Source organism: Coregonus lavaretus (assembly GCF_964263955.1).
Source record: "Coregonus lavaretus genome assembly, chromosome: 32".
Taxonomy (NCBI): Eukaryota; Metazoa; Chordata; class Actinopteri; order Salmoniformes; family Salmonidae; genus Coregonus; species Coregonus lavaretus.
This window is the reverse complement of record NC_140019.1, coordinates 10,520,807-10,592,895: the sequence shown is the minus strand read 5'-3', so window position 1 is coordinate 10,592,895 and position 72,089 is coordinate 10,520,807. Positions and strand designations below refer to the sequence as shown.

At 43.8% G+C, this 72,089-nt stretch overlaps 2 protein-coding genes across 3 annotated transcripts; both read left to right on the top strand.

The window, feature by feature from the left end:
* The first annotated feature begins 20,759 nt into the window (after positions 1-20,759).
* Positions 20,760-30,615, top strand: LOC311107500 (uncharacterized protein). Of its 2 annotated transcripts, none has more exons than XR_014610434.1 (4): positions 20,760-20,996; positions 24,255-24,599; positions 24,775-25,029; positions 29,482-30,615. XR_014610434.1 is itself a non-coding variant. In XM_084149997.1 (4 exons), the coding sequence occupies exons 1-4, from the start codon at positions 20,948-20,950 to the stop codon at positions 29,601-29,603; spliced, it is 519 nt and encodes a 172-aa protein (XP_084006123.1). In that variant the 5' UTR covers positions 20,760-20,947; the 3' UTR covers positions 29,604-30,615. The 2 variants fall into 2 exon arrangements, 1 of the variants encoding a protein (XP_084006123.1); XM_084149997.1 differs by having other exon boundaries at positions 24,255-24,347.
* A 28,969-nt stretch (positions 30,616-59,584) lies between these two features.
* On the top strand, positions 59,585-67,915 carry LOC311107832 (uncharacterized protein). The gene is made up of 5 exons (XM_084150395.1): positions 59,585-59,779; positions 63,068-63,160; positions 63,580-63,834; positions 65,358-65,465; positions 65,689-67,915. Exons 1-5 carry the CDS (start codon positions 59,731-59,733, stop codon positions 65,916-65,918), a joined length of 735 nt encoding a protein of 244 aa, XP_084006521.1. The 5' UTR covers positions 59,585-59,730; the 3' UTR covers positions 65,919-67,915.
* The last annotated feature ends 4,174 nt before the right edge of the window (positions 67,916-72,089 follow it).

The following is a 72,089-nucleotide window of genomic DNA, read 5'->3' as shown; positions in this document are numbered from 1 at the left end:
GGGGTGCAGAGCTGAACACACACAGGAGGTGAATGTTAAGAAGGTATCAAGGCGTCGCCTTGTGTTACCTCATAGAAACCTCACATTACAGACTCCTAGGAGTGCTGTAGTGAGTGTCTCACATAGCAGGCTGCAGTCTCGGTCAGACACTGACATGATGACACAGCCGCTATTGGGGATGGCGCACTATCGCAGACTAAGGTCTCTGTTAGTGCGATTCAGACCCATGCTGCGTTCACGGAGGGCCCGATTACCACGGTCACGAAAGTAACCAACGTATCGGCGCCCCCACCTCTCTTAGAACGCGCCAATGCTCACCACACTGAGTGTAATTCAGCCCACCAAGGTGCAGAGCTGAGCACACACAGGAGGTGAAAGGGAAAAAAGATACCAAGGCACCGTCTTAGGTTATCTCAAAGAGACCTCACATTACAGACTCCAAGGAGTACTGTAGTGAGTGCCTCTCATAGCAGGCTGCAGTCTCAGTCAGGAGACATGATGACGCAGCCGCTATTTGGGGATGGCGCACTATCGCAGACTAAGTTCTCGGTTAGTGCGATTCAGACCCATGCTGCGTTCACGGAGGGCCCGATTACCACGGTCACGAAGGTGCCCAGTGTATCGGCGCCCCCACTTCTTTCTGAACGCGCCAATGCTCACCACACTGAGTGTAGATCAGCCCACCAGAGGTGCAGAGCTGAACGCACACAGGAGGTGAAAGGAGGAAAGATACCAAGACGCCGTCTTGGTTTATCTCAAAGAGACCTCACATTACAGACTCCAAGGAGTACTGTAGTGAGTGCCTCTCATAGCAGGCTGCAGTCTCAGTCAGGAGACATGATGACGCAGCCGCTATTTGGGGATGGCGCACTATCGCAGACTAAGGTCTCGGTTAGTGCGATTCAGACCCATGCTGCGTTCACGGAGGGCCGGATTACTAAGGTTACGGGAATAACCAACGTATCGGCGCCCCCACCTCTCACAGAACGTGCTAATACTCACCACACTGAGCGTGACTCAACCCACCAGAGGTGCAGAGTTGAACACACACAGAAGGTGAAGGTTAAGAAGGTATCAAGGCGCCGCCTTGTGTTACCTCATAGAGACCTCATATTACAGACTCCTAGGAGTATTGGAGTGAGGGGCTCTAATAGCGAATTGCAGTCATCTACGATGACGCAATCGCTTGCTGGGGATGGTGCCCTGTCGCAGGCTGTGGCCTCGGTCAGTGCAATTCAGACCCGCGCTGCGTTCACGGAGGGCAGGAATACGACGGTTACGGGTTTAACTGACGTCTCTGCCCCTCCTTCTGGTTCAGAACGCACTAATGTTTCCTCTCCCTTTCATGGGAGGCCCGCCTTGGGCTGTTCCATCACCTCAGTGTTGGGGAACAGCGGCGGCAAGGGCCATAGAGGAATACAGGTCCTTCCTACTGAATGTACCACAGCTTCGCGCTCGGCCGCTTTCTCTGTATTGCTGGCAGTGGCAGCGAAGCTGCACCCTCTCACGCTGGCTAGAACAGATGTTACAGAAGGGTTATGCTCTCCAATTCCATCGGACCCCACCCCCATTCAGGGGAGTGGTGGAGACGGTGATGAAAACGCCAGAAAAAGTGGCCGCTCTGGTTTCAGAGATTACGGAACTTTTGGCGAAGGAGGCGGTCACAGTGGTTCCCTAGGAGCAAAGGAACAAGGGGCTATATTTGCCCTACTTCCTGGTGCCCAAAAAGACGGGGGAATGAGGCCAATATTGGATTTACGCATTCTCAACGAGAGCGTAACCAAACGGCCCTTTCGATTGCTAACGGCAAAACGTCTGCTGGAATGTGTCCAGAAAGGAGACTTTTGTACGAGCATAGACCTAAAGGACGCGTACTTTCATGTGCCGGTACAGCCGCGTCACAGGAAGTTTCTGCGATTCACCTTTCAAGGGGTGGCGTACGAATACACGAGGATGCCATTGGGCACGCCCTGGCACCTCGCACGTTTTCCAAGTGTGTGGAGGCGGCATTGGAACCGTTGCGTCGTCAGGGAATACGGCTACTAGCCTACCTAGACGACCTACTGGTTCTCGCCCCGTCAGCAGAGCTGGCGATCACTCACACAACACAGACAGTGATTCATCTCACACGTCTGGGGTTCGCTGTGAATTGGAAAAAGAGCGCGCCCTGGCCCAGTCATCAGATTGTCTACCTGGGGATACAGCTAGACACTGTAATGATGAGGGCTCGAATTTCGGACCCCCGAAGGGTAGCCTTGTTGCTAGCCCTGAGGAAGTGTCGTCCGAATCACACGGTGACGGCGCTGTCGATCATGTCACTCTTGGGTCTCATGTCGTCAGCCCACTCTGTGGTTCCGCTGGGACTCCTGCACATGCGAGTCAGATGTTGATTGCGCCACCTTGGCCAATTCCACATCGACGGGACGCGTTGTCTCAGGCGGGGGGCACGATAGGGCAGTTGCCCATAATCGGCCAACCACTGAAGGCCCGGCTGCTGAGAGGGACAGGCTAGAGCGCCGTGGGTTATCTGATACGGTGATCAGGACCATACAGGGTTCACGTGCCAGTTCCACTTCTAAGATGTATACAGTAGATGGAACGTGTTTTCACAATGGTGTGTCACACAAGGTGTAGACCCCATGAGCTGTCAGGTTGAGAGTATTCTCTCTTTCCTACAGCTTATGTTTGATAAGCAGAAATCGCCCTCCACCATTAGAGTGTTTGCAGCGGCGATTTCAGCTGGTCATGAGGGGTTTGGCGGAACGAATGTGTTCAGCCACCCTCTAGTGAAACGTTTCTTATTGGGAACGAGGCGGCTTAGGCCAATGCCTAGAGCCACGCTGCCCCAGTGGGATTTGGCTTTGGTACTCGAAGCGCTATGTAAGTCGCCGTTCGAGCCATTGAATCAAATACCCCTCAAGATGCTGTCTATCAAGACGGCACTGTTGCTCGCTTTGACTACCGCTAAGCGTGTCAGTGATTTGTGTGCTCTGTCGACGAGACCCGACTGCCTTGCCATTAATGGCGATCTGAGCAGAGCGGTGTTACGTCCTAACCCGGCGTTTGTGCCGAAGGTTATTAGCAGTGCATATAGATCACAGACCGTGGAGTTGTGGGCTTTTTCTCCCCCTCCTCATGGGGAGAGGAGTGAGGAAAAGCTTCATTGTCTGTGCCCAGTGCGCGCTTTGGCGTGTTACGTTGAGCGCACAGCAGCGATTAGGTCATCGCCTCAGTTGTTTGTGTGTCACGGTGTGGCTGCATTAGGTAGACCACTTTCAAAACAGCGATTGTCTCATTGGCTTTGTGAAGGCATTGAGACAGCTTACGAGGCAGCGGGGCGACAATTGCCTCAGGGTATCAGAGCTCACTCCACTCGTGGAGTAGCAGCTTCTACTGCCCTTTTCAGAGGAACAGGGGTAGAGGATATTTGTAGAGCAGCGTCATGGTCGACACCGTCTCCATTTATCCGTTTCTATCTCTTAGATATGTCTTCTAACTCTTTGGCTCGATCTGTACTCAGTGTGGCTGAAGGGAGATCTTGAGCAAGAAAGAGAGAAAAGCAGGGCTGTGGACGTAGGTTTCCATCAGGTCCGCTTTGGTTAGGAAGACGTGTTTTTGATAGATATGTTTTCTAACTCTTTGGCTCGGTCTGTACTCAGCAAAGCTGAAAGGAGATTTTGAGCCAGGAAAAGAGAAAAAAGCAGGACTGTGGACACAGGTTTCCATCAGGTCCGCTTTGGTTAGGAAAACATGTTTTTTGATAGATAGGCTTTCTATCTCTTTGGCTCGATTTGTACTCAGCTTAGCTGAAGGGTAATCTTGAGCTAGAAGGAGAGGGAAAAAGCAGGACGATGGACACGGGTTTCCATCAGGTCCGCTTTGGATAGGAAAGCATATCTTGTGGCATGACTCCTGACTGACAGGTTCAGTACAGTAGAGGCATGTATTGATTTGACAGAATGTGAGGTCATCTATCTGATTGTTCAGTTTAGTATGACCCATGTTTTGTTCCTGCCCACTAATCTCCGGGATTCCATTGAGTGAGTGAGGCGGTCTACCGTGTACACAATGTAGAGTGACACTTGGTGTCATTCCATTAGTGGTCGGTAGTGTTTTCACAGGATATTGAGGCACATCTATCTGCTAGTACAGATTAGTAAGGCTTCTATTCTGGTGATCTGCCCACTAGTCATTGGCATTGCCATTAAACTAGGTGGGGCGGGTCTTTAACCGATGACGCGGTATATTGTGACGCCCGTATGGGTTCTTAGTTGCAGTACTGCGGGAATTGGTTGCAGCCATTGCTAGGCTTGACCTTTTCATTTTTTAATGGGAAGTGTTAGGCTCGGCAGGGAGTACATTTTGGAGCGCTACGCTCCGCCTTAAACCACTAGGAGCAGAGCTCCCCTATGGGGCGGAGCTCCACGATATAGAACGATTAGTTACCGGAGTGTAACTCCAGTTCTATGAGTGGAGCGGAGCCCCATAGGACTTAAGGCCCTGCCGACCCTCTCTAGTCTCGCTGAAGATAAATATCTCGGGAGGCTGATTGAGGGGAGGCATCCCCTCTTATAGGGACACCTGTACTCCTATTGGCTGCAGGTGTGTGCATAATTTTGTCTCAGGCTGATGCTGCCTTAGGGCAGAGGGTAAACCACTAGGAGCAGAGCTCCCCTATGGGGCTCCGCTCCACTCATAGAACTGGAGTTACACTCCGGTAACTAATCGTTTCTCTTTGCTTATTTGAGCTGTTCTTGCCATAATATGGACTTGGTCTTTAACCAAATAGGGCTGTCTTCTGTATACCACCCCTACCTTGTCACAATACAAATGATTGGCTCAAACGCATTAAGAAGGAAAGAAATTCCACAAATAACTTTTAAGAAGGCATACCTGTTAAATGAAATGCATTTCAGGTGACTACCTCATGAAGCTGGTTGAGAGAATGCCAAGAGTGTGCAAAGCTGTCATCAAGGCAAAGGGTGGCTATTTGAAGAATCTCAAATATAAAATATATTTTGATTTGTTTAACACTTTTTTGGTTAATACATGATTCCATATGTGTTATTTCATAGTTTTGATGTCTTCACTATTATTCTACAATGTAGAAAATAGTTTAAAAAAAATAATACTTGAATTAGTAGGTTTGTCCAAACTTTTGACTGGTACTGTAAATAGCAGTGAAAAGAAAGAAGCCTGTACAGAATAAAAACATTAATCCTGTTTTCAAAAAGGCACTAAAGAAAAACAGCAGAAAAAGTGGCAAAAAAAAGTAACTTTATATCCTGAATACAAAGCGTTATGTTTGGGGCAAATCCAACACAACACATCACTTAGTACCGCTCTTTATATTTTCAAGCATGGTAGTGGCTGCATCGTGTTATGGGTATGTTTGTCATCTGCAAGGACTACAGAGTTTTTTTAATGATAAAAATAAATGTAATAGAGCTAAGCACAGGCAAAATCCTAGAGGAAAACCTGGAGGAAATTCACCTTTCAGCAGGACAATAAGCTAAAACACTAGGCCAAATATACACTGGTGTTTCTTACCAAGACGACATTGAATGTTCCTGAGTGGCCTAGTTATTCTAACATGAATTGACTCAGGGGAGTGAATACAGGGGTGTGAATAATACATTCGATATTTCTGTATTTCATTTTCAAGAAATTTGCAACAATTTTTAAAAACATGTTTTCACTTTGTCATTATGAGGTATTATTGTGTGTAGATTGGTGAGAGACAATCTACACACAACAAACTGTGGAATAAGTCAAGGGGTATGAATACTTTCTGAAGGCACAATAGTATAGTTATCTGGTTTGTTGTATACTTGTTTGTATCTCAGAAGACCAGAACCTTAATAATAATCACCATATTTACTTTACAAACACTAACTATACTAGTTGACTGCACATATCACAGACACATTTTGTGGGGGGTAGTGAACGATTGCACACTTCAGGAAGGAGAGATTATTGGGATGCAACCCCTGAGTGGCCCAGAGTTGATACAGACGACAGCCATGTTGAATCATGTTACAGTTACAGCTTTGTATTGCATGTTCATACTTTAGAGTTAGTACATACTGTCTGTTTCCAAGAATTGGATACATCATTTCTGTTTTTCTTTCCTTTGGAAAACTGTTTTACCACATGGTTGTGTGGTGTTCAAATATTCCTTGTTTCAGTTGTGTAATATGTCACAAAACTTTGCAAGTATTTGCTGCATGTTAGAAGTAATTATATAGCTATTTTAAATAATGTTTAAAGAATTTTTGATTTTGATAATTGCATAACAGAAATTTTTCAGATATTATATTGTACTTACTTACTAATTTCCAATACCTTAAATAAATAATTTAAAGCTTGCAGTCCATCTCCTCATCGGCACATCTTGAGATATTGCAAAAAATATAATATGATCTTATTTGCTGTTTGTCTACGAGGAAAATCATCCTGGCATCCACACACATACAGTATGTACATTCATTTCTGATATCTTAGATAGTTCATGATAATCTTTATACAGCACACAGTACCTGTACAGCAAATAACTGAATATTTAATTTTTTGCGATTGTTATTTATTTTTTGAGCTAGTGCAATAATAAGCTAATGTTGTAACATTGTTTCTGAGATACAAGGCCATATCTTTTCACACCATCAGAATATATTCATCTTCCCCTGAACCTTTCCACATCTCTGGTTTTAGGGGGTTAAAGTTGCTGATGCATTTCCTGTTTCAGTCACATGATTTCCAGTCGAGAATCCCCTCAGCCAGAGGTGATGGACAGACTGATTGGCTAAAACCAACATACTGTGGCTTTTCTTACATTTCCATTTCCATTTACGTCATTTAGCAGACGCTCTTATCCAGAGCGACTTACAAATTGGTACATTCACCTTATAGCCAGTGGGATAACCACTTTACAATGTTTTTTTATTTTGTGTTTTTTTTTTTGGGGGGGGGGGGGGGGGGGGTAGAAGGATTACTTTATCCTATCCCAGGTATTCCTTAAAGAGGTGGGTTTCAAATGTCTCCGGAAGGTGGTGAGTGACTCCGCTGTCCTGGCGTCGTGAGGGAGCTTGTTCCACCATTGGGGTGCCAGAGCAGCGAACAGTTTTGACTGGGCTGAGCGGGAACTGTGCTTCCGCAGAGGTAGGGGAGCCAGCAGGCCAGAGGTGGATGAACGCAATGCCCTCGTTTGGGTGTAGGGACTGATCAGAGCCTGAAGGTACGGAGGTGCCGTTCCCCTCACAGCTCCGTAGGCAAGCACCATGGTCTTGTAGCAGATGCGAGCTTCAACTGGAAGCCAGTGGAGTGTGTGGAGGAGCGGGGTGACGTGAGAGAACTTGGGAAGGTTGAACACCAGACGGGCTGCAGCATTCTGGATGAGTTGTAGGGGTTTAATGGCACAGGCAGGGAGCCCAGCCAACAGCGAGGTGCAGTAATCCAGACGGGAGATGACAAGTGCCTGGATTAGGACCTGTGCCGCTTCCTGTGTAAGGCAGGGTCGTACTCTCCAAATGTTGTAGAGCATGAACCTACAGGATCGGGTCACCGCCTTGATGTTAGCGGAGAACGACAGGGTGTTGTCCAGGGTCACGCCAAGGCTCTTCGCACTCTGGGAGGAGGACACAACGGAGTTGTCAACCGTGATGGCGAGATCATGGAACGGGCAGTCCTTCCCCGGGAGGAAGAGCAGCTCCGTCTTGCCAAGGTTCAGTTTGAGGTGGTGATCCGTCATCCATACTGATATGTCTGCCAGACATGCAGAGATGCGATTCGCCACCTGGTTATCAGAAGGGGGAAAGGAGAAGATTAGTTGTGTGTCGTCTGCGTAGCAATGATAGGAGAGGCCATGTGAGGATATGACAGAGCCAAGTGACTTGGTGTATAGCGAGAATAGGAGAGGGCCTAGAACTGAGCCCTGGGGGACACCAGTGGTGAGAGCACGTGGTGCGGAGACAGCTTCTCGCCACGCCACTTGGTAGGAGCGACCGGTCAGGTAGGACGCAATCCAAGAGTGAGCCGCGCCGGAGATGCCCAGCTCGGAGAGGGTGGAGAGGAGAATCTGATAGTTCACAGTATCAAAGGCAGCAGACAGGTCTAGAAGGACAAGAGCAGAGGAGAGAGAGTTAGCTTTAGCAGTGCGGAGAGCCTCCGTGACACAGAGAAGAGCAGTCTCAGTTGAATGACCAGTCTTGAAACCTGACTGGTTTGGATCAAGAAGGTCATTCTGAGAGAGATAGGAAGAGAGTTGGCTAAAGGGCACGCTCAATAGTTTTGGAGAGAAAAGAAAGAAGGGATACTGGTCTGTAGTTGTTGACATCAGAGGGATCGAGTGTTGGTTTTTTGAGAAGGGGTGCAACTCTCGCTCTCTTGAAGACGGAAGGGACATAGCCAGCGGTCAAGGATGAGTTGATCAGCGAGGTGAGGTAAGGGAGAAGGTCACCGGAGATGGTCTGGAGAAGAGAGGAGGGGATAGGGTCAAGCGGGCAGGTTGTTGGGCGGCCGGCCATCACAACTCGCAATATTTTATCTGGAGAGAGAGGGGAGAAAGAAGTCAAAGCATAGGGTGAGCAGGACCAGCAGTGTCATTTGACTTAACAAACGAGGATCGGATGTCGTCAACCTTCTTTTCAAAATGGTTGACGAAGTCATCCACAGAGAGGGAGGAGGGGGGGGGGGGAGGGGGAGGAGGATTCAGCAGGGAGGAGAAGGTGGCAAAGAGCTTCCTAGGGTTAGAGGCAGATGCTTGGAATTTAGAGTGGTAGAAAGTGGCCTTAGCAGCAGAACAGATGAAGAAAATGTAGAGAGGAGGGAGTGAAAAGATGCCAGGTCCGCAGGGAGTCTAGTTTTCCTCCATTTCCGCTCGGCTGCCCGGAGCCCTGTTCTGTGAGCTCGCAATGAGTCATCAAGCCACGGAGCTGGAGGGGAGGACCGAGCAGGCCGAGAAGATAGAGGACATAGAGAGTCAAAGGATGCAGAAAGGGAGGAGAGGAGGGTTGAGGAGGCAGAATCAGGAGATTGGAGGGAGAAGGATTGAGCAGAGGGAAGAGATGATAGGATGGAAGAGGAGAGAGTAGCGGGAGAGAGAGAGCGAAGGTTGCGACGGCGCATTACCATCTGAGTAGGGGCAGAGTGAGTAGTGTTGGAGGAGAGCGAGAGAGAAAAGTATACAAAGTAGTGGTCGGAGACATGGAGGGGAGTTACAGTGAGATTAGTAGAAGAACAGCATCCAGTAAAGATGAGGTCAAGCGTATTGCCTGCCTTGTGAGTAGGGGGGGACGGTGAGAGGGTGAGGTCAAAAGAGGAAAGGAGTGGAAAGAAGGAGGCAGAGAGAAATTAGTCAAAGGTAGACGTAGGGAGGTTGAAGTCCCCCAGAACTGTGAGGGGTGAGCCATCCTCAGGAAAGGAATTTATCAAGGCGTCAAGCTCATTGATGAACTCTCCAAGGGAACCTGGAGGGCGATAAATGACAAGGATATTAAGCTTAAATGGGCTAGTGACTATGACAGCATGGAATTCAAATGAGGAGATAGACAGATGGGTCAGGGGAAAAATAGAGAATGTCCACTTGGGAGAGATGAGGATTCCTGTGCCACCACCCTGCTGACCAGATGCTCTCAGGGTATGCGAGAATACATGGTCAGACGAGGAGAGAGCAGTAGGAGTAGCAGTGTTTTCAGTGGTAATCCATGTTTCCGTCAGCGCCAAGAAGTCGAGGGACTGGAGGGTAGCATAGGCTGAGATGAACTCTGCCTTGTTGGCAGCAGAACGGCAGTTCCAGAGGCTGCCTGAGACCTGGAACTCCACGTGGGTGGTGCGTGCAGGGACCACCAGGTTAGAGAGGCAGCAGCCATGCGGTGTGAGGCGTTTGTATAGCCTGTGCGGAGAGGAGAGAACAGGGATAGACAGAGGCATAGTTGACAGGCTGGAGAAAATGGCTACAATAATGCAAAGGAGATCGGAATGAAATGAACTAAACATCTGGGAAAGGAGAGAGCGGGGCCTCCCTCACCACAACACACAAATATAACTCTCCCAACTTCCACCTCAGAAACTATAATTGTTTTAAACTACAGCGGTTCAATGTTTTCTAGGAATATACTAACTTAGTTTATTCAGCTAGCTAACTAGGTACAGTATTCTTCCGTGAAAATCGTCCAGGGAACCTAGTCATAAGACGACACAGCCAGCTAGCATGCCGGACTCCAACAACACGGTTTAGCACCAATACTCGGCCACAACAAACCACCAGTGTGTCAACACGCCAAGCAGATCGTTCGTGTCCGTGTCTAACGTTGTGGGTTAGTCCCGACAGCTTGAGCGAGTCCATCGTCAACTTATTCAGCCAGTTAGTTAGCTAGAATAGTTAGCATACTAGCTAGCCATTGCTTTCAGACAAAGAAAAAAGAAACCCCTCCTTTCACGGCACGAACACACAGAGAGAGCAAAGCTAACGTTAACTAGTCACTCATGTCCCAAATTCCTTGAACGACTCTGGCTACCAATATGTAAAAACAAGACACAAATGTAGGACATTCAAGACATTACCATATTTGGTTAGCTCCTCTGATTAACTTAAAGTAAAGCATATATGATTTCACTATATGTCAGTCTCAATCAAAGTAAGTTAAGCTAAAATAACAAATTGAGAAGAGGATGTTGAGAAATAAATATAATGATTTTTCTAACAAAGTGTTGATAATGTAATGTAATGTTGTGTAATATGCTGTCACGCCTACTCCCGTTCCCTCTCTCCAGCGCTCAACGTTGCCGGTCTACTAACCACCGGTCCTGGCAACCCATATTACGCGCACCTGGCAACCATCATTACGCACACCTGCTCCCCATCGTTATGCACACCTGGACGTCATCATCACTTTGATTACTCTCCCTTTATTTAGCCCTCAGTAGCCTCAGTCTTCAGGCAGTATTGGTTTTGTTCACGTTCAGTATGTGTTTTCTGTTTTGTTTATCTGCTTATTCTCATTATTATCACCTTCTGCACCTGCTTCCTGACTCCTAGCATATATGTTACAGAATACTGCCTCAGAAAAATAATGGAAGCAGCAGAAGATTCACCATCTTCCGGACGGTCATCTATTCCACCAACACCACGACCAGCTAGCTCTACTGGTTACGACCATGAACGAGGTCCTCCGCGTTCCCCTCCGCCTCGACACCACCAGTGAGGTTCTCCAAAAATCTGACGGAGGGCCTACTTCCACGGGTCGTCACAGCGAGCCAGTCCCCCAGCCTACCCAGCTGTCCGCCCAGGTCAGCGATTCCCAAATGTCCCTTCCGGAATAGTAGAACGGTACTCCATCGAAATGCCGTGGCTTCCTACTCCAGGGCTCCCTCTATTTTGCCTATCAGACGGGAGTCCCACCACCGAGAGGTCCAAGGTTGCCACGGTCATTTCCCTGCTGACCGGACGTGCGTTGGTGTGGGCTACAGCCTTCTGGGAGAGAGGAGAGGAGGAGCTGGGTTCATGGCTTTGTTCAGGGCGGTCTTCGACCATCCTCCAGAAGGCAGAGAGGGAGGTGAGCGACTTTTCCAACTTCAGCAGGGTGCCCTGACCGCTGCGGAGTATGCCCTCACCTTTCGGTCTGTGGCAGCCTCCAGCGGATGGAATGAGCCGGCGCTCCACAATCTATTCTGCAGTGGATTGCGCGGGAAGGTCCAGACGGAGTTGGCATGTCGGGATGACAACATATCCTTGGACGCTCTCATCGCGATGGCCATCCGTCTGGATAACCTTCTTCGGGAGCGCCAGTGTCCACCTCGCCACTCGCCTCCCTGCTTTGGCTGTCCTGAGGCAGAGCCTGAACCCATGGAGGTAGGGGCCACACACCTCTCTGTTGCAGAGCAGCGTCGCCGGACATAGCTGGGGCTCTGTCCCTATTGCGGCCAAGAGGGGCACCAGCTTCAGCTGTGTCCTGTGCGTCCCAACCCGGGTTCCACTAGAGCAGAGGGGCAGCCCTGTGACCTTCCGTCTCCCAGGGTAGGCGTGAGTATTCCTTTATCATCGTTTCCCGCCAAACCCTTTCTGGTTCTAATTTCGCTGGCTGTCCCTCAAGTGTTGCCTCTAAAGCTCTAGTGGACTCCGGTGCCACTGGGAACTTCATCGACCAGGCCCCCGCCTCCTCCCTGAACTTAACTTCATACCCCCTCTCCTTTCCTTTTCCTGTCCAAGGCCTGGATACACAGCCATTGGGATCTGGCACAATTACGCACATCACAGAACCACTCACCCTCACTGTGGGACGCATGCAACAGCAAAATCGTCCCTTCCTCATCACCACCGCACCTATACACAAAGTCATCCTCGGTCCCATGGCTCCAATTTTATAACCCCACCATCTCCTGATCGAGGATGAGGATCACGGCCTGGGGACCAGGATGCCAGAGGAACTGCTTTCCCGAACCCTGTGGTTCCACATTGGTGGAGGGTCCTGTGAGTACCCTCCAGCCTATCAATCTGTCTTCCCGAATCGTTGGCCCTTTGTGTTGGGACGTAGATGTGGACATCCACCATGCTCTGAAGAATGAACCCGCTCCAGCTACCTGCCCTCCAGAGCGCATCTACATCCCCTCGGCAGTGAAAGACTGGCTGTTGACCTGGGCACACACATCCCTCGCCGTTGGACACCCAGGTGTCATCCGCACCATCCAATCCCTCTCCAATAAATACTGGTAACCCACCTTGGCGCAGGATGTCGCCCACTATATCAACTCATTCACCGTATGTATCCAATCCAAATCTCCCAGGCACTCTCCATCAGGGAAACTACTTCCCCTTCCCGTGCCTCAGCGGCCTTGGTAACATCTGTCCATAGACTTTGTAACTGATCTCCCGATTTCTGATGGTTTTACCATTATTATGGTCGTTGTTGACAGATTCTCTAGATCCTGCCATTTTATGCCTCTCTCTGGTCTACCTACCGCTCTCCAGGTGGATGAGGCACTATTCCATCAGGTCCTCCGGCACTATGGCCTTCCGGAGGACATCGTTTCCGACCATGGTCCCCAAGTCGCGGTTCTGGAAAGCCTTCATGGAGAAGCTGGAGGCCACGGTCAACCTCACATTTGGGTACTGGACTCAGTCCAACAAGGAGGTGGAGAGTACAAACCAGGAGCCGGGGAGGTTCCTAAGGAGTCATTGCCAGGACCGGCATGTGGAGTGGGTCCGGTTCCATCCCTGGGCGGAATACGCCCAGAACTCACTTCGTCACTCTTCCACCGAACTGATTCACTTCCAGTGCGTCCTGGGATATCAGCCAGCCCTGGCTGCGTGGACTCCGAGCCAGACCTAGTCCCCTGCAGTGGACGAGTGGTTCCGACGTGCAGAGAAGGTGTGGAATGCCACCCACGTGAGTCTCCAGTTAGCTGTCCACTGTCAGAGAGATCAGGCGGACTTCCAACGCAGTGAGGCTCCCGTGTTCCATCTTGGTGATAGTGTCTGGCTCTCCACCAGGAACCTCCTGCTCCGCCTGCCCTGCCAGAAGCTGAGCCCCTGGTTTGTGGGGCCCTTCAAGGTCCTCCGGAGGGTTAATGAGGTAACTTACCGTTTACAACTCCCCACCAACTACCAGATCACACCCTATTTTCATGTTTTTCTCCTCAGGCCGGTGGTTCCTGGTCCCCTTGCTGATGCCGTCCCCCGCGACACCCCTACACCTCCCCTGGACATTTTATAGGTCCCCTGCCTATGCTGTCAGGTCCCTAATGGACTCCCGATGTCATGGGGGTCGTCTTCAGTACCTGGTGGACTGGAAGGGGTACGGCCCAGAGGCGCGCTGTTGGGTTCCAGCGGCAGACATCCTGGACCCCAACATTGTCCCAATTTCTCCTCACCATATCATGCAGGAGGATACTATGGGTCTGTCTAGGGTCACTAGCTACTAGGGTCACTAGCTACTAGGGTCACTAGCTACTAGGCTCACTAGTAGCTGTGGTCCTGGTCCTTGTGGTGGTGGGAGTTTACTTTATTCGCAAGAGGAGGACACCTCCACAGTCACCAGGTCAGTAATGTGACAGGCTAACAATCTAACACATCTAACAAAGTCAAAGATGACTATCAACACCGATGGTTACAACACTCAGTCAGCTCATGTGACTGTTGCTTCAGTGTTGTAGCTCACTTGTTTTTTATGTTGTTTCTACTTTGCATTAGTGTAGGCCTAGATACATTTCGATAGGCCTATTTCCAGATCTACAGTTTCGCCAAGTGCATGTGGTCCACCATCAAATGTTTAATTGTCAAAAATTGATCTGTGCAGTAGCCTACCATTTTTCCCCCCAAACATCTCCACACAGATGCTCATGAGAGTCCGTAACTGGAGTATGCTGACATCACTATTCGAAAGAAGAGGGAGAAACAGAGGGAGGTTCCAGAGGAGGTGGTGTATGGACAGATTGTAGTGCGGGAGGGGGCCAGACCAAACACTGAGAGAGATAGACCTGAGGGACTGGAGGAGACTGTATGCTGGAATACAGCTTGGCCAATGAGAGAGGTTCTTGAGCTGCATGTTTGAAGGGTTGGTCTTTAGAAGTGGTACTGAACCCTTGTTGCTCCATTTGTTACTGTAACGAATTGTATTAACTTTCCCATATTATTGTTTATATTTCATGACATTCACTGCTGAGGGTTTTGTACATTCTTTACCTAAAGAAATAACCCAACAAGTGGACTGTCTACATTTGTCATAGTCTCTCTGTTACTGATTTAATGTTTTATTTATTGAAATATATTTTTTTTACAAACTCTCTCAATGGGCGGCGCCGGAGAAGATGGCTGCCGCTTTACAGCTCTCTAACCAATTTGTGTTTTTCCGCGTTATTTGTAATTTATTTTGTACATAATGTTTCTGCCATCGTCTCTTATAACCAAAAATAGGTTCTGGATATCAGGACAGCGATTACTCACCTCGTATTGGACGAAGATTTTTTCTTCAATGAGGCGGCCTCGAAGGATATCCTACAGATACCAGACAAGGCCCAAATCCCTGTCATTCGCATGAGGAAGAGACGGAGATATCGTGGACGTAGGTCGGGGTGCCTTGTAAGGATCCGACGGCGAGCGAGTAAACTGCCGCTCCCATCAATCCTATTAGCCAATCTTCAATCATTGGAGAACAAATTGGATGACCTAAGATGACGGTTATCTTACCAACGGGACATTAAAAACTGTAATATCTTATGTTTCACCGAGTCGTGGCTGAACGACGACATGGATAACATACAGCTAGCGGGCTATACGCTACATCGGCAGGATAGAATGGCTGACTCCGGTAAGACAAGGGGTGGCGGTCTGTGTATATTTGTAAACAACAGCTGGTGCACAAAATCAAATACTAAGGAAGTCTCGAGGTTTTGCTCGCCTGAGGTAGAGTATCTTATGATAAGCTGTAGACCACACTATTTACCAAGAGAGTTTTCATCTATATTTTTCATAGCTGTCTATTTACCACCACAATCCAATGCTGGCATTAAGATTGCACTGAATGAGCTGTATAAGGCCATAAGTTAACAGGAAAACGCTCATCCAGATGCAGCGCTCCTAGTGGCCGGGGACTTTAATGCAGGGAAACTTAAATCCGTTCTACCTAATTTCTACCAGCATGTTAAATGTGCAACCAGAGGAAAAAAAACTCTAGACCACCTTTACTCCACACACAGAGACGCATACAAAGCTCTCCCTCGCCCTCCATTTGGCAAATCTGACCATAACTCTATCCTCCTGATTCCTGCTTACAAGCAAAAACTAAAGCAGGAAGCACCAGTGACTCGGTTAATAAAAAAGTGGTCAGATAACGCAGATGCTAAGCTACAGGACTGTTTTGCTAGCACAGACTGGAACATGTTCTGGGATTCTTCAGATAGCATTGAGGAGTACACCACATCAGTCACTGGCTTCATCAATAAGTGCATCGATGATGTCGTCCCCACAGTGACCGTACGTACATACGCCAACCAGAAGCCATGGATTACAGGAAACATCCGCACTGAGCTAAAGGGTAGAGCTGCCGCCTTCAAGGAGTGGGACTCTAACCCGGACGGTTATAAGAAATCCCGCTATGCCCTCCGACGAAACATCAAACAGGCGAAGAGTCAATTCAGGACTAAGATTGAATCGTACTACACTGGCTCTGACGCTCGTCGGATGTGGCAGGGCTTGAAAACTATTACAGACTACAAAGGGAAGCACAGCCGCGAGCTGCCCAGTGACACAAGACTTCCAGACGAGCTAAACCACTTCTATGCTCGCTTTGAGGCAAGCAACACTGAAGCATGCATGAGAGCACCAGCTGTTCCGGATGACTATGTGATCACGCTCTCTGTAGCCGATGTGAGTAAGCCTTTTAAGCAGGTCAACATTCACAAGGCTGCAGGGCCTGACGGATTACCAGGATGTGTACTCCGAGCATGTGCTGACCAACTGGCAAGTGTCTTCACTGACATTTTCAACATGTCCCTGACTGAGTCTGTAATACCAACATGTTTCAAGCAGACCACCATAGTCCCCGTGCCCAAGGACTCTAAGATAACCTGCCTAAATGACTACCGACCCGTAGCACTGACGTCTGTAGCCATGAAGTGCTTTGAAAGGCTGGTCATGGCTCACATCAACAGCATTATCCCAGAAACCCTAGACCCACTCCAATTTGCATACCGCCCCAACAGATCCACAGATGATGCAATCTCTATTGCACTCCACACTGCCCTTTCCCACCTGGACAAGAGGAACACCTACGTGAGAATGCTATTCATTGACTACAGCTCAGCATTCAACACCATAGTGCCCTCGAAGCTCATCACTAAGCTAAGGATCCTGGGACTAAACACCTCCCTCTGCAACTGGTTCCTGGACTTCCTGATGGGTCGCCCCCAGGTGGTAAGGGTAGGTAACAACACATCTGCCCCACTGATCCTCAACACGTGGTTCCCTCAGGGGTGCGTGCTCAGTCCCCTCCTGTACTCCCTGTTCACCCATGACTGCATGGCCAGGCACGACTCCAACACCATCATTAAGTTTGCCGACGACACAACAGTGGTAGGCCTGATCACTGACAACGATGAGACAGCCTATAGGGAGGAGGTCAGAGACCTGGCCGTGTGGTGCCAGGATAACAACCTCTCCCTCAACGTGACCAAGACAAAGGAGATGATTGTGGACTACAGGAAAAAAAAGAGGACTGAGCACGCCCCCATTCTAATCGACGGGGCTGTAGTGGAACAGGTTGAGAGCTTCAAGTTCCTTGGTGTCCACATCACCAACGAACTATCATGGTCCAAACACACCAAGACAGTCGTGAAGAGGGCATGACAAAGCCTATTCCCCCTCAGGAGACTGAAAAGATTTGGCATGGGTCCTCAAATCCTCAAAAAATTCTACAGCTGCACCATCGAGAGCATCCTGACTGGTTGCATCACCGCCTGGTATGGCAACTGCTTGGCCTCCGACCGCAAGGCACTGCAGAGGGTAGTACGTACGGCCCAGTACATCACTGGGGCCAAGCTTCCTGCCATCCAGGACCTCTATACCAGGCGGTGTCAGAGGAAGGCCCTCAAAATTGTCAAAGACTCCAGCCACCCTAGTCATAGACTGTTCTCTCTGCTACCGCACGGCAAGCGGTACCGGAGTGCCAAGTCTAGGTCCAAAAGACTTCTCAACAGCTTTTACCCCCAAGCCATTAGACTCCTGAACAGCTAATCAAGGCTACCCGGACTATTTGCACTGCCCCCCCACCCCAACCCCCTCTTTTACGCTGCTGCTACTCTGTTTATTATTTATGCATAGTCACTTTAACTCTACCCACATGTACATATTACTTCAACTACCTCAACTAGCCGGTGCCCCCGCACATTGACTCTGCACCGGTACCCCCTGTATACAGTGGGGAGAACAAGTATTTGATACACTGCCGATTTTGCAGGTTTTTCCTACATACAAAGCATGTAAAGGTCTGTAATTTGTATCATATGTACACTTCAACTGTGAGAGACGGAATCTAAAACAAAAATCCAGAAAATCACATTGTATGATTTTTAAGTAATTAATTTGCATTTTATTGCATGACATAAGTATTTGATCACCTACCAACCAGTAAGAATTCCGGCTCTCACAGACCTGTTAGTTTTTCTTTAAGAAGCCCTCCTGTTCTCCACTCATTACCTGTATTAACTGCACCTGTTTTAACTTGTTACCTGTATAAAAGACACCTGTCCACACACTCAATCAAACAGACTCCAACCTCTCCACAATGGCCAAAACCAGAGAGCTGTGTAAGGACATCAGGGATAAAATTGTAGACCTGCACAAGGCTGGGATGGGCTACAGGACAATAGGCAAGCAGCTTGGTGAGAAGGCAACAACTGTTGGCGCAATTATTAGAAAATTGAAGAAGTTCAAGATGATGGTCAATCACCCTCGGTCTGGGGCTCCATGCAAGATCTCACCTCGTGGGGCATCAATGATCATGAGGAAGGTGAGGGATCAGCCCAGAACTACACGGCAGGACCTGGTCAATGACCTGAAGAGAGCTGGGACCACAGTCTCAAAGAAAACCCTTAGTAACACACTACGCCGTCATGGATTAATATCCTGCAGCGCATGCAAGGTCCCCCTGCTCAAGCCAGCGCATGTCCAGGCCCGTCTGAAGTTTGCCAATGACCATCTGGATGTCCCAGAGGAGGAATAGGAGAAGGTCATGTGGTCTGATGAGACAAAAATAGAGCTTTTTGGTCTAAACTCCACTCGCCGTGTTTGGAGGAAGAAGAAGGATGAGTACAACCCCAAGAACACCATCCCAACCGTGAAGCATGGAGGTGGAAACATCATTCTTTGGGGATGCTTTTATGCAAAGGGGTCAGGACGACTGCACCGTATTGAGGGGAGGATGGATGGGGCCATGTATCACGAGATCTTGGCCAACAACTTCCTTCCCTCAGTAAGAGCATTGAAGATGGGTCGTGGCTGGGTCTTCCAGCATGACAACGACCCGAAACACACAGCCAGGGCAACTAAGGAGTGGCTCCGTAAGAAGCATCTCAAGGTCCTGGAGTGGCCTAGCCAGTCTCCAGACCTGAACCCAATAGAAAATCTTTGGAGGAAGCTGAAAGTCTGTATTGACAAGCGACAGCCCCGAAACCTGAAGGATCTGGAGAAGGTCTGTATGGAGGAGTGGGCAAAAATCCCTGCTGCAGTGTGTGCAAACCTGGTCAAGACCTACAGGAAACGTATGATCTCTGTAATTGCAAACAAAGGTTTCTGTACCAAATATTAAGTTCTGCTTTTCTGATGTATCAAATACTTATGTCATGCAATAAAATGCAAATTAATTACTTAAAAATTATACAATGTGATTTTCTGGATTTTTGTTTTAGATTCCGTCTCTCACAGTTGAAGTGTACCTATGATAAAAATTACAGACCTCTACATGCTTTGTAAGTAGGAAAACCTGCAAAATCGGCAGTGTATCAAATACTTGTTCTCCCCACTGTATATAGCCCCCCTACTGTTATTTTATTTGACTTCTGCTCTTTTTTTCTCAACACTTTTTTTGTTGTTGTTGTATTTTTACTTTTTTGTAAAAAATAAATGCACTGTTGGTTAAGGGCTGTAAGTAAGCATTTCACTGTAATGTCTGCACCTGTTGTATTCGGCGCATGTGGCAAATACAATTTGATTTGATTTGAACATACAACCATACAATGTTTTTGCACAGTAGTAGAAGTTGTCATTAACTACATAAGTTTGTGATCAAGAGGATGGCCCCCTAGTGTGTCCTCTATGGAAGAATGGTTCTTTTTTCTGAATCACATCTTATTTTGCATCTAATAAACAAACCCAATTTATCACGGTTTGAGCTCCCAGAAAGTGCTATATAAATGCAGTCCATTATGATGTATTTTTATTCTGTCTAGCTGCAACACAAAAGGAATCACTTACAACCAATTGATGCTGTCAAGGAGTCACAAACCAACATTTGGGAAACATTGGAATTTGGTCTGTTGGTCCTCTCTATTTCACTTTTTATTTCTCTCACCTCTCCTCTCAAATTAATTTCCTTCTGTCTTCTGTCCTCTGTCTCTCTCTGTGTCTCTGTCTCTCTGTGTCTCTGTGTCTCTGTCTCTGTCTCTGTCTCTCTCTCTCTCTCTCTCTCTCTCTCTCTCTCTCTCTCTCTCTCTCTCTCTCTCTCTCTCTCTCTCTCTCTCTCTCTCTCTCTCTCTCTCTCTCTCTCTCTCTCTCTCTCTCTCTCTCTCTCTCTCTCTCTCTCTCTCTCTCTCTCTTTCCTTTTTTATTTTTATTTTTTAAATGTCACAATCTTAAATGGACTGAAAGTGCCTACTAAATGTGAAGAAGGTGGTGTGTTCATGTCAGTGATGAACAGCTTGTGTGTTAGAGCTGACCACTGCCCTTACAAAAAGAACAAGGTCATTTTCTCAGTCACAAACATTTATTTACATTCAAAACTACACTCTTATAGGTAAAAGCCTTCTGGTTTAAATGTAGAACCCTCTGTGGAAAGGGGACAGTCGAAGAACCCTTTTAGGTTCTAGTTAGAACCTTTTTTCTAAGAGTGTAGCCTCACAACTTATCTGAGATTACACATCAATAGACATGAATGAAGCAATCCTGGCTGTTTATGTAACGAAGAAGTGAAACGTTGAGGTTCTTCCTCTTTCCTCTGAGTCAGAACCAATTAATAGGGTGAGGTACAAATTGTACTTTTCTTTTGCTTGTCACAAACTAAGTGAATTCTACTGAGTGACAAGGACAGCTGGAGTGTCTTTCATACCACCTTTGCATAGGTTTTGTTTATGTTGTAAATTGTGAGCTTATGGAAATTCAGCACTGAATGGAAAATAGAGGATTTTGTTACAGTACAGTATAGCTTAATTTGCTAATTTGAGCCCTGTGTTGTGAAGAGACATGAAGGCTCTGTTTGGACTGTTGGTGATGTTAGCAGGCGTGTCTCATGGTAAGAAGTATATTTATGTGTCGATTTCCCTCTTGTTTAACACATGATATAAGGAGCGTTGTTTATATCATATAGAAAGTGAACCACTTGATCAAAGCTATTTGTGGTATACTCTAGGCTACTCAGAATCCCTTTTGTCAAATGAATCCCGCTCATAATGACTAATGATAGATACAGAGACAATATTCAAAAGACAGAGTTGTCTCGTTATTCATTGTCTTGTGATAATTATAACTGACTGAGGTACTGTTATGTTGCCTATAACTTTTTTTTGTTGTCATTTAGCAGAAGCTCTTATCCAGAGCGACTTACAGTTAGTGAGTGCAAACATTTTCATGCTGGCCCCCCGTGGGAAACGAACCCACAACCCTGGCGTTGCAAGCGCCAAGCTCTACCAACTGAGCTACAGGGGACATTGGTTTGGTTATCAAATCAAATCAAATTGTATTTGTCACATGCGCCGAATACAACCGGTATAGACCTTACCGTGAAATGCTTACTTACAAGCCCTTAACCAACAATGCGGTTCAAGAAATAGAGTTAAGAAAATATTTACTAAATTAAACAAAGTTTAAAATAAAATAAAAAATAACACAGTAAAATAACATTAACGAGGCTATATACAGGGGGTACCTGTACCGAGTCAATGTGTGTTAGGTAAGTCGAGGTAATTTGTACATGTAGGTAGGGGTAAAGTGACTATGCATAGATAATAAACAGTGAGTAGCAGCAGTGTAAAAACAAAGGGGGGTCAATGTAAATAGTCCTTGTGGCCATTTGATTAATTGTTCAGCAGTCTTATGGCTTGGGGGTAGAAGCTGTTAAGGAATCGTTAGGACCTAGACTTGGCGCTCCGGTTGTGTAGTCAGCAAACGTAATGATGGTGTTGGAGTCGTGCTTGGCCATGCAGTCGTGGGTGAACAGGGAGTACAAAAGGGGCCTAAGCACGCACCCCTGAGTAGCACAGGTGTTGAGGATCAGCATGGCAGATGTGTTGTTGCCTACCCTTACCACCTGGGGGTGGCCCGTCAGGAAGTCCAGGATCCAGTTGCAGAGGTAGGCATTTAGTCCCAGGGTCCTTAGCTTAGTGATAAGCTTTGTAGGCACTATGGTGTTGAACGCTGAGCTGTGGCCAATGAACAGCATTCTCACATAGGTGTTCCTTTTGTCCAGGTGGGAAAGGGCAGTGTGGAGTGCGATTGAGATTGCGTCATCTGTGGATATGTTGGGGATGTATGCGATTTGGAGTGGGTCTAGGGTTTCCGGGATGATGGTGTTGATGTGAGCCTTTCAAAGCACTTCATGGCTACTGACGTGAGTGCTACGGGGCTGTAGTCATTTAGGCAGGTTACCTTCGCTTTCTTGGGCACAGGGACTATGGTGGTCTGCTTGAAACATGTAGGTATTACAGACTCGGTCAGGGAGAGGTTGAAAATGTCAGTGAAGACACTTGCCAGTTGGTCCGCACATGCTCTGAATACACGTCCTGGTAATTCGTCTGGCCCAGCGGCCTTGTGAATTTTGTGAATGTTGACCTGTTTAAAGGTCAACATTCGGCTATGGAGAGCGTGATCAAACAGTCGTCCGGAACAGCTGGTGGTCTCATGAATGCTTCAGTGTTACTTGCCTCGAAACGAGCATAAAAGGCATTTAGATCGTCTGGTAGGCTTGCGTCACTGTGCAGCTCACGGCTGAGTTTCCCTTTGTAGTCTGTAGTAGTTTGCAAGCACTGCCAAATCCGACGAGCGTCAGAGCCAGTGTAGTAGGATTCAATCTTAGTCCTGTATTGACTCTTTGCCTGTTTGATGGTTCGTCTGAGGGCATAGCGGGATTTATTTTAAGCGTCCGGATTAGTGTCCCGGTCCTTGAAATTGGTAGCTCTAGCCTTTAGCTTGTTGAGGATGTTGCCTGTAATCCATGGCTTCTGAATGGGATATATATACGTACGGTCACTGTGGGGATGACGTCGTCGATGCACTTATTGATGAAGCCGGTGACTGAGGTGGCATACTAATCAATGCCATTGGACGAATCCCGGAACATATTCCAGTCTGTGCTAGCAAAACAGTCCTTTAGCATAGCATCCGCGTCATCTGACCATTTCCGAATTGAGCGAGTCACTGGTACTTCCTGCTTTAGTTTTTGCTTGTAAGCAGGAATCAGGAGGATAGAATCATGGTCAGATTTTCCAAAATTGGAGGGCGAGGGAGAGCTTTGTATGCGTCTCTGTGTGTGGAGTAAAGGTGGTCTAGAGATTTTTCTCCTCTGGTTGCACATGTGACATGCTGGTAGAAATTAGGTAGAACGGATTACATTTTACCTTCATTAAAGTCCCCGGCCACTAGGAGCGCCGCTTCTGGATGAGTATTTTCTTCTTTGCTTATTGCCTTATACAGATCGTTGAGTGCGGTCTTAGTGCCAGCATCGGTTTGTGGTGGTAAGTAGACGGCTACAAATAATATAGATTAAAACTATTTTGGTAGATAGTGTGGTGTTCTGCTTATCATGATCTACTCTACCTCAGGCTAGTAATACCTCAAGACTTCTTATTAGATATGATATATATTAGATATACTGTATAATATTAGACATTGCGAACAAGCTGTTATTGACAAATAGACACACACCCCCACCCTTTGTCTTACCAGACGTAGCTGCTCTGTCCTGCCGATGCACGGAAAACCCAGCCAGCTCTATAGTATCCGTGTCGTCGTTCAGCCACGACTCGGTGAAACATAAGATATTACAGTTTTTAATATCCCGTTAGTAGGATAGTCTTGATTGTAGATCATCCAGTTTATTTTCCAGTGATTGCAAGTTTCCCATTAGAACGGATGGTAGAGGCGGTTTACTCACTCGCCAACAAATTCTCACGAGGCACCCCGACCTCCGACCCCTGCATTTCCATCTTTTCTTCACGCGATTGACAGGGATTTGGGCCTGGTCTCGGGGAAGCAGTATATCCTTCCTGTCGGACTAATTAAAGAAAAAACATTAGTCCAGTTCGAGGTGAGTGATCGCTGTTCTAATGTCCAGCAGCTCTTTTCGGTCATAAGAGACGTTTTTTTCGCAATCTATGCGAAAAAAACAAACAAAATAGCACAGTTGGTTAGGAGCCTGTAAAACGGCAGCCATCCCCTCCGGCGCCATTACTCTCTGGTTATACGGTTGCTTGCTTGTATTCTCATCCATAAAATTATACCTTAAAACTAGGACAGTGATAGTCACTACAGTGTCTATATTCTTCTTGATTTTCAGGAATGGAGACCCACTGTGATGCAACACTGGATGGAGCTCAGTGTTATGGAGCTCTGGGAGGAACTGTCTCTCTCCAGCTGATGACCATTGACAGTAAAGTCCCTGACATATTATTAAAAACCAACTCCACTGGTGTTACTAAAATTATACTCAAAATTAGAAACAAAGGAGTTAAAAAAGTAAAAATCGACAAATCCATTGAAACCAGAGCACACTTCTTTATCAACAACGGAACATTTAGGATAGATAACACAGAAAGAAGTGATTCTACTGAATATAGACTAGATACATTTAATTCAGATGGGGAAACATTAGGGACAAGAAGACTACAACTGTTTATTGAAGGTATAGTAATTAGCTAACCCTTTAAAAATCTCATATTGACAAATCCTTATTACTAACCATAACTTGACTACAGAAGCCTCTGTGGCCTTCTAATTCTTGAAGAAGTGTTGTTTTCTAATGTGTTTTTGCGAATGTCTGCAAATGTCTACAGATGTGTATTCTTCTTCCTCCACAGCCCCAGTGTCCTCTCTTCAGCTGTCCTCTCAGTGTCTCACCCATGGAGAGATGAGGGTGACCTGCTCCTCTGAGGGGGATGGTCCTCAGTACAGCTGGACTCTGGACGGACACACACAGAGAGACACTGAGGCCTCTCCTGGTGACCAGACAAACACCATGACACTGAAGAAAGGCCTGTCAGGAGATCTCACCTGCACTGTCAAAAACCACATCAGCAGTGTTACTGTGAGCAAAAAAATCTCCCCCTGTGAGGGTAAGCTACTGTTTAATTACATTTGTTAAAGAGACATATTATGACAAATAATACCAATGATTAATGATAATTATAATGATGATTATAATGATGATCAATCTTTATCAATGGACATTGACCTGTTTAGAAAGCACTATCCATTTGCCAGTACTACGTTCAGATACATATAAGATTTCTGTTAATTTGATTACCTGCAGGGCTTATGTATGTTAACTGCACTTCCAATGGGACAAAGATATCAGAGTGGGTGATTGCCACTGGTCATACCCTGTGTATTGACACTACAGCAGTAGCACACACAACTGTGACAAAGGTCTCCAACAGTAAAACAGAGACAACCAAAGGAAAGGGGTTTGAAACCCTAGTGACCTCCACTCTAAATCGTCCCACTCTAAATCTTCGTCATACTTCTGATTTATTATAATTCCTTGGAACGCTATTTTTTGTACTCTGTTTACAGTTTAAGCTAGAAATGCCATTTAAACATTAAGACTTACAGATCGGTCTGGAAAAGTGTGCTTGTATTGAACTTTTTTAAATATTTCAAACTTTTTGTCCTTCTTTTTTTTACTCCAGCCACTTTAATGGGATTTCCTCAACATTCTAAAGGGCCCGTTGTGACATCATGACTTCCAAAATTCTATTCTATTCACTCTAAACAATGTAACTTTTGACCTAAATCAGCTACTTTGAACACTTTCCCAACAACTTAGACAATAGACTTAGAAAGCATATGAAATCTAAGTTTGCTTCTGTGCCTTTCAAATTTGAAATCAGAACAGAATTATCTTCTGCCGATCAAATGATACAGCTGTTTTGGTAACCACATCAACTACATTTCCTTTCAGCTTTTACAAGCAACTTACATTTTGACCACTTATCCATCAAGGTAGAATAAAAATCTGAGCATATCACAGCTCAGTCTACTTCTCTGCTATTCAAATCTGAAATCAGAACATAATGATCTTCTACCGATCAAATGATACAGCTGTTATAGTAATCACATCAACTACATTTTCTGTCAACTTTTACAAACGAGATATTTTGACCACTTTCCCGACAGGTTAGCCAAAAACTTAGAGGGTATGACATCTTGGTCTACTATGGAAGAGCGGAATTGCAATTATTAAGTGGAATTAAGAAATATTGAAATATTAGGATAAACATTGGCGGAGTCTGTATAAATATATATACACAGAACAAAAATATAAATGCAACATGTAAAGTGTTGGTCCCATGCTTCATGAACTAAATAAAAAAATCCTTGTGCTGGGGACAATAAAAGGCCACGTTAAAATGTGCAGTTTTGTCACACAACAGAATGCTACAGATGTCTCAATCTTTGAGGGAGCGTGCAATTGGCATGCTGACTGCAGGAATGTGCACCAGGCCTGTTGACAGAGAATTTAATGTTAATTTCTCTACCATAAGCTGCCTCCAACGTTGTTTGAAAGAATTTTGCAGTATGTCCAACCGGCCTCACAACCACAGACCACGTGTATCCACGCCAGCCTAGGACCTCCACATCTGACTTCTTCACCTGTGGGATCATCTGAGGGTGGGTGGGGTGCTGAGGAAATTTCTGTCTTTAATAAAGCTCTTTTGTGGGGAAAAACTCATTCTGACCGGCTGGGCCTGGCTCCCCAGTGGGTGCACCCCTTGTAATGTGAAATAAATAGATTATGGCCTAATTAATTTATTTAAATTGTATATACACACTACTGGTCAAAAGTTTTAGAACACCTACTCATTCAAGGGTTTTTCTTAATTTTTGCTATTTTCTACATTGTAGAATAATAGTGAAGACATCAAAACTATGAAATAACAAATATGGAATCATGTAGTAACTAAAAAAGTGTTATACAAATCAAAATATATTTTAGGTTTGAGATTCTTCAAATATCACCCTTTGCCATTATGACAGCTTTGCACAGTCTTGGCATTCTCTCAACCAGCTTCACCTGGAATGTTTTTCCAACAGTCTTGAAGGAGTTCCCACATATGCTGAGCACTTGTTGGCTGCTTTTCCTTCACTCTGCGGTCTGACTCATCCCAAACCATCTCAATTGGGTTGAGGTCGGGGGCTTGTGGAGGCCAGGTCATCTGATGCAACACTCCATCACTCTCTTTCTTGGTAAAATAGCCCTTACACAGCCTGAAGGTGTGTTGGGTCATTGTCCTGTTGAAAAACAAATGATAGTCCCACTAAGCCCAAACCAGATGGGATGGCGTATCACTGCAGAATGCTGTGGTAGCCATGCTGGTTAAGTTTGCCTTCATTTCTAAATAAATCACAGACAGTGTCACCAGCAAACACCCCCACACCATAACACCTCCTCCTCAATGCATTACAGTGGGAAATACACATGCGGAGATCATCAGTTTAACCACACTGCATCTCACAAAGCCACGGTGGTTGGAATCAAAAATCTCAAATTTGGACTCCAGTTCAAAGGACACATTTCCCCCGGTCATTTTGTTAAGTTACAGCCTTATTCTAAAATGTATTAAATAGTTGTTTCCCTCTCATCAATATACACACACAATACTCCATAATGGCAAAGCAAAAACAGGTTTTTAGATATTTTTGCAAATGTATATTTTAAAAAAGAGCAACATTTTGCAAATTTATAAAAAACGGAAATATCACATTTACATAAATATTCAGACCCTTTACTCCGTACTTTGTTGAAGCACCTTTGGCAGTGATTACAGCCTTGAGTCTTCTTGGGTATGACGCTACAAGCTTGGCACACCTGAATTTGGGGAGTTTCGTTCTTCTCTGCAGATCCTCTCAAGCTCAGTCAGGTCGGATAGGGAGCGTTACTACACAGCTATTTTCAGGTCTCTCCAGAGATTGTCGATAGGGTTCATGTCCTGGCTCTGGCTGGACCAATCAAGGACATTCAGAGACTTTTCCCGAAACCACTCCAACATTGACTTGGCTGTGTGCTTAAGGTCGTTGTACTGTTGGAAGGTGAACCACCGCCCCAGTCTGAGGTTCTGAGCGCTCTGGAACAGGTTTTCATCAAGGATCTCGCTGTACTTTGCTCCGTTCATCTTTCCATTAATCATGACGATCTCCCAGTCCCTTCTGCTGAAAAACATCAACACAGCATGCTGCTGCCACCACCTTGCTTCACCGTAGGGATGGTGCCAGGTTTCCTCCAGACTTAACGTTTGGCATTCAGGCCAAAGAGTTCAATCTTGTTTCTCATGGTCTGAGAGTCCTTTAGGTGAATTTTGGCAAACTCGAAGCGGGCTGTCATGTGCCATTTACTGAGGACTGGCTTCTGTCTGGCCACTCTACCATAAAGGCCTGATTGGTTGAGTGCTGCAGAGATGGTTTTCCTTCTGGAAGGTTCTCCCATCTCCACAGAGGAACTCTGGAGCTCTGTCAGAGTGACCATCGAGCTCTTGGTCACCTCCCTGACCAAGGCCCTTCTTCCCCGATTGTTCAGTTTGGCCGGGCGGCCAGCTCTAGGAAGAGTCTTGGTGGTTCCAAACTTCTTCCATTAAAGAATGATGGAGGCCACTGTGTTTTGGGGGACCTTCAATGCTGCTGAAATGTTTTTGTATCCTTCCCCAGATCTGTGGCGCGATATAATCCTGTCTCAGAACTCTACGGCCAATTCCATCGACCTCATGGCTTGGTGTTTGCTCTGACATGCACTGTCAACTGTGGGCCCTTATATAGACAGGTGTGTGCCGTTCCAAATCATGTCCAATCAATTGAATTTACCACAGGTGGACTCCAATCACGTTGTAGAAACATCTCAAGGATGATCATTGGAAATAGGATGCATCTGAGCTCAATTTCTAGTCTCATAGCATAGTGTCTGAATGCTTATGTAAATAAGGTATTTCTGTCTTTCATTTTTTATACATTTGCAAAAAAATTCTAAAAACCTGTTTTTGGTTTGCCATGATGGGGTATTTTGTATCGATATGTCATATTTTTTAGAATAAGGCTGTAACGTCACAAAATATGGAAAAATTGAAGGCGTCTGAATACTTTCTTAATGCACTGTAAGTGAATTTGTCCAAATACTTTTGGTTCCCTAAAATGGAGGGACTATGTACAAAAAGTGCTGTAATTTCTAAATTATTCACCCGATATGGATGTAAATACCCTCACATTAAAGCTGTCAGTCTGCACTTTAACCTCATAGTCATTGTATCATTTCAAATCCTAAGTGCTGTCCAAATACCTTTTGACCTCACTGTATGTCAACTGCACCTTATCCAACGAGATAAATATATCAGTAGGTAAATGCAGCTGACAATACACTGTGTGTTGAGGCTGGAACAGCCAGTAGGCCCACGTTGAAAAATGACATCAACAATCAAACCATCAACCAGGAAATCACCTCATGTGCATGTATGTTTAATGCTGTCATTTTCACAGATTTTATTAATTTGCTGTTCATTGGTCTCTCTTGTTTTCCACAGGGCCAGGGGTAAATGTGTTTGTTTATTTCCAACTTCTTCAAGTCTTCATTCTGCTGACAGTCTGTCTGGGATCATACTGGTTTTACAAGAAGAAAACCAGTTCTCAAGCACAAGATCAGTAACCGTGCATTGTACCTTTTTAATTAAGGTCTATCTTTGTTTGATACGTTTCTCATTTTATTCTGTTTAATGCTCTCTCGCTCGCTCTCGCTCTCTCTCTCCATATGATGGTCATTAGTGTATGAAGTTGATCACAGTGGGATTACCTTATGACATAACTGCTAATGATGATGTAATACTGCTTACATTTGAAATGTTTGATATCGTTATTTTAACCTTTAAATAAGCTTTAATTATCATTTAGAATGGTAAATGAGTGTATATTGCATTGCAGCGTTTTGTTTTATGTCGCTTGTGATATAGTGCAGTCACAGAAATGCATGAGATTGGGAAGGCTTTTTACATGAGGACCTGTAACATAAAGACACTTTCCTTCTTCTTGTCACTGTTGTATCTTTAGAAATGTTCTTAAATAATCATTACTGACACTGTGAAATGAAAGTGAATTTGTTTAAACACTTCCTTTCCTATAGAACATAGCTACCTACAAACACCATACATAGCTGGAGTGTTCAAGCAGCTTTAGTGACCATTTGAATAAGATTGTTTTGTTGTTGTTGTAATACACAGTGGAGACCCACATTGTGAGTCAATGGTTGAAGGCTTTAATTAATACAGATCTTAATATTAATAAGGGTTTTGTTGTGTAAGTCTAGTTTCAGTTCTTGATAAGGCATGCCAGCTGCGGAACTAGGGAGGAGTGAGGAATTAGGCTCGAGGTCAAGTCAAAAGATGAAGTGAGAAGACACCTCTGGGAGGGGGGCCAGAGGGGCCCAACACAATGACTCTCCTACTACAGTCCTATCTCACACACATACATTTCCACACCCACAAAGGTTCTAGCACCAGGCAGGGCCATGACTACACCAGTGAGAGGATCAATTAAGTTCCTGCCTAGCAACAGAGATGTATTGGCTGTCTAGTAGGAAGTTATAAATATATGTGCTTGTCCAATCATGCTTGGTCTTTGCAACTGTATGACCCACTGGGTGAATAAACTTGGTTTTAGCTATTCCTAGTTGTCCGTTTCAATTTTTACTCTGTTTGTTCAGAACCTAACAATACACATATTTAGCAGATGTTATTGCGGGTGTAGCAAAATGCTTGTGTTCCTAACTCCAACAGTGCAGTAATATCTAACAATACAAAACAATACACACAAATCTAAAAAGTAAAAAAATGGAATTAAGAAATATTGAAATATTAGGATGAACATTGGCTTAGTCCGGAGTATAAATATATATACACTGAATAAAAATATAAACGCAACATGTAAAGTGTTGGTCCCATGCTTCATGAGCGAAAAAAAAAAAAATCCCAGGCATTTTACATACGCCAAAAATATTATTTTTCTCAAATGTTGTGCATAAATTTGTTTACATCGCTGTTAGTGAGCATTTCTCCTTTGCCAAGATAAGCCACCTGAAAGGTGTGGCATATCAAGAAGCTGATTAAAGAGCATGATCATTACACAGGTTCACCTTGTGCTGGGGACAATAAAAGCCCACGTTAAAATGTGCAGTTTTGTCACACAACAGAATGCTACAGATGTCTCAAGCTTTGAGGGAGCATGCAATTGGCATGCTGACTGCAGGAATGTCCACCAGGCCTGTTGATAGAGAATTTAATGTTAATTTCACTACCATAAGCTGCCTCCAACGTTGTTTGAAAGAATTTTGCAGTATGTCCAACCGGCCTCACAACCACAGACCACGTGTAACCACACCAGCCTAGGACCTCCACATCTAACTTCTTCACCTGTGGGATCATCTGAGGGTGGGTGGGTGGGGTGCTGAAGATAATTTCTGTCTGTAATAAAGCTCTTTTGTGGGAAAAGTAACCAAAACAGTATTAAACAAATCAAAATATATTTTATGTTTGAGATTCTTCAAATAGCCACCCTTTGCCTTGATGACAGCTTTGCACACTCTTGGCATTCTCTCAACCAGCTTCACCTGGAATGTTTTTCCAACAGTCTTGAAGGAGTTCCCACATATGCTGTGCACTTGTTGGCTGCTTTTCCTTCACTCTGCGGTCCGACTCATCCCAAACCATCTCAATTGGCTTGAGGTCGGGGGATTGTGGATGCCAGGTCATCTGATACAGCACTCCCTCACTCTCTTTCTTTGTAAAATGCCCTTACACAGCCTGAAGGTGTGTTGGGTCATTGTCCTGTTGAAAAACAAATGATGGTCCAACTAATCCCAAACCAGATGGGATGGCGTATCACTGCAGAATGCTGTGGTAGCCATGCTGGTTAAGTGTGCCTTGCATTCTAAATAAATCACAGACAGTGTCACCAACAAAGCACCCCCACACATTAACACGTCCTCCTCCATGCTTTACAGTGGGAAATACACATGCGGAGATCATCAGTTCAACCACACCGCATCTCACAAAGCCACGGTGGTTGGAATAAAAAATCTCCAATTTGGACTCCAGTCCAAAGGACACATTTCCACCAGTCATTTTGTTAAGTTACAGCCTTATTCTAAAATGTATTAATTAATTTTTTTCCCTCATCAATATAAACACAATACTCCATAATGGCAAAGCAAAAACATGTTTTTAGATATTTTTTCAAATGTATATATTAATATTTCTAGAAAACAGAAATATCACATTTACATAAGTATTCAGACCCTTTACTCTGTACTTTGTTGGAGCACCTTTGACAGTGATTACATCCTCGAGTCTTATTGGGTATGACACTACAAGCTTGGCACACCTGTATTTGGGGAGTTTCGCTCATTCTTCTCTGCAGATCCTCTCAAGCTCTGTCAGGTCGGATGGTTGCTGCACAGCTATTTTCAGGTCTCTCCAGAGATATTTGATAGGGTTCAAGTCCGGGCTCTGGCTGGGCCAATCAAGGACATTCAGAGACTTTTCCCGAAACCACTCCAACATTGTCTTGGCTGTGTGGTTAAGGTCGTTGTACTGTTGGAAGGTGAACCATCGCCCCAGTCTGAGGTCCTGAGCGCTCCGGAGGAGGTTTTCATCAAGGATCACTCTGTACTTTGCTCCGTTCATCTTTCCATCAATCATGACGAGTCTCCCAGTCCCTGCTGCTGAAAAACATAAACAAAGCATGCTGCTGCCACCACCTTGCTTCACCGTAGGGATGGTGCCAGGTTTCCTCCAGACTTAACGCTTGGCATTCAGGCCAAAGAGTTCAATCTTGGTTTCATCAGACCAGAGAATCTTGTTTCTCATGGTCTGAGAGTCCTTTAGGTGCCTTTTAGCAAACTCGAAGCGGGCTGTCATGTGCCTTTTACTGAGGACTGGCTTCTGTCTGGCCACTCTACAATGAAGGCCTGATTGGTGGAGTGCTGCGGAGATGGTTGTTCACAGAGGAACTCAGAGGAACTCTGGATCTCTGTCAGAGTGACCATCAGGTTCTTGTTCACCTCCCTGACCAAGGCCCTTCTCCCCCGATTGTTCAGTTTGGCCGGCGGCCAGCTCTTGGAAGACTCTTGGCGGTTCCAAACTTCTTCCATTTAAGAATGATAGATGCCATTGTGTTCTTGGTGACCTTCAATGCTGCTGAAATGTTTTTGTACCCTTCCCCAGATCTGTGCCGCTACACAATCCTGTCTCAGAGCTCTACGGCCAATTCCATCGACCTCATGGCTTGGTGTTTGCTCTGACATGCACTGTCAACTGTGGGCCCTTATATAGACAGGTGTGTGTCGTTCCAAATCATGTCCAATCAATTGAATATACCACAGGTAGACTCCAATCACGTTGTAGAAACATCTCAAGGATGATCAATGGAAACAGGATGCACCTGAGCTCAATTACTAATCTCATAGCAAAGTGTCTGAATTTCTGTCTTTTATTTTTTATACATTTGCCAAAAAAATCTAAAAACCTGTTTTTGCTTTGCCATGATGGGGTATTTTGTATCGATATGTAATCTTTTTTAGAATAAGGCTGTAACGTAACAAAATATGGAAAAATTGAAGGCGTCTGAATACTTTCTTAATGCACTGTAAGTGAATTTGTCCAAATACTTTTGGTTCCCTAAATTGGAGGGACTATGTACAAAAAGTGCTGTAATTTCTAAATGATTCACCCGATATGGACGTAAATACCCTCACATTAAAGCTGTCTGTCTTTAACCTCATAGTCATTGTATCTTTTCAAATCCTAAGTGCTGTCCAAATACTTTTTGACCTCACTGTATGTCAACTGCACCTTATCCAACGAGATAAATATATCAGTAGGTAAATGCAGCTGACAATACACTGTGTGTTGAGGCAAGAACAGCCAGTAGGCCCACGTTGACAAATGACATCAACAATCAAACCGTCAACCAGGAAATCACCTCAGATTTTATTAATTTGCTCTTCATTCGTCTCCCCTATTTTTTAAACAGAGCCAGGGGTAAATGTGTTTGTTCATTTCCAACTTCTTGAAAGCTTCATTCTGCTGACAGTCTGTCTGGGATTATACTAGTTTTACAAGAAGAAAACCTGCCCTCAAGCACAAGATCAGTAACCGTGGTTGAAAAACTAGTTTTAATGACTCAAACCTAAGTGTATGTAAACTTCCGACTTCAACTTTATGTAGTATCAGAAAGATACAGTTGAAGTCGGAAGTTTACATACACTTAGGTTGGAGTCATTAAAACTCGTTTTATAACCACTCCATAAATTTCTTGTTAACAAACCATAGTTTTGGCAAGTCGGTTAGGACATCTACTTTGTGCATGACACAAGTAATTTTTCCAACAATTGTTTACAGACAGATTATTTCACTTATAATTCACTGTATCACAATTCCAGTTGACTGTGCCTTTAAACAGCTAGGAAAATTCCAGAAAATGATATCATGGCTTTAGAAGCTTCTGATAGGCTAATTGACATCATTTGAGTCAATTGGAGGTGTACCTGTGGATGTATTTCAAGGCCTACCTTCAAACTCAGTGCCTCTTTGCTTGACATCATGGGAAAATCAAAATAAATCAGCCAAGACCTCTGAAAAACAATTATAGACCTCCACAAGTCTGGTTCATCCTTGGGAGCAATTTCCAAATGCCTGAAGGTACCACGTTCATCTGTACAAACAATAGTATGAAAGTATAAACACCATGGGACCACACAGCCGTCATACCGCTCAGGAAGGAGACGCTTTCTGTCTCCTAGAGATGAACGTACTTTGGTGCGAAAAGTGCAAATCAATCCCAGAACAACAGCAAAGGACCTTGTGAAGATGCTGGAGGAAACAGGTACAAATTTATCTATATCCACAGTAAATGAGTCCTATATCGACATAACCTGAAAGGCCGCTCAGCAAGGAAGAAGCCACTGCTCCAAAACCGCCATAAAAAAGACAGACTACGGTTTACAACTGCACATGGGGACAAAGATTGTACTTTTTGGAGAAATGTCCTCTGGTCTGATGAAACAAAAATAGAACTGTTTGGCCATAATGACCATCGTTACGTTTGGAGGAAAAAGGGGGTGGCTTGCAAGCCGAAGAACACCATCCCAACCGTGAAGCACGGGGTGGCAGCATCATGCTGTGGGGGTGCTTTGCTGCAGGAGGGACTGGTGCACTTCACAAAATCGATGGCATCATTAGGAAGGGAAATTATGTGGATATATTGAAGCAACATCTCAAGACATCAGTCAGGAAGTTAAAGCTTGGTCGCAAATGGGTCTTCCAAATGGACAATGACCCCAAGCATACTTGTGGCAAAATGGCTTAAGGACAACAAAGTCAAGGTATTGGAGTGGCCATCCCAAAGCCCTGACCTCAAGCCTATAGAACATTTGTGGGCAGAGCTGAAAAGCATGTGCGAGCAAGAAGGCCTACAAACCTGACTCAGTTACACCAGATCTGTCAGGAGGAATGGGCCAAAATTCACCCAACGTATTGTGGGAAGCTTGTGGAAGGCTACCCAAAACATTTGACCCAAGTTTTTTTCAAACCCACAACCCTGGCGTTGCAAACACCATGCTCTATCAACTCAGCTACATCCCTGCCAGCTATTCCCTCCCCTACCCTGGACCAATTGTGCACCGCCCATGAGTCTCCCGGTCGCGGCCAGCTGCAACAGAGCCTGGATTCGAACCAGGATCTCTAGTGGCACAGCTAGCACTGTGATGCAGTGCCTTAGACCACTGCGCCACTCAGGAGAGTTAATTGTATGTAAACTTCTGACCCAATGGGAATGTGATGAAAGAAATTAAATCTGAAATAAATCATTCTCTCTACTGTTTCTCTGACATTTCACATTATTAAAATAAAGTGGTGATCCTAACTGACCTAAGACAGGGCATTTTTACTAGGATTAAATGTCAGGAATGTGAAAAACTTAGTTAAAATATATTTGGCTAAGGTGTATGAAAACTTCTGACTTCAACTGTGCATTTGGATTGCACCTCCATCTTATCACTAAAATCAGTAGTAAACAATCTTTCTTTTCAAAGTAAGTTTGTTCAATGTTTGCTTGTAAAATGATCAGTTTGGTCACAAAGTGAATAAGTGAAATTATGAAAGAGGTTCAGTTGAGAAAGTTGTCATTTTCTTAAAAACTGCCCTTTTTCTATCTTTGCAGGATTGGAGACCTCCTGTGATGCTAGAAAGGATGGAACTCAGTGTTATGGAGCTCTGGGAGGAACTGTCTATCTCCAGTTGATCATCAACGCCAGTGGACATGAGCTTGAATTCAAGAACAACATCACAGGGACAAACGTTTTCAAATTAGAAAACGGCAAAGTCAAAACAAACCCTCCTTTAAAACACAGAGCAGTGTTCTATGTGGAAGATGGGATGTTGATGCTCAGTAACACAGAGAAGGCTGATTATGGGAAATATGACTTAAACATTTACAACTCAGAGGGGATGCTTCTGAACACAAGACAATTAGACCTACTCCTGGTTACTGAAGGTATAGAACTTTGAAACACTTTATTTGGATTGTCGCCAATATATGGTTTATAGATGTTCAACTAACTGTCAACAAACTATTTAACTAACTAACTATCCACTAACTCTAACTAACCCTAGCCCCAACCTAAACCATTACTTAACCTTCATGACTGTTTTAGAGAGTGAAATAATAGCTGTCTTTACTCATTCCTCGACAGCCCCAGTGTCCCCTCCTCAGCTGTCCTCTGAGTGTCTGTCCCAAGAAGAGATGAGGGTGACCTGCTCCTTTGAGGGGACAGTCCCCAGTACAGCTGGACTCTGGACGGACAGACACTGAATGGAATGGAGGCTTTTCTCAGTGACATGACAGACACCGTCATTCTGAAGAAGGGTGTAGTGGGGACTCTCGCTTGTACAGTGAAAAACCATATCAGCAATGTTACCATCACTCAAGAAATCTCCTTATGTAGGCCTACTGGTAAGTGTCTTAAATGTAGCGCTTTGTTACTAATAATATGTATTTTATATATAACATTATACATTATCTTATATAGCTTGTATGTAATGTCTCCCTTCCTTCCCCCAGGACCATGGGTCAATGTGTTTGTTTATTTCCAACTTGCTGAGGTCTTCTTTCTGCTGACAGTCTGTCTGGGATCATACTGTTTCTACAAGAAGAAAACCTGTCCTCAAGCACAAGGTCAATAAACCATTGTTCCTATATAGCCCATACCATTGACTCTGCTGAATGTGTAACTTTATCTATCTGATACATATTTTTATTTCACTGTTGGTCTCTTTCTTTCCCTTTACTGTGTATCATTCTATCTTTCTCTGTCTGCATCTCTCTCTCTCTTTCTGTCTGCATCTCTCTCTCTCTCTCTCTCTCTCTCTCTCTCTCTCTCTCTCTCTCTCTCTCTCTCTCTCTCTCTCTCTCTCTCTCTCTCTCTCTCTCTCTCCACAGATGATGATGAATAAGCAAAGAGTGCTTACTCAGGATACACAAAAGAAGAGGTTTACTGTTCCAGAGGTTTAGAGGAAGAAGTGGATGTCCTCAGAGATGCTGTGAGGACAAAACCAAGCTGTGAGATGTTGCTGACATAATATTGCATTCTATTGAAAATGTATCTTATTGTTCTTTTAATGTTTTCAATGTTATTTCAAATGAGTATATACTGCTGTCAGTGACTGTAATAACTTTATAACATTTGTGAGAATAACCTTTTGCAATAAAATACAAAAAACAATGACAATTACAGTACGTTGCCTTTATAATGATGATTGGGAGTTAATTTTAGTGGTGTAACAGGAAGAAGACAAAACTCTGCACTTGACTTTTCCTACTAGCACTGACTTTGCTGATAGCTTCTTTATTGAGGAAAAATGTAATTACTACGACTGTGATATGTAGTTCTCTCACCAAGCTATCTTAAGATGAATGCACTAACTGTGAATGACTCAAATGTAAATGAAAATGTAACAGCACCTAGTAACTCTGGTGACCCCGTAAAAAAGTCCAGCGAGTGGGCCATGATCATCCTGCTTAAACAGTTGTAGCCCTCTGGCTGGGTATCAAAAATGGCATGGATAGGCAGAGCTGTGGATTGGATGTGGCATGGCATCATATTGACCTCTACATGAATACATTTCCCTGAGAAGTGTATTGAGGACTTCTTCCCAAGATAAATATCTGTTACACCTTTTAAATAAGAAGTTTGACTTTACACTTGTGTCATGGCTTATTTTATCACAGGGCACACACATTTTATATTAGCTGAATGTTTACTGAGATTTTTTACCCAAACAGGAAAACCCATTTGGCTTCCCTATATAAAGACTGGGCCAACTCTTAGTTTCTCATGCATTGCTTGATCAATAGGCAAGTGCAAAGTCAGCAAAAGTCAGAATTGTGATGGATACATATTTTTGTCTCAATCCTCAGGCATGGAGACCTACTGTAATGCTACACTGGAGCTCCATGTTACAGAACTCTGGGAGGAACTTTCCTTGTCCATCTGAAAACTAGTCCCAGGGAACATAAACTGATGGAGGATAAATTGAGGGAAGATAGATTTTGGGAAGATAAAGAAAATAGACTGAGGCCAGATACATTGAGGGAATTACGCACAACAGAATGAGGGAAGATCAAGAAAATAGATTCAGACAAAATAGATTGAGGGAAGATAAATTCAGGGAAGATAAGATATATAAAAAGTCTAAGATGTAGGGGGGGGAGGGGGGGACATAAACTGACATATTGTTAGAAATTGCGTAATTCAAAACTGGTATTGGAATAAGAATCAAGAGATCTTCAATCCAAGCTTAATTTATTATATGCAAAATGTATGTATGATAAGTATGAAGGTTCGTATATACGGGTCCGCTGAGATACCACGCAGGGCACTCTGAGAACTGATCCATTGTTCTAAGTTCTTCTTCAAATACTCTGACAGAAAGCCTCCACTTCTTCTGTTGGCCAACCAGAGCAAAGGACTGAGTGTGGTCCAGACTCCATTTCAGCCAATCCGTTCCATTTGTTGCCAGGCATAGTTGCTATGATAATAACCTGCGGAGTCAGCACCGAAAATACACAAATCCACTGTAGCCATGTTCAAGGACAGTTTCACAGACAACAAAGAGAGAGTGTTCTTATCAGCCTGTTATGTGAAACAATCCATATCAGTACAGTGCTCCTTATTAATGCATTCCTTCCAAGCTATTCATCACATACAGATCCAATTAAAAAATAAAACCCAACAATATGGAAACGGTCATACCATGGTCATACCATGGATCATTTAGCTATTTGATTTAGAATTTTTGGACCCCTTTAGGTATAACACATATATACAAAAAATATTTGATAAATAGTACCAAATCCCATACAAACGCATTAAAAATGAATAAAACATTAAGAAATGGCAAAAAATAAAGTCCAAAAATCAATCATAAGGAATACATTTATGAAGCGTCTGTCCTATATATCTAGGAGATATAAGAAAGCTCAGGAAATATTTTTGTTGTTTTGACACATATTTAACCCCGTTTTGGGTAGGCACAAAACTACCTCCATACTTCCATTCATTTCTTTAAACAGGTACCGGTTACCTTCAGACGAGTCCCGTGACATTTGTGGGGGTCGTAGAGCAAAACGGAGAACACCATCGTGTTCGGTATCGACTTCGGACGTGTTTGTGAGAGTCTCATCTTTCCTTAGAGTGGTCATATTAGTTTTTTAGGCCAAACCGTTCAGACGCTACAGCCGGTTTTCGTGAGAAGACCGATTTTCTGGATGTCTCATGGTCTGACAAACACCGCTGTAGCTCGGCCACCTTCCACCGCAGATGTGGAAGGCCGACATATGCAGATGTGGTGGATTGAGATGCTGCCCATGCACAAAACAGATATCTCTAACTTAAATTGATGGATTTTGATGGATTCTCTATGGTTAATGTTAAGATAACAACTGCAAGTGATTGCCGAATATTGTGTAGAAGTCTTCCACTCAAAATCTGAAATGTCAAGGGCAAGAGAAATACAACTACTCATTCAAGGTACATTGGTAAAATGCAGAAGTAGATTCTACAGAATTTGGTGGTTTAAGAACCTTTTGAAACTTTTAAAAAAACACAGTAATCTCCGTATTTAGTCACCATCAATTTCCTGTCTTTACCCACTGTCTATGAACTTCTTACATATTTAGCTAAAAGCAGTCTATTCTTCTTCCTCCACAGCCCCAGTGTCCTCTCCTCAGCTATCCTCTGAGTGTCTGTCCGATGGAGAGATGAGGGTGTCCTGCTCCTCTGAGGGTGATGCTCCCCAGTACAGATGGACTCTGGACAGACAGATGCTGAGAGACACTGAGGACTGTCCATGTTACAAAAGAAGCACCATCACTCTGAGGAATGGCCTGCCTGGAGATCTCACCTGTACCGTCAGAAACGACATATGCAGTGCTACCACCAGCAAGACAATCTCACCTTGTCCGGGTAAGCTATAGTCTGTTGTCAGTACTATCTGCCTTTATTTGGACACATTATGATAAATTATTTGAAATTTGAAAAATGATTTGTAATTATATTGATCATCATCATCATCATTGTCATCGTCATGATTATTATCATGATTATCATCATGATTATCAAAGGAAATTAATCATTTCAGTTTGCCAGTTTTCATCTCAGATGCTGTATAGTTTCTGTTTTAATTGCTTACAGGCATCAAATACGAGCCATTCACCACACCAAAACCAGACTTGGTTATCACCACTGGAAGACCACATCAAGGCAATCATGCAAACATCTTAGATGAAATCTCTCTCAGTCGCTCAGTCAAGGGTACCAGTGGACTCAGAGGAGGCCAGGCTGTGAAATACAGGAAGCTTAATGTGTATAAATTGGCTTTTCGATATTGTTCTTCATTGTATTTCAAACAACTGTGTACTACTAACGGACACACTCTGTCTTAATTCATCAAATATTTGTTTTTTGTGTTTGCATGTTTTCTGTCCAGAATAGAGTACTGTATTGAAAATAATAATAGATTTTTCCCCTAAATAAACACATGTTCAGATGACAAATGCAACTGAAAGTAGGCTACTGTCGTTTGTCTGGTGGTAAACATTCTATTTAACTGACACAGTACAATACTCATTATTGTATTTCTGGTATTTAGAGGAAGATTGCCCTCTAGTGGCCTACAGAAAGTGGTCCAGTCTGTTAGTGCCGTGTAGCCAACTCATCTCTGTGGTTGTTCATTGTTATGACAAACATCTCATGTTTGGTTCAGTGTGGCTCAGTCGGTAGAGCATGGCACTTGCAACGTCTAGGTTGTGTGTTCAATTCCCAAGGGGGACCAGTACTAAAATGTATGCACTCACTACTGTAAGTCGCTGTGGATAAGAGCATCTGCTAAATGACTGAAATGTAAATAACGATAGAATAACATATAGTATGGGACCAGGCTAGCATGTAGAGGCATAATCCCTCCTTTAGCAATAGCATCCAGAGGAACATATCTGACCTGCCACAACATTTTATGTGGCCCTTATCATTAATTGAAGAGTTTTTCTTTCTTCAAAAATGATATATCCACCAATCTTTCACGTGTGTTTTTTCATCAGAAATGATTGCTTATGGGTACCTTCAAGTGCGTGTAAAATATTACTCTTCTCAGATTTTCTTAATAGATTTAATAGATTTCATAAAATGTGTTTTTTTGCAAAACGCTATATACTGTATCCATTGTTTAGCTGGAATGGAATCTTCGTATCCTATATATTTGACTGTGATATGTGGTTGTCTCACCTAGCTATCTTAAGATAAATGCACTTACTGTAAATTGCACTCTATTACTGTAAATCACTCTGGATAACAGCATCTGCTAAATGACAAAAATGTAAATGTTTTAAATACAAATCTCATATTACTGTATTTAATATTTGTTTATAATGTTTTATTTTTTTGATGTCACAAATGTATAATTTGCACAGTTCTTTATTAAAAATGTATTTATTCAAATCAAATTAAATTGGTTTTTGTTGCATTTCACTGTGTAAAACATAGCAGTACTACTTATTTCTCTGAGAGTGGATATTTAGCATTTTGCAATAAAACATTATTATTTGTCTCTCTGAAATGAAACCATCAAGTGATTTAAACAAATGTCTGTCATTGAAAAACCACATGCATGCCGTGATTAGATAATGAAAAAACACATTAATCGCTCTCATAAGTTCTTTAAACAATAAAAGCTCATTTACCAACATTTCTGAAAATGGATATATAGTGTTTGGGAATGAAACGCTTCATAACATTTCATAAACAAAAGGTCTGTTAAAATACACTCACCTTGATTTTCAATGTAAAACATTCACTCCCCACATGGCCAGTGTGGTGTAACAGTGTTTCTCAACCTTTCTTGCACCATGGATGGTCCTTCCTTCTGGGAGGAGTGCCTATATTAAAACTAGCACTTGACAACTGACTGAGTTTGTGTCAGAGAAACACTGTAACAAACACAGCTATAAAAACGGAATTGTGTTTCTCTAAATAACCTAAAGTATAAGGTTGATCATCCAGTCTGATACAACGTTCTCACAGTGTAAATCTGGTGTGACAATTTATTTTGTATCACATTTCCTCATATAGCCGTAATGCAAATCTAGTCTCAAGATCTCTTGTTCGCTTAGGTACAGCATATATCATATCTTATGAAATGCCTTATCGTATATTAAAATGTTTATGCATTGGTCTGTGAAAGGAAGAAGTGAGATCATGGGTCAAATCAAATGAAATCACATTTTATTTGCCACATGCGCCGGATAAAACAGGTGTAGACATTACAGTGAAATGCTTACTTACAAGTCCTTAAACAACAATGCAGTTTAGGAAAAAAATAAAAATAGCAAATAATTAAAGAGCAGCAGTAAAATAAAATAACAGTAGGGAGGTTATATACAGGGGGTACCGTTACAGAGTCAATGTGCGGGGGCACCAGTTAGTCGAGGTAATTGAGGTAATATGTACATGTGGGTAGAGTTAAAGTGACTATGCATAAATAATAAACAGAGTAGCAGCAGCGTAAAAGAGGGGGTTGGGGTGGGGGGGCAATGCAAATAGTCTGGGTAGCCTTGATTAGCTGTTCAGGAGTCTTATGGCTTGGGGGTAGAAGCTGTTAAGAAGCCTTTTGGACCTAGACTTGGCGCTCCGGTACCGCTTGCCGTGCGGTAGCAGAGAGAACAGTCTATGACTAGGGTGGCTGGAGTTTTTGATAATTTTTAGGGTCTACCTCTGACACCGCCTGGTATAGAGGTCCTGGATGGCAGGAAGCTTGGCCCCAGTGATGTACTGGGCCGTACGCACTACCCTCTGTAGTGCCTTGCGGTTGGAGGCCGAGCAGTGGCCATACCAGGCGGTGATGCAACCAGTCAGGATGCTCTCGATGATGCAGCTGTAGAATTTTTTGAGGATCTGAGGACCCATGCCAAATCTTTTCAGTCTCCTGAGGGGGAATAGGCTTTGTCGTGCCCTCTTCACGACTGTCTTGGTGTGTTTGGACCATGATAGTTCGTTGGTGATATGGACACCAAGGAACTTGAAGCTCTCAACCTGTTCCACTACAGCCCCGTCGATAAGAATGGGGGCGTGCTCAGTCCTATTTTCTTTCCTGTAGTCCACAATCATCTCCTTTGTCTTGATCACGTTGAGGGAGAGGTTGTTATCCTGGCACCACACAGCCAGGTGTCTGACCTCCTCCCTATAAGCTGTCTCATCATTGTCGGTGATCAGGCCTACCACTGTTGTGTCGTCAGCAAACTTAATGATGGTGTTGGAGTCGTGCCTGGCCATGCAGTCATGGGTGAACAGGGAGTACAGGAGGGGACTGAGCACGCACCCCTGAGGGGCCCCCGTGTTGAGGATCAGTGTGGCAGATGTGTTGTTACCTACCCTTACCACCTGGGGGCGGCCCATCAGGAAGTCCAGGATCCAGTAGCAGAGGGAGGAGTTTAGTCCCAGGGTACTTATCTTAGTGATGAGCTTTGAGGGCACTATGGTGTTGAACGCTGAGCTGTAGTCAATGAATAGTATTCTCACGTAGGTGTTCCTCTTGTCCAGGTGGGAAAGGGCAGTGTGGAGTGCAATAGAGATTGCATCATCTGTGGATCTGTTGGGGCGGTATGCAAATTGTAGTGGGTCTAGGGTTTCTGCGATAATGGTGTTCATGTGAGCCATGACCAGCCTTTCAAAGCACTTCATGGCTACAGACGTGAGTGCTACGGGTCGGTAGTCATTTAGGAAGGTTATCTTAGTGTTGTTGGGCACAGGGACTATGGTGGTCTGCTTGAAACATGTTGGTATTACAGACAGATGAAAATGTCAGTGAAGACACTTGCCAGTTGGTCAGTGCATGCTCTGAGTACACGTCCTGATAATCCGTCTGGCCCTGCTGCCTTGTGAATGTTGACCTGCTTAAAAGGCTTACTCACATCGGCTACAGAGAGCTTGATATAGTCATCCGGAACAGCTGATGCTCTCATGCATGCTTCAGTGTTGCTTGCCTCGAAGCGAGCATAGAAGCGATTTAACTCATCTGGTAGGCTTGTGTCACTGGGCATTTCGCGGCTGTGCTTCCCTTTGTAGTCTGTAATAGCTTTCAAGCCCTGCCACATCCGACGAGCGTCAGAGCCAGTGTAGTACGATACAATCTTAGTCCAATATTGACGCTTTGCCTGTTTGATGGTTCGTCGGAGGCCCTAGCGGGATTTCTTATAAGCGTCCGGGTTAGAGTTCCGCTCTTTGAAAGCGGCAGCTCTACCCTTTAGCTCAGTGCGGATGTTGCCTGTAATCCATGGCTTCTGGTTGAAGTATGTACGTACGGTCACTGTAGGGACGACGTCATCGATGCACTTATTGATGAAGCCAGTTACTGATGTGGTGTACTCCTCAATGCTATCGGAAGAATCCCGGAACATATTCCAGTCTGTGCTAGCAAAACAGTCCTGTAGCTTAGCATCTGCGTCATCTGACCACTTCCTTATTAACCGAGTCACTGGTGCTTCCTGCTTTAGTTTTTGCTTATAAGCAGGAATCAGGAGGATAGAGTTATGGTCAGATTTGCCTAATGGAGGGAAAGGGAGAGCTTTGTACGCGTCTCTGTGTGTGGAGTAAAGGTGGTCTAGAGTTTTTTTCCCTCTGGTTGCACATTTAACATGCTGGTAGAAATTAGGTAGAACGGATTTATGTTTCCCTGCATTAAAATCCCCGGCCACTAGAAGTGCTGCCTCTGGATGAGCGTTTTCCTGTTTACTTATGGCCTTACACAGGTCATTGAGTGCAATCATGCTCATTAAGACCGCTATGAAAAATATAGCTGAAAACTCTCATGGTAAATAGTATGGTCTACAGTTTATCGTGAGATACTCTACCTCATGCAAGCAAAACCTCGAGACTTCCTTAGTATTAGATTTTATGCACCAGCTGTTGTTTACAAATATACACAGACTGCCATCCCTTGTCTTACCGGAGTCAGCAGTTCTATCCTGCCGATGTAGCATATATCCCTCCAGCTGTAATTTATCCATGTCGTCGTTCAGCCACGACTCGGTGAAACATAAGATATTACAGTTTTATTATGTCCCGTTGGTGGGATAACCGTAATCTTTGGTCGTCTAATTTATTTTCAAATGATTGAACATTGAAAAACAGGATTGATGGAAGATGCAGTTTACTCGCTCGCCGTCGGATCCTTACAAGGCACACCGACCTACGTCCACAATATCTCTGTCTCTTTCTCATCCGAATGAGGGGGATTTGGGCCTTGTCGGGTGTCTGTAGGATATCCTTCGCATCCGACTCGTTGAACAAATTTGTTTTGTCCAATACGAGGTGAGAAATCTCTGTCCTGATATCAAGAAGCTCTTTTTGGTCATAAGAGACAGTGGCAGAAACATTATGTACAGAATAAATTACAAATAACGCGAAAAGACACACATAGTAGTACAATTGGTTAGAGGGCTGTAAAACGGCTGTCATCTTCTTCGGCGCCATCTTCAAAAAAGAAATAAAAAACCCCACTTCATTTCCCATCCCTGAAATGACACTATCTTTTGCATATTTTAATCAAACAGTCTAGTGACTTTCTGACATATTGTGGCAGGTAGATGTTGTTTGTAATCCAAGTTTGGGACTTCAATAGTGAATCTACAGTTGCCACATCAGCAGATGGCCATTGTAAAGGAACATGTTCATGATGTTTGGACTTCTGATGATGTCAGCAGAACCGTTTAATGGTAAGAGGCTACAGTTTTTTTCTATACTGAGATACAAATGTGGAGATAACAACCCAGTGTTATAAAGGGTATGTACCATCTCTGCAGCACTCCACCAATCAGGCCTTTATGGTGGAGTGTCGAGACTGAAGCCACTCCTCAGTAAAAAGCACATGACAGCCTCTTGGAGTTTGCCAAAAGGCACCTAGAGACTCTCAGACCATGAGAAACAAGATTCTCTGGTCTGATGAAACCAAGATTGAACTCTTTGGCCTGAATGCCAAGCATCCCTTCTAGAGGAAACCTGGCACCATTCCTACGGTGAAGCATGGTGGAGGCAGCATCATGCTGTCAGGATCGAGGCAAAGATGAACGGAGCAAAGTACAGAGAGATCCTTGATGATAACCTGCTCCAGAGCGCTCAGGACCTCAGACTGGGGCGAAGGTTCACCTTCCAACAGGACAACAACCCTAAGCACACAGCCAAGACAACGCAGGAGTGGCTTCGGGACAAGTCTCTGAATGTCCTTGAGGTGCCCAGCCAGAGCCCGGACTTGAACCCGATTGAACATCTCTGGAGAGACCTGAAAATAGCTGTGCAGCGACTCTCCCCATCCAGCCTGACAGAGCTGGAGAGGTTGTACAGTCATCTCAAATAAAACTGTGAAGGACCTCGGCATTACTCTGGACCCTGATCTCTCTTTTGACGAACATAGCAAGAATATTTCAAGGACAGCTTTTTTCCATCTTCGTAACATTGCAATTATCGGATAAAGCACTACATAAACTTCAGTTAGTGCTAAACACAGCTGCTAGAATCTTGACTAGAACAAAACATGTGATCATATTACTCCAGTGCTAGCCTCTGGCTTCCTGTTAAGGCTAGGGCTGATTTCAAGGTTTTACTGTTAACCTACAAAACGTGACATGGGCTTGGTCCTACCTATCTCTCCAATTTGTTCCTCCGTACATACTTACACGTACGCTACGGTCACAAGACACAGGGGTCCTTATTGCTCCTAGAATATCTAAGCAAACAGCTGGAGGCAGGGCTTTCTCCTATAAAGCTCAATTTTTATGGAATGGTCTGCCTATCAATGTGAGAGATGCAGACTCGGTATCGACCGTTATGTCTTTACTTAAGACTCATCTCCTCAGAAGGTCCTATGATTGATTGTGGTCTGGCCCAGGGGTGCGAAGGTGAACGGAAAGGCACTGGAGTGACGAACCGCCCTTGCTGTCTCTGCCTGGCCGGTTCCCCTCTCTCCATTGCGATTCTCTGCCTCTGATCCTATTACGGGAGCTGAGTCACTGGTTTACTAGTGGTCTTCCATGCCGTCCCTAGGAGGGGTGCATCACTTGAGTGGGTTGAGTCGCTGATGTGATCTTCCTGTCCGGTTTGGCGCCCCCTCGGGCTCGTGCGGTGGAGGAGATCTTCATGGGCTATACTCAGCCTTATCTCAGGGTAGTGAGCTGGTGGTCTGTTGATATCCCTTTGTGGTGTGGGGGCTGTGCTTTGGCAAAGTGGGTAGTGTTATATCCTGCCTGGTTGGCCCTGTCCGGGGGTATTGTCGGACGGGGCCACAGTGTCTCCCGACCCCCCCCTGTCTCAGCCTCCAGTACTTATGCTGCAATAGTCTATGTGCCGGGGGGCCAGGGTCAGTCTGTTATATCTGGTGTAATTCTCCTTTATTATCTTATCCCGTGTCCTGTTTGAATGTAAGTATGCTCCCTCTAATTCTCTCTCTCTCCCTCTGTCCCCCCCCCCCCCCCCCCCCCCTCCCGGAGGACCTGAGCCATAGGACCATGCCTAAGGACTACCTGCCTGATGACTCCTTGCTGTCCCCAGTCCACCTGGTCATGCTGCTGCTCCAGTTTCAACTGTTCTGCCTGCGGCTATGGAAACCTAACCTGTTAACCGGACGTGCTACCTTGTCCCAGACCTGCTGTTTTCAACTCTCTCTCTCTACCTCACCTGCTGTTTCAACCCATGAATGCTCGGCTATGAAAAGCCAAGTGACATTTACTCCTGATGTACTGACCTGTTGCACCCTTTACAACCACTGTGATTATTATTTGACCCTGTTGGTCATCTATGATCGTTTGAACATCTTGGAGAACAATCTGGCCTTAATGGCCATGTACTGTTATAATCTCCACCCGGCACAGCCAGAAGAGGACTGGCCACCCCTCTGAGCCTGCTTCCTGTCTAAGTTCCTTCCCAGATTCCTGATTTTCTAGGGAGATTTTCCTAGCCACTGTGCTTCTACATCTGCATTGCTTGCTGTTTGGGGTTTTAGATTGGGTTTCTGTATAGCACTTTGTGACATCTGCTAATTTTTTAATACATTTGATTGATTTATTGAGAGGATCTGCAGAGATGAATGGGAGAAACTCCCCAAATACAGGTGTGTCAAGCATGTAGCGTCATGGTCCTCTGTAGCTCATGTGACTGTTAGTCGCTTTGGATAAAAGTGTCTGCTAAATGGCATATTTATTTATACCCAAGAAGACTCAAGGTTGAAATTGCTGCCAAAGGTGCTTCAACAAAGTATTGAAAAAGGGTCTGAATACTAATGTAAATGTAATATTTCAGTTTTGCAAACATTTCTAAAAAAACTGTTTTTGCTTTGTCATTATGGGTTTATTGTGTGTAGATTAATGAGTAAAAAAAACAATTTAATCAATTTTAGAATAAGGCTGTAACGTAACAAAATGTGAAAAAGTCAAGGGGTCTGAGTACTTTCCGAATGCACTGTATATGTTACACTCCTCGGTCTGAGACGTGGTCAGCAGATAATAAACCTGAATTAATAGGGTAAAATGATGAGACGGAGAAACGTTAGTAGTGTTCAGTAGTAGGCATTCTCCTTGATGTATTAAAATATTGTTCTCTTTTGTTAATCTTTTTTGTTGTCAAAATCAATATACATTACAACTTTATTGTATTATTAAGTCTTCACATTCCATATTCCTGTATCAAAAATAAAAGGTCTCACTTTCAAAAAACTACGACAATATATCTACACATTCAGATTATATGTATATAACTCACTGTACTATCAGTGTCTATTTTGAAAAAGCTATACATTACTGGAGGCCTGTGCTCAACAATTCTACATCCATTATCTTCTAAACCATTAACACGTAAGCTAACAATAGCTGAAACCCATTAGCCTAGAGCTATCTAGCGCTTAGCAAAGCTACATTTGGTTAGCATGAAGCTAGCGAACTGAAAAAAACTATTTTCGTACAAATATTAACACTTTAACACATTTTATCAGGCCCTCACATATTTATATATATTACCTGAACTAAACTGAGCCTTCGTTCATAGAAAATAAAACAAATAGGATCTAAAATATTGTTGAAAAAAAGTACAAAAGGTTCAGACGCCATCTTAATCCCTTCTCTAACAAGTGAACCATTAGCAACCTAGCAAACTCCATTACTTACAATGGGGAAAATACCAACCAGTATTTCACTCGATTAAAACGTCCTTAAATTGCCTTCAAACCTCATCAAACTCATGGACTACGTAGTAAACCATGTTATCTCAATATGTTAAGAGTCATATTGTACTTTTGCACATTAAATACCTGAATTAATAGGGTAAAATGATGAGACGGCGAAACGTTAGTAGTGTTCAGTAGTAAGCATTCTCCAAGATTGAAGAAGAAACCTCCAAGACCTCATGATCCCACTAACGCTCTCCATTGAAGTCACATCTCCCCCTAGTGGCAGTAATCATATATATTACTTTAAATGCTAATACGTGGGAGGCCTAGAAAATGATGCAAGGAATGGCTCCATAAAATAACAAACAAAATAAAACATAAAAAATATGACCATACATATTTGTGTGCGTCACATACTGTATATATCATATCTTATGTAATGCCTTATCCTATACAACAATTTGTATGCATTGGTCTGTGAAATGAAGAAGTGAGATCAAGAGTGTGTTCAAACACTTCCTTTCCCATCTCTGAAATTACACAATCATTTGCGTGTTTTAATCAAATAGCCTAGTGACATTCTGACTTATATTGTGGCAGGTAGATTTTCCGTGTTTGGGACTTCAATAGTGAATCTACAGTTGCCAAGACATATCAGTAGATGGACATTGTAAAGGAAACATGTTTAACAAATCAATCAATCAAATGTATTGATAAAGCCCTTTTTACATCAGCAGATGTCACAAAGTGCTACACAGAAACCCAGCCTAAAACCCCAAACAGCAAGCAATGCAGATGTAGAAGCACGGTGGTTGGAAACACTCCCTAGAAAAGCAGGAACCTAGGAAGAAACCTAGAGAGGAACCAGGCTCTGAGGGGTGGCCAGATGTTTGGACATCTGGTGATGTCAGTAGGACCATCTAATGTTAAGAGGTTTCAGTTTTTTCTATACTGAGATACATATCTGTTTGTCTATGGCAGTGGTGAAAAGTACTTAAGTAAAAATACTTTAAAGTACTACTTAAGTAGTTTTTTGGGGTATCTGTACTTTAATTTACTATTTACAGTGGGGGGAAAAAGTATTTAGTCAGCCACCAATTGTGCAAGTTCTCCCACTTAAAAAGATGAGAGAGGCCTGTAATTTTCATCATAGGTACACGTCAACTATGACAGACAAATTGACAATTTTTTTCTCCAGAAAATCACATTGTAGGATTTTTAATGAATTTATTTGCAAATTATGGTGGAAAATAAGTATTTGGTCACCTACAAAACAAGCAAGATTTCTGGCTCTCACAGACCTGTAACTTCTTCTTTAAGAGGCTCCTCTGTCCTCCACTCGTTACCTGTATTAATGGCACCTGTTTGAACTTGTTATCAGTATAAAAGACACCTGTCCACAACCTCAAACAGTCACACTCCAAACTCCACTATGGCCAAGACCAAAGAGCTGTCAAAGGACACCAGAAACAAAATTGTAGACCTGCACCAGGCTGGGAAGACTGAATCTGCAATAGGTAAGCAGCTTGGTTTGAAGAAATCAACTGTGGGAGCAATTATTAGGAAATGGAAGACATACAAGACCACTGATAATCTCCCTCGATCTGGGGCTCCACGCAAGATCTCACCCCGTGGGGTCAAAATGATCACAAGAACGGTGAGCAAAAATCCCAGAACCACACGGGGGGACCTAGTGAATGACCTGCAGAGAGCTGGGACCAAAGTAGCAAAGCCTACCATCAGTAACACACTACGCCGCCAGGGACTCAAATCCTGCAGTGCCAGACAAGTCCCCCTGCTTAAGCCAGTACATGTCCAGGCCCATCTGAAGTTTGCTAGAGTGCATTTGGATGATCCAGAGAATGTCATATGGCCAGATGAAACCAAAATAGAACTTTTTGGTAAAAACTCAACTCGTCGTGTTTGGAGGACAAAGAATGCTGAGTTGCATCCAAAGAACACCATACCTACTGTGAAGCATGGGGGTGGAAACATCATGCTTTGGGGCTGTTTTTCTGCAAAGGGACCAGGACGACTGATCCGTGTAAAGGAAAGAATGAATGGGGCAATGTATCGTGAGATTTTGAGTGAAAACCTCCTTCCATCAGCAAGGGCATTGAAGATTAAACGTGGCTGGGTCTTTCAGCATGACAATGATCCCAAACACACCGCCGGGCAACGAAGGAGTGGCTTCGTAAGAAGCATTTCAAGGTCCTGGAGTGGCCTAGCCAGTCTGCAGATCTCAACCCCATAGAAAATCTTTGGAGGGAGTTGAAAGTCCGTGTTGCCCAGCGACAGCCCCAAAACATCACTGCTCTAGAGGAGATCTGCATGGAGGAATGGGCCAAAATACCAGCAACAGTGTGTGAAAACCTTGTGAAGACTTACAGAAAACGTTTGACCTGTGTCATTGCCAACAAAGGGTATATAACAAAGTATTGAGAAACTTTTGTTATTGACCAAATACTTATTTTCCACCATAATTTGCAAATAAATTCATAAAAAATCCTACAATGTGATTTTCTGGATTTTTTTTCCTCATTTTGTCTGTCATAGTTGACGTGTACCTATGATGAAAATTACAGGCCTCTCTCATCTTTTTAAGTGGGAGAACTTGCACAATTGGTGGCTGACTAAATACTTTTTCCCCCCACTGTATATCTTTGCCAACTTTTACTTTTACTTCACTATATTCCTAAAGAAAATAATGTACTTTTTACTCCATTCATTTTCCATGACACCCAAAAGTACTCGTCACATTTTGACAGGAAAATGGTCCAATTCACATACTTATCAAGAGAACATCCCTGGTCATTTCTACTGCCTCTGATCTGGCGGCCCCATACAAAACACAAATGCTTCGTTTGTAAATTATGTCTGAGTGTTGGAGTGTGCCCCAGCTATCCGTCAATAAAAATAGAAAATTGTGCAGTCTGGTTTGCTTAATATAAGGAATTTGAAATTATTTATACTTTTACTTTTACTTTTGATAATTAAGTACATTTGAGCAATTCCATTTACTTTTGATACTTAAGTATATTAAATCCAAACACTTTTAGACTTTTACTCAAGCAGTATTTTACTGGGTGACTTTCACTTTTACTTGAATCATTTTCTATTAAGGTATCTTTACTTTTACTCAAGCATGACAATTGAGTACTTTTTCCTCTAATGGTCTATGGAGATAACAACAACCCAGTGTTATAAATGGTGTGTAATGATGAGGAGTATATCTGTCAGTAATAAAGCCCTTTTGTGGGGATAACGTATGCTGATTGGCTGGGCCTGGCTTCCCAGTGGGTGGACCTGGCTCTCAAATGAGTGGCCCTTCCAGGCCCACCCATGGCTGTGCCCCTGCCCAGTCATGTGAAATCCATAGATTAGGGCCTAATGAATTTATTTCAATTGACTGATTTCCTTATATGAACTGTAACTCAGTACAATCTTTGAAATGTTTGCATGTTGTTCAGTAGTTTGAGGGCTTAATTATTTAAAAAACAAGCTAATTGAAAATGATTTACTTGTCAAATCAGTTTGGCCAATCGTAATGTCACAAAGTGAAATGGCATTAATAATGTGTTAGCAAAGGATTTACACTTATTATCACTATCAACAAAACAGCATTTTTTTTTATATCCTCGGGCATGGAGACCTCCTGTGATGCTACATAGAACATGTTGTGTTACGGAGCTCTTGGAGGAACTGTCTATCTCCAGCTGATGACTGATGCACAGGATCCAAACTCAAATTTTAAAAAGACCCCACTGGTGCTAATACATATTCAAAATAAAACAAAGTATACTTTAAATTAATTAAAGCCAGATATTCAAAATAACAAACAACAAAGTTGAACCATAAATCAATTAAAGCCAGATCAGAGTTCTTTACCAGTAATGGGACATTTAAAATAAATAACACAGAGAGGAGTGATTCTGCTAAATATTGTTTTGAAACCTTGAATTCAGATGGAATGTACTTGGAGACCAGAGGAGTACAACTGATCATTGGAGGTGAGGAGCTAAAAATGTCACATCTATCTATTTGCCAAATAAGATTATTCCAAAGAAGCCAAAGGCAATGTATCTTGAAAGCTTGATTGTTGTCATGCATGACTTTTGAGTGACTGTGTCAAACATGGATTAATTATGAATATTGTTATTTTTTAAATTGGGGGTTAAATGCACCTTTAAAGGCTTACATACAGTAATCCTCACCATATCATGCAGGAGGATCCTATGGGTCTTTCATAGGTTCACTAGTAGCTGTGGTCCTGGTCCTTGCAGTGGTGGTGGGAGTTTACTGTATTCGCAAGAGGAGGACACCTCCACAGTCACCAGGTCAGTAATGTGACAGGCTAACAATCTAACATATGTCTAAAAATGTCAAAGATGGCTATCAACACCGATGGTAACAACACTCAGTCAGCTCATGTGACTGTTGCTTCAGTGTTGTAGCTCACTTTAGATGTTTTGTATGTTGTGGTTTCGAGTTTGCATTAGAGTAGGCCTAGATACATTTCGATAGGCCTATTTCCAGATCTACAGTTTGGCCAAGTGCATGTGAAGGAGGTAAATGGATGCTATTTCTAACTCTGAAAATCAACATTAGAGCTTATGTAGGCTGCTTACATACTTCAAATGTTAAATGTCAATAAATGGTGTGTGCAGTAGCCTACCATTTTTCCCCAAAACACTCATGTCAACATCTCCACACAGATGCTGATGAGAGTCCAGAACTGGAATATACTGACATCACTATTCGAAAAAACAAAGCGCCCCCGCACATTGACTCTGTATATAGCCTCCCTACTGTTATTTTATTTTACTGCTGCTCTTTATTTATTTGCTTTTATTTTTTTACTTAACACTTTATTTTATTTTACTTTAAATAAAATAATACAAAATATTTTATTAATTGCTTTGTTGGTGGAGGCCTTCACACAACTGTGATGAAGGCCTCCACCAGTCAAACAGAGGCAACCACATGTAAGGGGTTTGAAACCCTAGTGACCTCCACTCTAAATCGTCCCACTCTAAATCTTTGTCATACTTCTGACTTATTATGATTCTTTGGAATACTATTTTTCGTACACTGTTCAAGCTAGAAATGCCATTCAAACTTTAAAACGTACAGATAGGTCTGGAATAGTGTTTAGCTACTCTTCCATGTGTATTTGCCAAGGTGGATTATTTTCCCTTGTTTGTTTAGTTTTGACGCTGGGTGCGTTTTATTTATGTGAACGGAATAAACTCTGGACTTCGGTGTTTTACCTCTTGCGCCTGACTCCTTCATTCACACCTCATCACAGAATCACTCACCCGCTGAATGGAGTCAGCAGGAGAAGACCGCATGCCAGGAGTTGTGGCAAGGGTCAAGGAGCATTCCTCGATGCTGGCCAGCTTGGGGGAAGCGATGGATCGGGTTCTTCAGGTAGTAGAACGCCTGGAGAGGAGAGGACCCGATCTATCGAGACCAGCTGGTCAACCGGATCCAGCCACCTACACCCCAGCCCCTGGAGGGATCCAGATATCCCGCCACCGGCGTTTGATGGGATGGCTGCGCGATGTAAGGGATTTCTGCTCCAATTAGAGCTGTATTTCTCCAGCATCAGGCCGGCGCCACTGGAGCGGGAGAGGGTATCCGTCCTCGTTTCCTGCCTTTGTGGGAGAACCCTGGAGTGGGCCAACACGGTGTGGAACGAGGGAGGTGCCGCGATGGAGGACTACGGTGAGTTTGCTCGCCTCTTTCGGGCTGTTTTCGATCACCTGCCTGAGGGTCGAGAGGCGGGCGAACGACTGGTCCATCTGAGGCAGGGGACGAGGACCGCACAGGACTACGCGTTGGAGTTCCGGACACTGGCAGCGGGGTCCGGGTGGAACGAGCGGGCCCTGATCAACCATTTCCTGTGCCACCTAAGGGAGGATGTCCGACGGGAGCTAGCCTGCCGTGATGCCATGCTATCGTTCTCCCAACTGGTGGACATGGCCATCCGGTTGGACAATCTGCTAGCAGCCAGAGGACGTCCTGGTAGGGATCTGCCCGTTCCCACTCCAGACGACTCTGACCCCGAGCAGATGGAGCTGGCTTTTCTTCAAGACATTACCATATTTGGTTAGCTCCTCTGATTAACTTAAAGTAAAGCATATATGATTTCACTATATGTCAGTCTCAATCAAAGTAAGTTAAGCTAAAATAACAAATTGAGAAGAGGATGTTGAGGAATAAAGATAATGATGTTTCTAACAAATTGTTGATAATGTAATGTAATGTTGTGTAATATGCTGTCACGCCTACTCCCGTTCCCTCTCCAGAGCGGTCCACCGGTCCTGGCAACCCACATTACGCGCACCTGGCAACGTTCATTACGCACACCTGCTCCCCATCGTTATGCACACCTGGACTTCATAATCACCTTGATTACACTCCCTTTATTTAGCCCTCAGTAGCCTCAGTCTTCAGGCGGTATTGGTTTTGTTCACGTTCAGTATGTGTCTTCTGTTTTGTTTATCTGCTTATTCTCATTATTAAACTCACCTTCTGCACCTGCTTCCTGACTCCTAGCGTATATGTTACAGAATACTGCCTCAGAAAAATAATGGAAGCAGCAGAAGATACACCATCTTCCGGACGGTCGAGGAACAGGGTCATCTACTCCACCAACACCACGACCAGCTAGCTCTACTGGTTACGACCATGAACGAGGTCCTCCGCGTTCTCCCCCGCCTCGACACCACCAGTGAGGTTCTCCATACATCTGATGGAGGGCCTACTTCCACGGGTCGTCACAGTGAGCCAGTCCCCCAGCCTCCCCAGCCTCCCGAATGTCCCTTCCGGAATAGTAGAATGGTACTCCATCGAAATGCCGTGGCTTCCTACTCCAGGGCTCCCTCTATTTTGCCTATCAGACGGGAGCCCCCACCACTGAGAGGTCCAAGGTTGCCACGGTAATTTCCCTGCTGACCGGATGTGCGTTGGTGTGGGCTACGGCCGTCTGGGAGAGAGGAGAGGAGGAGCTGGGTTCATGGCTTTGTTCAGGGCGGTCTTCGACCGTCCTCCAGAAGGCAGAGAGGGAGGTGAGCGACTTTTCCAACTTCAGCAGGGTGCCCAGACCGCTGCGGAGTATGCCCTCACCTTTCGGACTGTGGCAGCCTCCAGTGGATGGAATGAGCCGGCGCTCCATAATCTATTCTGCAGTGGATTGCGCAAGGAGGTCCAGACGGAGTTGGCATGTCGGGATGACATCATATCCTTGGATGCTCTCATCGCGATGGCCATCCATCTGGATAACCTTCTTTGGGAGCGCCGGTGTCCACCCCGCCACTCGCCTCCCTGCTTTGGCTGTCCTGAGGCAGAGTCTGAATCCATGGAGGTAGGGGCCACACACCTCTCCGTTGCAGAGCGGCGTCGCCGGACATAGCTGGGGCTCTCTCCCTATTGCGGCCAAGAGGGGCACTAGCTTCAGTGGTGTCCTGTGCGTCCAAACCCGGGGTCCACTAGAGCAGAGGGGCAACCCTGTGAACTTCCGTCTCCCAGGGTAGGCGTGAGTATTCCTTTATCATCGTTTTCCGCCAAACCCTTTCTGCTTCCCATTTCGCTGGCTGTCCCTCAAGTGTTGTCTTTACAGCTCTAGTGGACTCCGGTGCCACTGGGAACTTCATCAACCAGGCCCTCGCCTCCTCCCTGAACTAAACTTCATACCCCCTCTCCTTTCCTTTTCCTGTCGAAGCCCTGGATACACAGCCATTGGGATCCTGCACAATCACAGCACCACTCACCCTCACCGTGGGACCCATGCAACAACAAAAACGTCCCTTCCTCATCACCACTGCACCCATACAAAAAGTCATCCTCGGCCTCCTGCGGCTCCAATTTCATAACCCCACCATCTCCTGATCAAGGTCCAGAGGAGCGCTGTTGGGTCCAGAGGAGCGCTGTTGGGTTCCGGCGGCCGCCATCCTGGACCCCAACATTGTCCTGGATTTCCATCTCCACCGTCCGGACCAGCCTGCTCCTCGCCCCCGGGGCTGTCCTCCTGGCTGGTGTCGTCCTGCGACTCGAGCCGCGTGTCAAAAGATCAGTTTGGGCAATCATAATGTCACAAAGTGAAATGGCATTAATAAAGTTTTATCAAAGGATTTACACTTATTATCACTATCAACAAAACTTTTTTTCTATCCTCAGGCATGGAGACCTCCTGTGATGCTACATAGAACATGTCGTGTTACGGAGCTCTTGGAGGAACTGTCTATCTCCATGGAAATATATGGACAAATGTTTTTTGGGGGTTAAATGCGCCTTTGAAGGTTTACATACAGTAACCCAGATCTACAGTTTGGCCAAGTGCATGTGAAGGAGGTGAATGGATGCTATTTCTAACTCTGCAAATCAACATTAGACCTTATGAAGACTGTTACATACTTCAAATGTTAATTGTCAAAAAGTGATCTGTGCAGTAGCCTTCCATTTTTTTCCACAAACATCTCCACACAAATGCTAATGAGAGTCCGGAACTGGAATATGCTGACATCACTATTCGAAAGAAGAGGGATGGTGTATGGACAAATTGTAGTGCTGGAGGGGGCCAGACCAAACACTGAGAGATAGACCTGAGGGACTGGAGGAGACTGTATACTGGAATACAGCTTGGCCAATGAGAGAGGTTCTTGAGCTGCATGTTTGAAGGGTTGGTCTTTAGAAGTGGTACTGAACCCTTGTTGCTCCATTTGTTACTGTAACGAATTGTATTAACCTTCCCATATTACTGTTTATATTTCATGTCATTCACTGCTGAGGGTTTTGTACGTTCTTTACCTAAATAAATAACCCAGCAACTGGACTGTCTACATATGTCATGGTCTCTATGTTACTGATTTAATGTTTTATTTATTTATGTTAATTTTTTCTCAACATACAACCGTACAATGTTTTTGCACAGTAGTAGAAGTTGTCATTCAGTACAGAAGTTTGTGAGCGAGAGGATGGCCCCCTATAGTGTCCTCTATGGAAGAATGGTTCCTTTTTTGTTCCCTTCACTTTTTTCTGAATCACATCTTATTTTGCATCTAATAAACAAACCCAATTTATCACGGTTTGAGCTCCCAGAAAGTGCTATATAAATGCAGTCCATTATGATGTATTTTTATTCTGTCTAGCTGCAACCCAAAATGAATTACTTACAACCAATCGATGCTGTCAAGGAGTCACAATCCACCATTTGGGAAACATTGGAATTTGGTCTGTTGGTCCTCTGTATTTCACTTTTTATTTCTCTCACCTCTCCTCTCAAATTAATTTCCTTCTGTCTTCTGTCCTCTGTCTCTCTCTGTGTCTCTGTCTCTCTGTGTCTCTGTGTCTCTCTGTGTCTCTGTGTCTCTCTCTCTCTCTCTTTCCTTTATTTCTTTTTTTTAAATGTCACAATCTTAAATGGACTGAAAGTGCCTTCTAAATGTGAAGAAGGTGGTGTGTTCATGTCAGTGATTAACAGCTTGTGTGTTAGAGCTGACCACTGCCCTTACAAAACGAACGAGGTCATTTTCTCAGGCGCAAACATTTATTTACATTCAAAAGTACACTCTTAGAGGTAAAAGCCTTCTGGGTTAAATGTAGAACCCTCTGTGGAAAGGGGACAGTCGAAGAACCCTTTTAGGTAGTTAGAACCTTTTTTCTAAGAGTGTAGCCTCATAACTTATCTGATATTACACATCAATAGACATGAATGAAGCCAGCCTGGCTGTTTATGTAACGAACAAGTTAAACTTTGAGGTTCTTCCTCTTTCCTCTGAGTCAGAACCTATTAATAGGGTGAGGTACAAATTGTACTTTTCTTTTGCTTGTCACAAGCTAAGTGAATTCTACTGAGTGACAAGGACAGCTGGAGTGTCTTTCATACCACCTTTGCATAGGTTTTGTTTATGTTGTAAATTGTGAGCTTATGGAAATTCAGTACTGAATGGAAAATAGAGGATTTTGTTACAGTACAGTATAGCTTAATTTGCTAACTTGAGCCCTGTGTTTTGAAGAGACATGAAGGCTCTGTTTGGACTGTTGGTGATGTTAGCAGGAGTGTCTCATGGTAAGAAGTTTCTTTATGTGTCGATTTCCCTCTTGTTTTACACATGATATAAGGAGCCTTGTTTATGTCATGCAGAAAGTGAACCGCTTGATCAAAGCTATTTGTGGTGTACTATAGGCTATTTAGAATCCCTTTTGTCAAATGAATCCCTCTCATAATGACTAATGATAGAAACAGAGACAATATTCAAAAGACTGAAAAAGACAGAGTTGTCTCGTTATTCATTGTCTTGTGATAATTATAACTGACTGAGGTACTGTTATGTTGCCAAGTACCTTGATGTCATTGGTTTGGTTATCAAATCAAATCAAATCAAATTGTATTTGTCACATGCGCCGAATACAACCGGTATAGACCTTACCGTGAAATGCTTACTTACAAGCCCTTAACCAACAATGCCGTTCAAGAAATAGACTTAAGAAAATATTTAGTAAATAAAAGAAAGTTTAAAAGAAAACAAAAATGAACACAGTAAAATGAACACAGTCAGTGTGTATAAGGTTAGTCGAGGTAGTTTGTACATGTAGGTAGGGGTATAGTGACTATGTATAGATAATAAACAGCGAGTAGCAGCAGTGTAAAAACAAAGGGGGGAGGGGGGAGGGTCAATGTAAATAGTCCGTGTGGCCATTTGATTAATTGCTCAGCAGTCTTATGGCTTGGGGTGGAAGCTGTTAAGGAATCGTTCGGATCTAGACTTGACGCTCCGGTTGTGTCGTCAGCAACTGTAATGATGGTGTTGGAGTCGTGCTTTGCCACGCAGTCGTGGGTGAACAGGGAGTACAGAAGGGGCCTAAGCTCGCACCCCTGAGGGGCCCAGGTGTTGAGGATCAGCATGGCAGATGTGTTGTTGCCTACCCTTACCACCTGGTGGTGGCCCATCAGGAAGTCCAGGATCCAGTTGCAGAGGGAGGTGTTTAGTCCCAGGGTCCTTAGCTTAGTGATGAGCTTTGTAGGCACTATGGTGTTGAACACTGAGCTGTAGTCAATGAACAGCATTCTCACATAGGTGTTCCTTTTGTCCAGGTGGGAAAGGGCAGTGTTGAGTGCGATTGAGATTGCGTCATCTGTGGATATGTTGGGGTGGTATGCGAATTGGAGGGGGTCTAGGGTTTCCGGGATGATGGTGTTGATGTAAGCCTTTCAAAACACTTCATGGCTACTGACGTGAGTGCTACGGGTCTTTAGTCATTTAGGCAGGTTACCTTCGCTTTCTTGGGCACAGGGACTATGGTGGTCTGCTTGAAACATGTAGGTATTACAGACTCGGTCAGGGAGAGGTTGAAAATGTCAGCGAAGACACTTGCCAGTTGGTCTGCACATGCTCTGAGTACATGTCCTGGTAATCCGTCTGGCCCAGCGGCCTTGTGAATGTTGACCTGTTTAAAGATCTTGCTCACATCGGCTATGGAGAGCGTGATCACACAGTCGTCCAGAACAGCTGGTGCTCTCATGTATGCTTCAGTGTTACTTGCCTTGAAACGTGCATAAAAGGCATTTAGATTGTCTGGTAGGCTCACGTCACTCTGCAGCTCACGGCTGAGTTTCCCTTTGTATTCCGTAGTAGTTTGCAAGCACTGCCACATCCGACGAGCGTCAGAGCCAGTGTAGTAGGATTCAATCTTAGCCCTGTATTGACGCTTTGCCTGTTTGATGGTTCGTCTGAGGGCATAGCGGGATTTCTTATAAACGTCCGGATTAGTGTCCCGGTCCTTGAAAGCGGTAGCTCTTGCCTTTAGCTTGTTGAGGATGTTGCCTGTAATCCATGGTTTCTGGTTGGGGTATGTACATACGGTCACTGTGGGGATGACGTCATCAATGCACTTATTGATGAAGCCAGTGACTGATGTGGTGTACTCCTCAATGCCATTGGATGAATCCCGGAACATATTCCAGTCTGTGCTAGCAAAACATTCCTTTAGCATAGCATCCGCGTCATCTGACCACTTCGGTATTGAGCGAGTCACTGGTACTTCCTGCTTTAGTTTTTGCTTGAAAGCAGGAATCAGGAGGATAGAATTATGGTCAGATTTTCCAAAATTGGAGGGCGAGGGAGAGCTTTGTAAGCAATCTCTCTGTGTGTGGAGCAAAGGTGGTCTAGAGATTATTTTCCTCTGGTTGCACATGTGACCAGCGTCGTCCAGGGTAGGGGAGGGAATGGCCGGCAGGGTTGTGGGTTTGTTTCCCACGGGGGGCCAGTATGAAAAAATAAAATAATGTTTGCACTCACTAACTGTAAGTCGCTCTGGATAAGAGCGTCTGGATAAGAGCTCTGGATAAGAGCGTCTGCTAAATGACTAAAATGTAAATGTAAAATGTAAATGTAAATGAGGTCAAACAGATTTAAGTTTGACTGCATTAAAGTCCCCGGCCACTAGGAGTGCCGCTTCTGGATGAGTATTTTATTCTTTGCTTATTGCCTTATACAGATCGTTGAGTGCGGTCTTAGTGCCACCATCGGTTTGTGGTGGTAAATAGACGGCTACGAATAATATAGATGAAAACTCTCTTGGTAGATAGTGTGGTGTTCACCTTATCATGATTTATTCTACCTCAGGCGAGTAATACCTCGAGACTTCTTTAATATTTGACATCGCGCACCAACTGTTATTGACAAATAGACACACACCCCCACCCTTTGTCTTACCAGACGTAGCTGCTCTGTCCTGCCGATGCACGGAAAACCCAGCCAGCTCTATATTATTTGTGTCGTCGTTCAGTCACGACTCGGTGAAACATAAGATATTACAGTTTTTAATATCCCTTTGGTAGGATAGACTTGATCGTAGATCATCCAGTTTATTTTCCAGTGATTGCACGTTGGCCAATAGAACAGATGGTAGAGGCGGTTTCCTCACTCGCCAACAAATTCTCACAAGTCACCCCGACCTCCGACCCCTGCATGTCCGTCTTTTCTTCATGCGATTGACAGGGATTTGGGCCTGGTCTCGGGGTAGCAGTATATCCTTTGCGTTGGACTCATTAAAGAAAATATCTTCGTCCAGTTCGAGGTGAGTGATCGCTGTTCTGATGTCCAGCAGCTCTTTTCGGTCATAAGAGACAGTAGCAGCAAAATTATGTACAAAATAGGTTACAAACAATGTGAAAAAAATAAATAAAAAATAGCACAGTTGGTTAGGAGCCTGTAAAACGGCAGCCATACCCTCCGGCGCCATTACTCTCTGGTTATACTGTTGCTTGCTTGGTTGTATTCTCATCCATAAAATTATACCTCAAAACTAGGACAGTGATAGTCACTACAGTATCTATATTCCTCTTGATTTTCAGGAATGGAGACCCACTGTGATGCAACACTGGATGGAGCTCAGTGTTATGGAGCTCTGGGAGGAACTGTCTCTCTCCAGCTGATGACCATTGACAGTAAAGCCCCTGACATATTATTAAAAACCAACTCCACTGGTTTTACTAAAAATATACTCCTAATTAGAAACAAAACTGATAAAAAAGTAAAAATCGACAAATCCATTGAAACCAGAGCACACTTCTTTTTCAACAACGGAACATTTAGGATAGATAACACAGAAAGGAATGATTCTGCTGAATATAGACTAGAACTATTTAATTCAGATGGGGAAACATTAGGGACAAGAAGACTACAACTGTTTATTGAAGGTATAGTAATTAGCTAACCCTTTAAAATTCTCATATTGACACAAATTCTTATTACTAACCATAACTTGACTACAGAAGCCTCTGTGGCCTTCTAAATCTAGAAGAAGTCTTGTTTTCTAATGTGTTGTTGCGAATGTCTGCAAATGTCTATTCTTCTTCCTCCACAGCCCCAGTGTCCTCTCTTCAGCTGTCCTCTCAGTGTCTGATCCATGGAGAGATGAGGGTGACCTGTTCCTCTGAGGGGGATGGTCCTCAGTACAGCTGGACTCTGGACGGACACACACAGAGAGACACTGAGGCCTCTCCTGGTGACCAGACAAACACCATGACACTGAAGAGAGGCCTGTCAGGAGATCTCACCTGCACTGTCAAAAACCACATCAGCAGTGTTACTGTGAGCAAAATCATCTCCCCCTGTGAGGGTAAGCTACTGTTTAATTACATTTGTTAAAGAGACATATTATGTAAAATAATATCATTGATTAATGATAATTATGAAGATGATTATAATTATGATGAATCTTTATCAATGGACTTTGACCTGTTTAGAAAGCACTATCCATTTGCCAGTATTACATTCAGATACATATACGATTTCTGTTTATTTGATTACTTGCAGGGCTTATGTATGTTAACTGCACTTCCAATGGGACAAAGATATCAGAGTGGGTGATTGCCGCTGGTAATACCCTGTGTATTGACCCTACAGTAGTGGCACACACAACTGTGACAAAGGCCTCCACCAGTAAAACAGAGACAACCAAAGGCAAGGGGTTTGAAACCCTAGTGACCTCCACTCTAAATCGTCCCACTCTAAATCTTTGTCATACTTCTGACTTATTATAATTCCTTGGAATGCTATTTTTCGTACACTGTTTACAGTTTAAGCTAGAAATGCCATTTAAACATTAAGACTTACAGATCGGTCTGGAAAAGTGTGCTTGTATTTAACTTTTTTAAATATTTTAAACTTTTTGTCCTTCTTTATTTTTTACTCCAGCCACTTTAATGGGATTTCCTCAACATTCTAAAGGACCCATTGTGACATCATGACTTCCATAAATATATTATATTCACTCTAAACAATGTAACTTTGACCTAAATCAGCTACTTTGAACACTTTCCCAACAACTTAGACAATAGACTTGGAAAGCGTATGAAATCTAAGTTTGATTGTGTGCCTTTCAAATTTGAAATCAGAACAGAATTCTCTTCTGCCGATCAAATGATACACCTGTTTTGGAAACCGCATCAGCTACATTTCCTTTCAGCTTTTACAAGCCACTTACATTTTGACCACTTATCCATCAAGGTAGAATAAAAATCAGGGCATATGAAAGCTCAGTCTATTTCTCTGCTATTCAAATCTGAAATCCGAACATAATGATCTTCTACCGATCAAATGATACAGCTGTTATAGTAATCACATCAACTACATTTTCTGTCAACTTTTACAAACAAGAGACATATTGACCACTTTCCCGACAGGTTAGCCAAAAACTTAGAGGGTATGACATCATGGTCTACTTCTCCGCTATTCAAATCTGAAATCAGAACAGAATGGTCTTCTGCCAATCAACAGTTACAGCTGTTTAATTAACCGCATCAACGACATTTCGTGTCAACTTTTACAAACAACTGAAATTTTGACCACTTTCACAACAACTTAGACAAACACTTACAGCCTATGAAATCTTAATCTACTTCTCTGCTTTTCAAATCTAAAATCAGAACACTTATTCCACTACCACAAATATACTTTTAAAGAGCTAAAGGAAGTCCCACAATTTAATGTCTAGTTATCAATATTATCATTAATACTAATGATGGATTTCATGACCTTTTATGTAGTATCAGTGGTGGCAATGAAACAACCTTCATGCTACAATGAAACAACCTTCATGCTTATATGTTGTTCTGTCTCTGTTTCCTCTCTTTTACCCAGACATCATAGGGATGGTAGCAGGGTATCTGACAGGCATAGTCCTTGTCCTAGTGATGGTGTTGGCAGTTTACTGTGTCCAGAAGAAAAATAAACCTCCAAAGATTCCAGGTTAGAGGATATTTAGCTGCAGCTCTTCAATTTTCTCAAGTACTACAATTGACCATGTCAGTCTTGCCAGTGAAATATTACTAATCTGACTCTCTCTCTCTCTCTCTCTCTCTCTCTCTCTCTCTCTCTCTCTCTCTCTCTCTCTCTCTCTCTCTCTCTCTCTCTCTCTCTCTCTCTCTCTCTCTCTCTCTCTCTCTCTCTCTCTCTCTCTCTCTCTACACAGTTAATGTTAACAGTCAGGATGTGGAATACGCTGATGTCAGGACACTGGAGAATCAGATGAGACAGCAGGAAAGAAAAGTGGAGTACGGACAGGTGAAAGTGGCAGGGGGTCCCCTGCAGCCAATGGAGGTGGACTATGGACAGATTGAAATATTAGAGGGTCCACAGCAGAAGGTAGACACACCTGAAGAGGTGGACTATTTGTACGCCAGGGTACGGAAAGGCCAGTGAGAAAGGTACTGTCTAGATTCAATATGATAGAAGGAGGCTGATTTGGAGGAAAGTACAACGCAGTTTCCATCTGCCTATGGGCATATCATCCCTAACTGGTATTGCATATCTTACAGATTTCGTCCCATTATGACTAGATTCAGGTTTTCAAAGATGGTCATTACTTCTTTTGCAATATGTACACCAAGTCTTAAAGAACAACCAAGTTAAATCATTTGGCAAACTAAGTTCAGACTTCCATTTGCCAAAGTCTGATTTCTGTAGCTATTTACAGCGAAGAGACTATTTACTGAAACACCCCAACTGGGTAAAAATGAAAGGTGAGCCCTCTCCCATAGAAAAACACTGAATCAATACTCAGAAAAGGGCAACTAGTAGTAAACAAATAACAAAAATATACTAATCTGTTGCTGTCATGACCTAGAGCAATACTCTGCAAACTAAGAGCAAGTGGAAATCTGAACTTGGGGAGAACATTGAACATGATCTTGGGAGGCAATACTCATACCATTATCAATGGAAAATCAACAGTAGGTACTTTCTAACTCCAGACACAATGGTGAAGATAAGAAAAGAAACAACCAGTGAATACTGGAGAAAATGTGGGGAATTGTTCGCAAACTACCTCCATATTTTTGGGTCTTGTTCTAGAATAATTAACTTCTGGAATTATGTTTTTGACTTTGCAAACAATGTATTTAAATGCTCCCTGGCAAAGGACCCAAAATGTAATCCCTGAACGGTTTCAAAATGCCTATCTATTGAATATACTCTTGTCTGCAGCAAATACATGTATTACAGCACATTGGTTAAATAAGGACATTCATACTATGCAAGAGTGGAATTGTAGAGTGAAATAAATGTATTTAATGGAGAAAAAAAATTGCAAACAGATATATGTGAAAAAAGATGGGAACCGCTCCTTGTAAATAACATTTAGTAGACATAAGACCAATTAGTCTTGAAGCAATGTGATATGATAAATGTGATGACTTATTTTTCCTTTTATTTTTTATTTATTTTATTTCCTTTTGGTGCTTACAGTGCCTTCAGAAAGTATTCACACCCCTCGACTTTTTCCACATTTTGTTGTTACAGCCTGAATTTAACATGGATTAAATTGTGTCACTGGCCAACAGCAAGGATTAGGACGTTTTTTTTTAGGATAAAAATAAAAGGAATAGAGCTAAGCACAGGCAAAATCCTAGAGAAAAACCGGGTTCTGTCTGCTTTCCAACATAAACTGGGAGACAAATTCACCTTTCAGCAGGACAATAACCTAACACCCAAGGCCAAATATACACTGCAGTTGCTTTATAAGAATGTTCCTGAGTGGCCTAGTTACTGTTTTAACTTAAATCGGATTGAAAATCTACAGCAACACTTGAAAAGTCTGTCTAGCAATGATCAACAACCACCTTGACAGAGCTTGAATAATTTTTAAAATAATAATGTGCAAATATTATCCAATCCAGGTGTGCAAAGCTCTTAGAGACTTAACCAGAAAGACTCACAGCTGTAATCACTGCCAAAGGTGATTCTAACATGTATTGACAGGGGTGTGAATACAGGAGTGTGAATAATAAATCAGATATTTCTGTATTGCATTTTCAAAAATGTGCAACAATTTCTAAAAACATGTATTGGGGTATTGTGTGTAGATGGGTGAGAGAGAAAAAAACATGATTTAATATATTTTGAATTCAGGCTGTAACACATTTCTCACATGCTGATGCATTTCCTTTTTGAGTCACATGATTTCCATATTTGGTTAGCTCCTCTGATTAACTTCAACTAAAGCATATAAGATTTCACCATATGTCAGTCTCAATCAAAATACGTTAAACTAAAATAACAAATTGAGAAGAGGATGTTGAGAAATGAAGATAAATATTACTAACAAAGTGTTGATGACATAATGTAATGTTGTGTAATATGTAGTGGAATCACTTGTCATGCTTCATTGTGAATGCCGCTGTGTGATGGGAAATTGCAGTTTGAAAATAAAATCCTGTTTTTTAAAAACAAGCAAAAGTTGTGCCTGTCTTCTCTGATACTACAGTATAGAGGTAAACAATTCAGAGCCTTGGGCTTCTATTCATCCCATCTGAGGAGTAATAAACAGTCTACATAAAATCAAATGTTATTGGTTGCATACTGTTGGATTCTAGCTAGAAATATACTTATTAATGTTATCAAACTTATTGATTACTTTACATGTATAAGGAATGTATATGTTGGGGTCAATTAAGGGTGGATAGGAATTTTGTGTGTGTAAAGTTATTGGGTGAGACAAAGGCAAGCGCAGAAAGTTTATATTCTGTTTCTAAGGAGGGAGGCAAAGGGCAACAGTCTAGTTTCAGTTCTTGATAAGGCATGCCAGCTGTGGAACTAGGGAGGAGCGAGGAATTCGGCTCGAGGTCAAGTCAACAGATGAAGTGAGAAGCAACCTCTGGGAGGGGGGCCAGAGGGGCCCACCACAATGACTCTGCTACTACAGTCCTATCTCACACACATACATTTCCATGCCCACGAAGGTTCTAGCACCAGGCAGGGCCATGACTACACCAGTCAGAGGATCAATTAAGTTCCTGCCTCGCAACAGAGATGTATTGGCTGTCTAGTAGGAGGTTATAAATATATGTGCTTGTCCAATCATGCTTTGTCTTTGCAACTGTGTGACCAACTGGGTGAATAAACTTGGTTTTTAGCTATTCCTAGTTCGTTTCAATTTTTACTCTGTTTGTTCAGAACCTAACAATACACATATTTAGCAGATGTTATTGCGGGTTTAGCAAAATGCTTGTGTTCCTAACTCCAACAGTGCAGTAATATCTAACAATACAAAATAATACACACAAATCAAAAATGTAAAAAAATTGAATTAAGAAATATTTATATATTAGGATGAACATTGGCGTAGTCCGGAGTATAAATATATATCAAATAAAATAAAAATTTATTGGCCACATGCGCCGAATACAACAGGTGCAGACATGAGTGAAATGCTTACTTACAGCCCTTAACCAACAGTGCATTTATTTTTAATAAAAAAGTAAAATAAAACAACAAAACAACAAAAAAGTGTTGAGAAAAAAAGAGCAGAAGTAAAATAAAATAACAGTAGGGAGGCTATATATACAGGGGGGTACCGGTGCAGAGTCAATGTGCGGGGGCACCGGCTAGTTGAGGTAGTTGAAGAAATATGTACATGTGGGTAGAGTTAAAGTGACTATGCATAAATAGTTAACAGAGTAGCAGCAGCGTAAAAAGATGGGGTGGGGGTGGGGGTGGGGGGCAGTGCAAATAGTCCTGGTAGCCATGATTAGCTGTTCAGGAGTCTTATGGCTTGGGGGTAGAAGCTGTTGAGAAGTCTTTTGGACCTAGACTTGGCACTCCGGTACCGCTTGCCGTGCGGTAGCAGAGAGAACAGTCTATGACTAGGGTGGCTGGAGTCTTGTTCAATTTTGAGGGCCTTCCTCTGACACCGCCTGGTATAAAGGTCCTGGATGGCAGGAAGCTTGGCCCCAGTGATGTACTGGGCCGTACGCACTACCCTCTGTAATGCCTTGTGGTCGGAGGCCAAGCAGTTGCCATACCAGGCGGTGATGCAACCAGTCAGGATGCTCTCGATGGTGCAGCTGTAGAATTTTATTAGGATCTGAGGACCCATGCCAAATCTTTTCAGTCTCCTGAGGGGGAATAGGCTTTGTCGTGCCCTCTTCACGACTGTCTTGGTGTGTTTGGACCATGATAGTTTGTTGGTGATGTGGACACCAAGGAACTTGAAGCTCTCAACCTGTTCCACTACAGCCCCGTCGATGAGAATGGGGGCGTGCTCAGTCCTCTTTTTTTTCCTGTAGTCCACAATCATCTCTTTTGTCTTGGTCACGTTGATGGAGAGGTTGTTATCCTGGCACCACACGGCCAGGTCGCTGACCTCCTCCCTATAGGCTGTCTCATCGTTGTCGGTGATCAGGCCTACCACTGTTGTGTCATCGGCAAACTTAATGATGGTGTTGGAGTCGTGCCTGGCCATGCAGTCATGGGTGAACAGGGAGTACAGGAGGGGACTGAGCATGCACCCCTGAGGGGCCCCCGTGTTGAGGATCAGTGTGGCAGATGTGTTGTTACCTACCCTTACCACCTGGGGGCGGCCCGTCAGGAAGTCCAGGATCCAGTAGCAGAGGGAGGTGATTAGTCCCAGGATCCTTAGCTTAGTGATGAGCTTTGAGGGCACTATGGTGTTGAATGCTGAGCTGTAGTCAATGAATAGCATTCTCACGTAGGTGTTCCTCTTGTCCAGGTGGGAAAGGCCAGTGTGGAGTGCAATAGAGATTGCATCATCTGTGGATCTGTTGGGGCGGTATGCAAATTGGAGTGGGTCTAGGGTTTCTGGGATAATGGTGTTGATGTGAGCCATGACCAGCCTTTCAAAGCACTTCATGGCTACAGATGTCAGTGCTACGGGTCGATATTCATTTAGGCAGGTTATCTTAGTGTCCTTTTGCACGGGGACTATGGTGGTCTGCTTGAAACATGTTGGTATTACAGACTCAGTCAGGGACATGTTGAAAATGTCAGTGAAGACATTTGCCAGTTGGTCAGCACATGCTCGGAGTACACGTCCTGGTAATCCGTCTGGCCCTGCGGCCTTGTGAATGTTGACCTGCTTAAAAGTCTTACTCACATCGGCTACGGAGAGCGTGATCACATAGTCATCCGGAACAGCTGGTGCTCTCATGCATGCTTCAGTGTTGCTTGCCTCGAAGCGAGCATAGAAGTGGTTTAGCTCGTCTGGAAGTCTTGTGTCACTGGGCAGCTCGTGGCTGTGCTTCCCTTTGTAGTCTGTAATAGTTTTCAAGCCCTGCCACATCCGACGAGTGTCAGAGCCGGTGTAGTACGATTCAATCTTAGTCCTGTATTGACTCTTTGCCTGTTTGATGGTTCGTCGGAGGGCATAGCGGGATTTCTTATAAGCGTCCGGGTCCCGCTCCTTGAAAGCGGCAGCTCTACCCTTTAGCTCAGTGCGGATGTTTCCTGTAATCCATGGCTTCTGGTTGGGGTATGTATGTACGGTCACTGTGGGGACGACATCATCGATTCACTTATTGATGAAGCCAGTGACTGATGTGGTGTACTCCTCAATGCTATCTGAAGAATCCCGGAACATGTTCCAGTCTCTGCTAGCAAAACAGTCCTGTAGCTTAGCATCTGCGTCATCTGACCACTTTTTTATAAACCGAGTCACTGTTGCTTCCTGCTTTAGTTTTTGCTAATAAGCAGGAATCAGGAGGATAGAGTTATGGTCAGATTTGCCAAATGGAGGGCGAAGGAGAACTTTGTATGCGTCTATGTGTGTGGAGTAAAGGTGGTATAGAGTTTTTTTTCCCTCTGGTTGCACATTTAACTGGTAGAAATTAGGTAGAACGGATTTAAGTTTTCCTGCATTAAAGTCCCCGGCCACTAGGAGCGCTGCCTCTGGGTGAGCGTTTTCCTGTTCACTTATGGCCTTATACAGCTCATTCAGTGCAATCTTAATGCCAGCATTGGTTTATGGTGGTAAATAGACAGCTATGAAAAATATAGATGAAAACTCTCTTGGTAAATAGTGTGGTCTACAGCTTATCATAAGACACTCTACACTGAACAAAAATATAAACGCAACATGTAAAGTGTTGGTCCAATGTTTCATGAGCGGAAAAAAAATAATCCAGCCATTTTACATACGCCAAAAAGCTTATTTTTCTCAAATGTTGTGGATAAATTCACTGTTAGTGAGCATTTCTCCTTTGCCAAGATAATCCATCCACCTGACAGGTGTGGCATATCAAGAAGCTGATTAATGAGCATGATCATTACACAGGTTCACCTTGTGCTGGGGACAATAAAAGGCCACGTTAAAATGTGCACTGTTGTCACACAACAGAAAGCTACAGATGTCTCAAGCTTTGAGGGAGCGTGCAATTGGCATGCTGACTGCAGGAATGTCCACCAGACCTGTTGACAGAGAATTGAATGATAATTTCTCTACCATAAGCTGCCTCCAACGTTGTATGAAATAATTTTGCAGTATGTCCAACCGGCCTCACACCGCAGACCACGTGTAACCACGCCAGCCTAGGACCTCCACATCTGACTTCTTCACCTGCGGGATCATCTGAGGGGGGG

Bases quoted from the DNA above. Each gene is read 5' to 3' on its own strand.
- LOC311107500 (XM_084149997.1), top strand. From the start codon at position 20,948: ATGAAGGCTCTGTTTGGACTGTTGGTGATGTTAGCAGGCGTGTCTCAT. The intron at 24,348-24,774 runs GTAAAGTCCCTG...CTTCCTCCACAG, and splicing joins CCAGCTGATGACCATTGACA to CCCCAGTGTCCTCTCTTCAG. The intron at 25,030-29,481 runs GTAAGCTACTGT...TGTTTTCCACAG, and splicing joins AAAAATCTCCCCCTGTGAGG to GGCCAGGGGTAAATGTGTTT.
- LOC311107832 (XM_084150395.1), top strand. From the start codon at position 59,731: ATGAAGGCTCTGTTTGGACTGTTGGTGATGTTAGCAGGAGTGTCTCAT. The intron at 59,780-63,067 runs GTAAGAAGTTTC...CTTGATTTTCAG, and splicing joins GTTAGCAGGAGTGTCTCATG to GAATGGAGACCCACTGTGAT. The intron at 65,466-65,688 runs GTTAGAGGATAT...CTCTCTACACAG, and splicing joins TAAACCTCCAAAGATTCCAG to TTAATGTTAACAGTCAGGAT.